This window comes from Hakea prostrata, chromosome 1 (assembly GCF_041222555.1).
Source record: "Hakea prostrata isolate BN-2017 chromosome 1, UWA_Hpros_2, whole genome shotgun sequence".
Lineage (NCBI taxonomy): Eukaryota > Viridiplantae > Streptophyta > Magnoliopsida > Proteales > Proteaceae > Hakea > Hakea prostrata.
This window is the reverse complement of record NC_142600.1, coordinates 36,664,129-36,736,217: the sequence shown is the minus strand read 5'-3', so window position 1 is coordinate 36,736,217 and position 72,089 is coordinate 36,664,129. Positions and strand designations below refer to the sequence as shown.

Genomic DNA, 72,089 nt, shown 5'->3' with positions numbered 1-72,089 from the left:
TAAATAACATGTGGCAAAACATAGCAAGATGCAATGCAGTATGAAAAAGATAATGTATGTATGCATCTAAACTTTATGTATGCTGGTCTCTATTGGCAGACATGCTTTAAGTCATAGCACCATACTTCTTTGGGTAGGTCACGCATACGGCTCCGTTTGGTAGTGGGTCCGGCATCCCTCTCGGACATTCCATGGCTGGGGGTTAAGTCATCTCTCTCTCTCACATCACCATTTGGTCTAAGTACTAGTGCATGTCAGGGTAAAAGCCTAGCCCAATGCAAGTCATCTACTCAGTTACATCAACTCAGGTCCAGATACTTCATTCCTCCCCTCTCGGGATCCTTTCCGGTATCCTTTCCACTAGAGTCAACGTATCTGACTCTCTCAAATACGGACTCATCAACCCTATTGGTTATCCACATGTGGTAAACGGGAAGCTCTCATGTCCTCTCACGAATATAACTCATCGGTCTCGAGCGCCCATGAGCCCAAGTCTAGCCATATGTAACCCACCAATACATGGCCCCACAATGTGATTCCCGTCCTCTCACGGGTTGGTTACCGGTCTTGAGCGCCCGTGACTCCCCATTGCTGCCACGGGTCGTTCGGTCTCAATACCCTTCCGATTTGGGTCTGATATAACGGGGACATCCTAGCCAAACACTGCTAGACAGCCCTAGGTATTACAATCAATAATTCAGGAAAGCGTCGATAGACAACCCCGAAAACATCCCATACTATTTCCGATAATGTCCAAGGACAGAAGTGTCAATAGGATACCTCACAATCCCAAATCATACCTAATCAGATACAATCCCAAATCAGTCATGACATACACAGTCAACACATCATCATATAAACGAGAGTATACAATCATGATCTAATCATTATACAATATAGTAATAAGCAATTCTTATAAGCTTGAATAATGAAAAAGAAAACATAAGTAAAGTACTACTGTACTTACAATAGTATAACAGAAGTACAAAGTACAAGAACAGTAGTTAAACTCAGAGTTCCATAAAGTATAAACTCAAGAGTATGCAATCTATGTAATTACAAAATAACAGTCCTTACCTTCTAACTTGTAAAGGAACTTAGGGAAATCAAGTAAGACCTTGACTAAACCTGAGAAGAAAGTCCTAAACAAGTGTATACAACATGTTAGGAACGATACATAGAAGGAAAGATCACAAATCAATCAAAACAGACCAAGAATGAGGTTGTTGTACTCATTGGTCGACTGATTGGTCTACTGCCCTAGTCAACCAATGAGTCGACCAACAGAGACAATAGCCTTCAAGAATCAGAATTTTTAGATTACGAAACTGAATTTGGTGGTTCAAAAGGGTACAAAATAAGAAGGAAACTATAATGGTAGTATCCTAATATATAGAGGACATCAAACCACCAACCAAATCAAGTTTCCAAGTTACAACCTAGGAAAACAAAGGTTAACCTAATTAGGTTAAATCATGGATCATGAAGAAAACACAATATGATCAAGGGTAAATAATTAGAGGATGATATGATACAATTCTTGTAAGGAAAACACATTGATTGGCTATTAAAAGGGTCAATTAACATATATCCAAGAATTAGGGTTTCACCCTTTTTGGCTCCCATGAAAAGGTTGAGATCACAGGAGGGAGGGAATTAATGATTTGCCAATAACAACAAGAAAAACTATAGAATATTAAATTTAGATCAACCTAAATATTACCCATGAGGTTTCCCTCACATGGGAGGTTACGCAAAGGTTTCCAGAATGATCATACAAGGGTTAGGGTTTCAAGAAATAATTGGCTAGGGTTTCAAGAATCTAACTGGTTAAGGTTAAGATCATGATGGTGATCATAGATCTCAAGGAAATCGAATGAGATCATGGAATAGATGGTTGCAAGAATGCAGCATCATCTTCCTGATCTTAATCAAGAACAAGGTTGAAGAAAAGAAAATCAAAGATAGAAAAGAAAAGAGATCATAAACATACCTTTGATGCAGGAAGATGAAGATCACTTGAGTTCTTGCGAGATATCAACCAAGGATGCAAGGGAATTGATTAGAAATGTCACGCCCTCCCAGCCGGTACCCTATCTGGCATACCCGAGAGTGTGATCCACAGCCCGAAGATCAGGTATCGAGTGATCAACCTCCCACATAAACAATAACATAATCATGAACAATCATAATAAAAGTGCGGAAGATAAACCATAGATCCAATAAAGAAAGAATGAATCATAAATAAATCAGAATAATCGATATAATCAGAGTGTCAAACAGATAAGTAAAGTGAGGCAAAAATCCCACTTTACAACCAGCGGAAAAGTAGCTCTAAAAGAATAAACTAGACAAAATCTAATCCCAGTAGCAAGTACATTGGGTAACTAAATTGTTCTCCACTTTATAGACAACATCCTTATAAGTGTAAATCTCATAAATGGCACAAGGACGCTTCCACTCAATGGTCGGACTAAGCATCGTACGGAGCATAACCACTCGCGGGATCTTCAGAGTAATTGTGGTAACCGCAATCACCTTCCTGGAGATATGCCTCTTCGCCTTGCGCTTCTTCATAGGGACCGTCATAGTACTCGGTACTGCAGGATAGTCTAACAAACATTGTACAATAAAGGAATGAGTTTCAAAGAAACTCGGTAAGGCAATTAAAATCCATAATAACATAAATGGCGGGATTCCGAACAATCATAAATACAATATGATATGAGACAAGCAATGAATGAATGAATCTAACTCTATGTATGCTTTGGTCTCTATTGGCGGACATGCTTTAAGTCATAGCACCGTACCTCTTTAGGAAAGTCCACTCACATCCTCAACCATTTAAGATATCTTGGATTCTCTCACGGATCATTTCACCGGTCTTGAGCAGCCGATTGGTAATGGGTCCTTCATCCCTCGGGACAAACCTTGGCGGGGGGTTAAGTCAACACACTCTCTCACAACCATTTGGTATAAGTCTTGGCGCATGTCGGGGTAAAACCTAGCCAAATGCAAGTCTTCTACTTAGTTACATCAAGTCGATCCGAGATACTTCCATTCCTCGTCCCCGACGATCCTTTCCGGTATCCTTCACACTAGAGTCCTCATAGTCCCTGACTACGGACTCATCAACCCTATTGATCATCCACATATGGTAAACGGGAAGCTCTCACGTCCTCTCACGGGTTGGTTACCGGTCTTAAGCGCCCGTGAGCCCAAGTCTAACCATATGCAACCCTACCAATAAATGGCCCCCACAATGTGATTCCTGTCCTCTCACGGGTTGGTTACCGGTCTTGAGCGCCCATGAATCCCCATTGCTACCACGGGTCGTTCGGTCTCAATACCCCTCCGATTAGGGTCCGACATAACAGGACATCCTAGCCAAACACTACAAGACAATCCTAGATATGTCATCCAACAGTTTAGGAAGGTGTCCAGAGGGCATCTCCGGAAACATCCCATAATATTCCCGTAGTAGTCCAAGGACAGAAGTGTCAAAAGGACACCTCTCCTTTCCAAACCATACTTAAGCATACACATGCATCAATTCATATCATCACATATATGGTAACTTCATATATGGAAAGAAATCAATAATTACAATCACTTGTATAACATTGGTAAGTAAATCATACATGAATCAATTCAATATGAATAAGTAATGCTACTGTAATCAAAGTTATGCAACAGTAGTATATCATTGTAAGAATCTAATTTAGGAATCATATCTATGATATTCAAATATAGAAACTAGATTCATGCTATCTATGTAATTAAGGAAATAACCATCCTTACCTTTTATAACTCGCAAAGGAATCCTAAGAAATCAAGTAAGATCTTGGCAAACTTGAGAAGAAGGTCCTAAACAAGTATATACAACATATTAGGAAAGATCCCTAACAGAAAAGATACCAAAACATCCAACACAGACCAATTCTGGAGTTGCTTGTACTCATTGGTCGAGTGGATTGGTCGATTGCCCATCGACCAATCAATCGACCAATGCGAGACGATAGCCTAAAAAAAACAGAGTTTTAAGATATGAAATCCGAATTTGGTGGTTCAAAAGGGTACTAATCAAGGGGTAAACTACATCAGCAGTATTCTAACATATAGGGGACCTCAAAACACCAATCAAATCAAGATATCAAGATCCAAATTAGGAAACAAAAAGTTACCATAATTAGATCAACCATGGATCTTGATGAATTCGAAATAGAAATCAAAGACAAGAACAATAGGAGGATGGATCATTGCTTCAGGTAATGGTATCATGAAAACATACTTAGATCTTCAAGGAACAAGGCTTAGAAGCATAAATCTAAATAAGGAAATAAAACCTACCATATATGTAACTATCATGCTTCATGAAGAACACATAGTATGGTAGAAGAGAACAACTAGAAATTGATAGATTATGGATCATGGAAGGAAAAACACAGTAATTAACTACCAACATGATCAATCAAAGAAGATCCAAAGAGATCAGAATTCAAATCAGATGTTTAACAAGATTAGATCATGGTTTGATCATGATTCCTTCAAAAGCTTGCAATGATCATGGTTAAGATCATTGTTCTAGCCTCAAATCCTTAGGATGATCATGAGAACATGTTCAGAGATGTTTGCAACAGAGAATGCAGCATCTCTTCTACTGTCTCAACTCGTAAAGGAAAGAAAAACAAAGATGGAGGAGAAGAAGAGAGAGTAGACATACCTTTTGATGCAAAAAGAAGAGTTTCGACGAAGATCCGTCAAGAAAACACCAAGGATGCAAGGGAGATGACTTGCAGAGGTCTTTGGTTCGTTCCAGAGAGTTTGGAGGCAGCAAATACGAAGTGGACTCAAGATTGGACTTAAATAGAGCAAGAACAACCTAATTGCCAAAGACAACACTCATTGGTCGAGTGGATTGGTCGACTGACCCAGTCGACCAATCAGTCGACCAATGCTGACAGCAAGACCAAAACAGGGAATTGAAGGCCCAAATCAAATCCAATCCTAAAGGGGTTTTGCACACAAGTCAAGTGACTTACCTAATAGGTAGAAATGCCTTCAAACCAAGATAGAGAGCACTCCAAGTCCATCAACTAATCAGATCTTCATCAAGATTCAGTTTCCATAAATAGAACTCCATCATCAACTTTCATGGATTCAAAGCCAGACACCAAGTCCTCTATTGGGATGGCCCAAAGCTGACTTCTTACTTTACTTCGGGTCACTGGACCTACAAATAACAAGGTTTCCGGGTCAAGGTTAGGGCTGGGTTTTACAAGAAAGGGGTTCTAACTCGTTCTAGAGGCTTAGGAGGCAGATGAGGCGGAGTATTCCCGAGACTAAACTTAAATAGAGTAGCCACGACCTAATTTTCAAAAACAGAATTGATTGGTCGACTGGTCCAATCAACCAATGAGTCGACCAATCAGAACAGCAACTTCAAAACAGGGAATTGAAGGCTCAGATCAAGTCCAAACATCAAGGGGTTTTGCACACACCTAAAGTGACATTCCTAGTAGGTAGAAATGCCTTCGAACCAATACAGAGAGCACTCCAAGTCCATCAACTAATTCGATCTTCATCAGGGTGCATTTTCCATAGATGGAACACTGACATCAACACTCATGGATTTCACTCCAGCCACCAAGTCTTCTACTGGAATGGCCCAAAGCTGACTTCTTGCCTTACTTCGGGTTGCTGGACCTACAAACAACAGGGTTTCCGGGTCAAGGTTAGTGCTGGGTTTCACAAGCTGCGTGGAAAAGGCGATGCAAAGGTTAACGAGGAACATCAAGAGTCGACAATCACGAAGGAAAAATATGAAGAAAATCTTTATTCTGATTGAACGATTTAGATTCAACATATATAGTCTTCTGATCAGAGTTAAATATAGTATTCTGGAGTTGCTTGGAAGAAAGATTCAAACCTCCTGACCAAAGTCTCATATGAGTTCGACCTGATCAGCAAGCTTGGGGGCTCGTGTTGTGACTAAAATATCCCAATCCTAGTTCAGTCCGGTTCTCTCCGGTCCAATGACAATTCAATTGGGTTCGATTGATTAAACAAGTAATCTATGGGTCCACTCAAGATCTACGAAGAAAGGCTAATCATAACCATCCAGTCATAAGCTACAATCCGACGGTCACGGTTGAAAACACAACAGGCAGAAAACCTATATAAAAAGGAGCAAAGAACTCGACAAAAGTAAGTCTCTCAAATCAATCTAGACACTGGATTCTTTCCTGATTTTACTCCATTAGAGCACCTCAAAAGCTCCTTCGAGCTCTAAAGAACTGTCTTCATAAATCTAACTATACCGTCGGAGACACGACGCCGATCAAGACGATTGGCTTATTTTCTAACCAGTGTGTTTCATTTTCCAGTGAACGAGAGACTAGCAGAGGAATCAAACGAATCAGATCGATCCAAATCTGAAGAGCTTGGTGTGAAGATTGCGGTTCAAAGCTATTGGCAAAATTAGCACCAACATGCACCATTCCAACGCCTTGTCAAAGTTGCCCGTCACCAAGTCAGACCTCTTCAATGACTAGGCAGCCCTATAAATTTTATCATCGGAACGAGAACATTTTTTCTTAGAAGCAACATCCTCAGTTTCCTCAAAAACGACCCGATCATCCACCATTGGGATAGCAGCCTCCACGACCAAGGGATCCTTGGAGGAAAATGCCAACGAGGCAATAGCTGTGATATCTAGGATCGGGTCGCCAGAAAGAGTAGCCTTGGAGGAAGATGCCAACGAGGCAACAGCTATGAGATCCAAGATCGGGACACCAGGAAAAGGAGTCACTATTTCCTCCTCAGGCCGACTTGCCATTTTCTCTAAGGGTGATGCTAATGAGACGATGGCTAGTGCCTTGGGAGTCCGAACTTCGGAAGGAGTGGCATCTACCTTCTCAGACTTGACAGCATCTTTCTCTGTTGAGGAAATCTTCTTAGCAGCCCTTGCTCGAACAACACTTGGGTTGAACTTTGGAGGCACTGCGAAGAATAAAAAGAACACTTATCAGAATGCAGGGCCTAAAACCCTAGAAATATCCAAGGTGATCAAGAAAGAAATCTAGACCAAAGTATGTGGTCTTCTCCTTAAGACGATAAAAAATGCATTCTGACATCCAAAAACGAAGCTTCTAATGCCAAAAAGCTGGCAGTGAAGTAAAAATCCAAAGTTTGTAAATTAGGAGTTCATCAGGGAGGATTGTTCATCGAGGAGAGAAGAACAGAAAGAAAGAAAAGAACGAGCAAAGGAAGAACTTACTTGTTCAAAGCCTGGCTGCAAAAATCTTCAAACTATGAACCTTCAGACAGAAAGAGCGAAGGTTATAAGAATAAAGTATTGAAGAAGGGAAAGTGAACTCCGCTTTCCAGAGTATCTATATACAGGGAAAATTCGCCAGGAAGGATCTAATTAACCCTCTCATCAGGAGTGGGGGCTCTAAGGTGGTACGAAGAAGGAAAGTCAAAGCGTTCGATGGCCAAAGGAAGGTTCTCCTCAGTAAAGGAGGAGGGAACAGAACCAGGTTCATCGGTGGACTTGATAGGTTGTTTGGACTGCCCAGAAGATTCGGCAGTCGCCTTTGGAATTCTGGATGGTCCAGACTCAGGAAGCGCAGAAGGAGCCTCAACACTTTCTTCTGCTCTTTTCTGTTGGCTAACTTCTTCAAAGTCACGCCAAAGAGCAGTTAAGGTTTTCTTGTCACTATTTGACTGCTCAAGAGGGACGGAAGCAAAGGCCTCATCAACAGAATCGCCCTTACCGACGCTATGTTCAGAAGGAATTTCAGAGGAAACCCTACCACCTCCCATCACTATAAAGGTCTGATTGTGGTCTTTAACAAAAAAGAAATTGGAGACGAATGTAAAGGTTACAAAGGAAACAGTAGACTTACTGAATCACCGAGGCAGAAGGCTTAAAAGCGAGAAGATCGTTAGAGCACGAAGAAGACGACGAAGTTTCAAAATTCCAGACAAAGAGAATGAAACCTACGAAGACAACGAACCGCTTTTAATCACTCACACAGATGATCGAGGACGTGTACTGACAGAATGCAAAGAAAAACTCTAATTTTGATAACAGATATGTTATGGTCTTTCATGTACGATGGAGATGGATTCAACATCAACGATCGTGATTTGAAGACGTTTCGAAAGTTTGAACTCACGAATCAAAACAGGCGATGCAGAAACCGTCCTTTCGATTTCGTGAGCAATGATGATTTCGGCTGCAGAGGACGCATGGCGTCACCCCCATAGAAAGTGAAGACATTCACGATGCTCGAGAAAAAAAGCAATACAGCCGCATTAAATGCGATACGACATTTAATAAGCTGAGGATTATGCAAAGCCCTCTTTCAACAGATTACCAAGTTCAAAACCAAGCCCTCGGAATTGCCTGAACGCTTGGTCTGGGGGGCTCGTGATACGGAGAAAATATAATTGAACCGGGTTCGTCCTTAGTTTGACCCTCAACCCCAGTCGGGACGAAAGGAATCGACTTGCTTCCAAGCGGGCCAGGTTCAAAAGGTAGCTTGCTACGGAAGTAAACTGACTCAGTCAACAGGCACACTCAAATCCACTATAATCGGAGTGGACTAATCGTCAAGGAGACGGTTAACAACATTTACGGAAGATACAGATCATTATTATATGGATAACTACCATATAACGCTCATATTATCAAAGGAGTTATCTATTAGCCCAATCTCAAACGGATCTATCATTAACGGATCTATTCGTTAAGATCTGACGGCTATCCAAGAAGGCTCAAATACATCCAACGAAGGAGATTCGAAGGTACACACTATCTAAGACATCACCTGCCCACAAGGTAGAAGGACACATACAATCTGAATCGTATTCTCATTATTCATTCTTTAGCTTTGTGCTCAAGCAGAGCCGTTTATGATCAGTTCATCAACTGACTTAGTCTTTGGAGGTGGACTCCTGACCCCAGCGGTTGGGCCACATCTGACGTTCGTTTTTGCAGGTCATCCACAGGAGATCTAAGGGCTGAGCAGATTTGGAACGCATCACTTTCATTATTAATGCTTCTTAAGAGAGAAAAGATGAAAGGTTGAACTGCAATTATTATAGTCGTCTAGAGAAAACTTTTTGAAATGGGTAATTTTCATTGAGGTTTGGTATATGTCATTTTTAATCCAAAAAAACTTAGACTTTGCATCTGCCTTCCATGTGTTATAGAAAAAGTCAATTTAAGGACAAATTATAACTTTAATGACCAATTTGCCCTTTTTTTTTTTTTTAAAGTTTTTACATACATACCCTTAGACCTATAAATGGATAGCCGAAATCCGCCTCTGAATTCGCATTCGTATTCGTTTAAGGGTATCCGTATCCGGAATTTTTCTTATTGGAAAATATTCGTATTCGTCCGTTAAGTAACCGGATTCGGATTCAGATAATTGCTTATCAGATCAGATAACATCCGGAAAAAAAAATTATCCGGATAGAGTAAAGTATTATGCATTTTTTTATCTGAAAATGGATGATAATTGGATTCGGATACCGGTAATCGGTAACCGAATAATCGGAAACCCGAAATTATCCTGTTAAAGTAAAGTATTAAAAACTTTTTTCTAAAAAGGGGGCTAATAATCAGATAGTTTATCGAATCGGATAATTATCAAATATCCGATAAAGTTTTGGATTCAAATTCGGATGCCTTCTCTAAATTTCTTCTGGATTCGGATTTCGATTTTGCTAATCAGATTCGGATACTAGTGGATCCGAGCCAAATCTGATCCGTTTACAGGTCTACATACCCTCACCTACCATGAAACTCATGACTCCCCTTTTAGTCCAAAAATTATAGAAAAGTCCTAGAAATAATTTTTAAAATATGACCAAATGACCCTTATATGTTAAAATGACTCAAGTACCCATTAGTTTAAACCATACTTGCAAAGATTAACCTTAAATGCAGATGGGTGTTTGCTATTTGGTTGAGTTGAGCAAATGGGTGAGGAAGAAGATGGGTAAAGGAAGAATCTTTTTTTCCATCTCGGCTAAAATTCTACTTTGCAAATAGGGTTTAAGCTAAGGGGTACTTGAGTCATTTTAACATATAAGGGTATTTTGATCATATTTTAAAATTTATTTGAATTTTAGGATTTTTCTGTAATTTTTGGACTAAAAGAGGAGTCACGAGTTTCATGGCAAGTGGGGGGGTGTATGTAAAAACATTAAATAAATAAATAAATAATAAAGGCAAATTGGTCATAGAAGTGATAATTTGTTCTTAAATTGACTTTTTCTATAGCACAAGGGAGGTAGATGTAAAGTCTCAGTTTTTTTAAACTAAAAGTGACATAAACCAAACCTCATGGGATCCAAATGAAAATTACCTTTTTGAAATTAAACAATCTAAGGCTCATGAAGAAAGGTATGTGGGATCTACAACCGAATGGGATCTACAACCGAATGGGTTGTAACAGTTGATGAATACTTCAACATGCTACTACTAAATCCATTCACTGATCCAAGTTTTGACTCCCACCTCTGAAAACATTCAAAGATCAACTCTCTAAATAAAAATAAACAATACAAGTAGCCTTCAAAAAGAAGACTATTTAAATTGATGTGCAAATCTAAAATAAGAAGTAAACGGTCTTGAGCCTTTGACATGTGCATGTTAGTTTATGAGATAGGGATTGATTATAATCTCTCATTTACCACCTTGTTGCTTGCCAAGAATTTAGGTAAAAAACATATAGATAACTCTATTTTGGGACCTCTGATGGACATAAACACCATATGAAAATTATTGTCCCCCTATATTATAACTTAATTACTAAAAATACCATATTCTTTAGAAAACTACCGTTGTCCCCCTCAACTCTAACAGTGTTAAGCGACTGTTAAGGTTGAATGTTTAGTGTCTATTTTGCCCTTCTATAATAAAGAAGACTAGAGATAATATTATCCCCATTAAGAAAAAAAAAATCATATGAAATAATTTTACGCATGTATTTTTATCATTTTGAACTAAAAAAAAAAAAAAGAAAAAAAGAGGCACCCTAATGGTAGTAAGAACTTTCTAAAATTATTAATGCCAAATTTAATAATAAATAAATAACAATCTATTGGAAATAGAAACTTCTTAAAATTGATTCATTCAATTGGAAAATAAATAACAATATTAAAAATAACACCAAAAATTAGAAATTACTATTTTTTTTATTACCAAATTGAAAAGTACATATATAAATTTGAAAATGAGTTTTAAGATTGTTTAATTAGATTTAAGTTTTCCTTTATTACTAAAGATAGTAATATAATTTAATATAAATTATAAAGTATAAATAAGTAATATAAAACCGTAGTTAATTTGAGATTTTTAAATATGTAATGTCATCATTTACTAATGGAGTTTAACGATAAGAAGCAATAGTAATTACAGGAATCACTAAGCACTCCTTGGGCGGTGCAAGATATTTTTAATGATATTCAGGAGATCAAATAGATTTCACAGGGTTGTGTTCCTCCATCATATCCGTGAATCTAACATGTGTGCTGATTTTCTTGCTAGCTTTGCTACGGTTTCTTCGGAAACCGTCTTGGACTCCTGTAACCTCCCACGTGGCTTGTCCAAACTAGTTTTAGAGGACACTCGTGGGAAGCGTTATCAGAGGATGTAATCTCTCTTTTCTTTCCAGTTTCTAATTCAAAGCACGCTTTACCCAAAAAAGAAAAAATTACAAGCAAAGTTGAAGATTGAATTTAATTTCAAAAAGTATAATAGATAAAGTAGTACTTAAGATATAGTACCGAGGGACAATAATAATTATCTCATTAATTTTTTAAATCCTGTTCGTACATGACCAGGAGATTCAACACAATAGAGAATAAATATGGTTTCTTAACAAGGAAATGAACTTCCAATACACGTCTCAAGCTAAATGAAATTCATAGAATCTGTTTTACTGAACTTCGTTCCATCAATTTAAAAGCAACAATCGGCAGCTCGACTAGACACAAAAAAAGGTTCCTAAAATCAGTAGATGAGATTATACCTGCTGCATGGTGGTGTAACGATGAAAAGAAAACGCAATAGGAAGTATGTTTCACCTATAACAAAGGATAACCGCTGCAGTTGGGGTTTCTCTAGATGGATTTGGATAAAGCACCGCCACCACAGAGACGCTGCTGCCTAATGCTCTTTGAGAACGGACAACGTTGACACATGACACAGCAGTGCTTGACAGAGTAGATACGTAAGAGTCGACGGATAATAGATGGATACAAACAAGAACAATACAAATTATCTTTTGAAAATTATGTGCGTGCACAAATATTTACAATCATTAGCTTTGTTTCTTTCTTTCCAGAAAAAGTCTGAATTAACCACAGAATAGCGCCTATTTGATTATCTATTGAAAACTGGGTGCATGTGCATAAATGCACATCTCCTTCCTTGTGCTAGCATTTAAATTAGCTTTTATCAGATTATTTCTGTATGCTTCAATGGCCAGATATTTCTGTTATATCAAAATATGCAAGTATATAAACCGACAGAAACAGAGGCCAAAAAATTGTTAATCCTATAGTTTTTTTTTTTTTCTCCCTATTTATTGGCATCAAAAAAATTTACTTTCTCACCGTTGAGATATTGTTTGCAGAAATAGAAATAGATCCGAACCTTCTATGGGGCCATCAGCCCTTCAAATGTGTAAAAGAGAGATTCTGCCCAGTCAGTTTTGAATAGCAGTTCCTGTAGTGTGACTAACACATCGAATTTTGGATCAAGCTTCCTCTGCCAACCCTATAAAGAGAAGCAAATGTCAGAAGTTTTGAAACTTGGGAATCTTAATGCTTTATTCAATCCTAGACCATGACACAGCTTACGCCCATCAAAACAGGAACATGTTACCAATCACTATTCATGTAAATAACGCTCCTTGAGAAGATTCACCAAAATCCTTCTGATCACAGTAAACACTTTATTTACAACATCAAGTCAAACATTTGTTCAAGACAGTCTTAATCTCCCAAACTGGATTATTGAGTACACTTCTATGAGGGGGAAGAAAATTTTCCCCACAGCCTGCATATATTTCCTTTTGCAGACCATCAATTTCTTACCATAGACAGCAAATTTTAACTAAACAATGGGTGATAGATCTGCCAAATGAATTTTATCATCAGTAAGATATGGCCCATCCTAAAGAATTTCTGTAATACTTTAAGAAGTCTTTATCTGTTCCAACATGATTGATCTTTAACCATCCAAAAGAAGTAAAAAAATAAAATTTTTAAATTTGGATTTTTGCTTCAATTACACCTTGGTTGAAGCACGTCAAATGGCTAGAGATTGATGTGGCAACAGGCCAACGGAGGAAGTTCTACTGCCACTTGAGCTGCCAACTTGCTGAAAACAATCAACAAGGACAGAGCCCATAAACATGGGACCATGGAGAGAGACCGGATCTCCCCCTTTTAACCTTGCGTTGAAATTAACGAGAAATTATGACATGGGACCAAAAAGAGTGCAATAAAGGCCATCAAGCATCTAAGTATTTCAATACATGAATTAAAATACATTCTCCAATTATTTCACCCAAAAAAATACATTTTTTGAAGTTTGTCAAAATCTCCATCACAACTAGGATACCCAAGCAGAAAGCTGCTTACATAATAGCATAGAGTTTTAACTTATACTGGAGTGAACTTTGAATTCCTTGAGTTCTCATCTTGGCATCATGGTATGATTATAATGCAACGCAGATTCCCCTAGCCCTGCTTTTACGTCACCTACTTGGGAAATTTTGACTCATTCAAATGAACTTAGAAACTGTTAACCCCTTCCCTGTCTTTTTTTCTATTGCATTCTATCTTATAATATCCCAGTTTGTTCTGTGATATCTGAGAACAACCGTCTACGGCACAGAACTCAAATTGTGCAGTTGGAGGCAGTTCTTTAATCTCTGGTAAATTTAGTACCTTTTTGGGCAAAGCACACTGAAGATGGGACTGAACCAAGGTTCGAGAACTCGATCTCAATGGGCCAAATAGCCGAGATCTCGTCAGATGGAGGAAAATTTTCCTCTGATCTTCACCCAAGTCAGTGGGTATTAGGAGTCTTTTGGGGCTGAAAAGTGGTATCCAGCTTAATTTAGGCATTCTACTAGGGCCCTAGGATCACGAGATTATGCCACTTGGAGGGGGAAGAGAGAGAGAGAGAGGTCAGAGGTGGTTGGGGGATTATAAATAGAGGGGAAAATGTGAGGAAGGGTATGGACTATTTAATACGAGCGTTTGGGGAGTATATTGGCTGAGGGCAGCAATGTGCTATGGGGGTGAATAGCACCATTGTTACCAGTTTATCTTGCTTATTAATAATTAAATATTCTTACATTTGGTATTTGATTCGCGAGTTTCTATTAACCTAGTATCAGAGCGTGTTTCAGCCCCAAAAACAGATGGAGACCAGATTGTCCATGTTTTCCGGCCAATGGAATGCACAAGAATGGCTTCTAAAAGCGGGCGATGTTCTTCTGTTGGATCACCAAATGTAGGAGGAGCTAAGGTTGGCAGTAGCTCTCCAACACTTGGAAGAAAATGCGTTGGATTGGGTATCTGGGAGATGTTGGCCTAAGTATACCTAGGTGAATTTCATAGAAACCCCTGATGTAACCAGGTTTGGACCCCAAAAACCAGACCCAAGAAGCCATCTTAAAGCTGGCTGAATACCCCAGGGTATTTTGCTCCTTTTCCTTCTCTTTTAGGGTTCAATATGGGTCTAGTTTGAATCCCCTCAATCCAAGAGTTATGGATGTAATTTCTTTTTTTTTTTAATGTAGGTTAGTAAATTTCGAGTTATGAAGAGTCCACGTCCATTATAAGTTTGTTAGTTGTGTTTGACTTGGTCAAAGTTGGATGGTTGAGTCATTGTTTTTCTTAATCAGCAAGCGTTTTAATTAAGAGTGAGTCCATGTAAAGTGGTGGTAACCTAAACTATAAAGGAGACCCACCTAGAGTCCAATTCTTTTATTAATTAGAGTCCTAGTTTAAGAGTTAGGTCAGTAGTTGTATCCCCATCAGTTAAGGAATCACAAGTTGAGTCCAAGTGTCATTTAATATGGCTACAAATAGCCTCTTTTATTCTGAATAAAGTAGGTTGATTGCTGAGTAAATCAAGAGGCTTGGACCGTGAGGGATGAAACCCTTGTGGCCTAGCTAGAGAGTAATTCTCGAGAAAATTCAGCAAGTTTTAGCAGCATTTTCATCTTCTTCAAGCCATTCAGCAGCCAGTCCTCTTCCAGCAAGTACGTACAGCCCCTCCCCTCCATCACACCCATCTCTGCCCCCTTCCTTTCTTGTCCAGACCTAGAGAGACCACCCCAGCCCATCGCGCACCCTCTCCCCTACCTATGAGATACCCCTAATCCCTCCCCGGTTCTGCGCATAGAAGAATCAACAATCCCAGACCCCTGCAAGGCAAACCCCTCTCCTTGCTGTTTCAGATTTTTAGGAGCCCTTCCCGCCCTCCTACGATCCTGGTAATCCCTTTCCCCAACCTGTCTAGCTACTACAAGTACCCCTAGAACCTCCCACCCCATTTGGTTCTCTGTTTTGATAGAAAATAGAAAACCAGAAGAAAGTTCAGAAATTCCTTCACACAGTAGAAGACTTCTAGATTCTTAAAACCTAAATTCTGCAACCATTCAGACACAATTCGTGCTGGATCATATTTAAGAGGATCCTGAAGATCTAACCCAGACATTGGGTTACAACAGCGGTATCAAAGTCAGGGGAAGAGAAGGACAACGAGGTGGACATGCCAGAAACAAAAGGGGGTTCCAGAAGCAGAGTTGAAATGGCGGTCGACGAGGAGACAAATAAGTACAGCCTTACAGGGGGAGTGGAGGGATTGTACTGGTGGATCGAGGGTCGAATGAAGAATCGTTTCTCAATTCCTTGATTTTCCTCTGGTGTTTGAAGAGACTTGCGAGAATCCCCCAGTTGCTGGCTATCGCCAATTTGGTGATATCACTCAGAATTTGTGTATCAGATCAAGCAAGTTTTGCTAGTGCAGTGAAAAGATAGTTTGGGCGATGCAAGCTCCAGCAAAGCCACCATGGGTAAGGCAACAGAGTTGGATGAAGACTCATCAACAGTGTGCGGGCAACTACGGCAAGAAATGGGAGTTGCAGGTCAGTGGCGAAGTATGGCAGCGGCAGTGAGGACTGTGGGATTTGGTCTGGTCAGGGCATTTAACCCAGCGAATCAACTTGGAGGAATGGGCCTTAAATGGTACACATAACGTATACCCCCAACAGCCCACATGCTAGACTTATGGGCTGACTAACCACAATTTAAGTTATGGGTCCATTACGATTTCTATTTGTTGGGCCAGCCTAGTAGATGGGTTACTTATGCGGCCAATCAAGGCCTAGAAAGTATATGAACCATTAATAAGGGAAAACAACCAAGAACATTTTGGGGAAGTTACAATTTCCCTTTCTTCTACATCCACTCTCTCAACTATTCTTGTGCACCAGAGAATGCAATAGAAGGAGGCAGAAGCCAAGTTCCCAAACACTATCCATCGATGGCCGACAGTAGGAAATCAAGGACACTGAGAACCAACAGTGGTGGGGAAGATCTAATGCAACAATGGCCTATCATGTCAACGAAGACAACCCCAGAGAGTTTGTCTGGGAGTGCGACTTTTCCAAGCTGCTCAACGAGGGTTCACAACCTTCACTGCCCCAACTAAAAGTCCTTTCAAAGGTGGCGACTCAAGTTCCGTTATCCATTCTTTCATTCTTAGCATTTGAGTACCCACCGAATGAGATTAATGGAACAAAAATTCTGTAGCTCCTTTCTTGAGCACGACCTATCTGATAAAATTTGCAAGTGTTATTGAGCTTAGAATGATCAATGCTACACTTCAAATCCTTGCAAAGAAAGATAATTAAGGAGCCAACATGGTACCACTAAACACAGGTTCAACAAATGTGAGAATCGATCTTTGCTCAACCACAAGAACACCCGAAGGCCTATACAAATATAGAATCTTTACTGAAGGTTCCAATTTTGGATGAGGAAGTTGCAAACACCTTTTCCCCCACAGAATACTATATGTTTCAATTGTTTTACTCATGGAAGAAAATTCGATCGAAATGGTCGAAATTTCGATCGAAATGCCTGCAAAAATCCAACTCGAAACGAAATTGAGTAGTAGGCACAAAAAGTATCCATTTCGTTTCGTATCGACCGAAAGTCGAAATTTCGGCCCGATACCATATCGGGCCGAAACGACACATGCGTAGGCTATAAAATACCCAGTTTCGACATATCGACGGCATTTCGACCTACCGAGCCATATCGCCAGAGCCATTTCGAGCTGTGTTTGAATTTTTTGTTGATTTCTCTTGTTTTCATCCGCTTCTACACCTAATTTCTAGTATTTCATTTCCTTCAAACACTTGATTTGCTCCTCCATTTGTGCATTTTCTCAAATCTTGCAAGGTGAGTAACCAACTTCCTCATTTTTTGATTTTTGTTTCATTTGTGCCTTAAATCATGTTAGATTGCTTCCAAATTTATATATGTTTACTTTAGAGTGATAATCTATGAATTTGTAGTGTCAAAATTATTTTTTGATTCTTCCTACTATTTTTTTATTTTTCTGTTATTAAAAATTATTTACTAAATTATGTATATTGTTAAAAATGTTTATGTATAGTACATGTATAAGCTTCAAATGGATGTATGTGAGAGTTGAGACACCATATTGCTGTGATGGTATTGAATTAATTTTTTTTTCTGTTAATTATGTAATTTTACTGTATTTAATATATATTTAAATAATTAAAAATATATATATTTAAATATTAAAAAAATAATTAATTTCTGTTTTAAATTTAAAAATAGGAGAGTATTAGTGGAAGCATGTATGCAATTTTTTGAGCATGTTGTGGATATTTTTAAGATAGTTAGTGTGTATTTTATATATTTTAAAATTACTTATATATTAAAAAAATACTTATATAGTTATACATTTTTTTTTTTTAATATTTAAAAATAGGAGGTTATTATTAGAAGCATGTATGTCATTTTTGGAGCATATTGTGGAGCTTTTCAAGATACTTAGTATGTGTTTCTTGTATCAGGCACTCTATTTTAAAGATATCAGACATAGCTTGGGATCATGGAAGGCCATTGACAGCTGATAAGAGGAAGAGTGAGTGTAATTACTGCAAGAAACAAATAGGAGGAGGTGGGGCCACTAGATTGAAGGTGCATCTAGCTGGTGGCAACAGGGATGTAACAGGGTGCCCAAAGGTGCCTGTAGAGGTCAAGAAGGCAATGGCCTCATATATTAGTGGTGGAAAGCAAAAGAGGAAAGAGAAGAGAACACAGAGGGATGAGTTCGAGGATGCCTGCTTAGATGACCTTCCAGATCCTGAGGGTTATGGTAGGGATGAGCCAGGAGACAATGACCCTGATCCAGAGGCCGATCAGCTGAGGAGGGCGATGATGATGAGTAGGGAGCAACAGAGGATTGATGACATCAGGAGGCAACAGAGGGGTCTGGGTTGTGGGTCCTCTAGAGAGCCAGTAGGTATGGGAGGTATAGGTGGCTCCCAAGTCCCTATGAGGAGGTCTCGAGTGTCGTGCAGAGGCTCCTATCCCACGGGCCCCTACAAGGGGTCGAGCTTCCTCAGCACATCCTACAGATCCGGATCTTGAGATTCTTCGCAATGATCCGGCCCTATTTGCGAGGCCTGAGCATAAACAGAGAAAGTTGAAGCACTTATGGGGGAGTGTGAAGGAGAAAGTGGGGATGGCTTTCTCCAAATGGGCGCATTACCATAGTGTTCCAAAGACATACAGCTCAGGGGGCCCTACTACAGAGATATGATTGAGCAGATAGGGTGGGCCGGGAGTGGTGTACAGGGCCCCACTCCATATGAGATATACAATGTGTATTTGCCTAAGCATAAAGAGGACATAAATGAATACATTAAGGGATTAAAGCCCATGTGGAATCATTATGGAGTGACTCTGATGGCTGATGGTTGGACTGGTCCCACTAGACAGTCCATCATCAATTTCATGTTGAATTGTGATGGGAGGACAGTGTTCCTCAAGTCGGTAGATGCATCCGGTGAGAAGAAGGATGCAAAATACATTTACAAATTACTGAAGCAAGTGGTGAAGGAGGTTGGAGTGGAAAATGTAGTTCAAATTGTGATCGATAATGGCTCCAACTACAAGAAAGTCGGGGTTGAAGATGCAAGAGAACTCCAGGTATCTAAAGTCTAAACATATAGTATTAATTTTCATTTGTAAATACATATATTTACATTACACATATACATGTACACTTTATAACTTTGTATTGATGGCTTGATGCCTTGATGGATGGACAGATATAGGCTCTTTTGGACTCCTTGTGCTGCTCACTGCATTGACTTAATGTTGAAGGAGATTGGAAAGGTCAAGCTTGTGAAGAATACGGTGGACCAAGCTCGACATGTTAGCACCTTCATATATAACCACACCTATGCATTAAGGATGATGAGGGACAAGTGTCAGGGTGAGTTAGTGAGGCCGGGCATAACCAGATTTGCTACTAATTGGATAGCACTGCAGAGCTTTGAGAGTAGGAAGACTGGCCTTAGGAGTATGTTTGCATCAGAGGAGTGGTTTAACTGGGAGGGTTCTTCATCAGTGGGAGGAAGGAGAGCTCAGTTGACTATCCTTGATGAGAGTTTCTGGCACAATGTGAGGATAGTAGTGAAGATGCTTGAGCCTGTGGTGAATGTGTTGAGGATGGTAGATCAGCAAAGAAAACCTACTCTAGCACACATATTTGCTGCAGTAGATAGGATGAAGCAGCAAGTTGCTCAGGTCTACCCACGCGGCAACAAGAAAGTCCTTCAAATCATCAACAAGAGATGGGAGTCTATGTTGCAGCATCCACTGCATAAGGCTGGTGAGTTGTTAAGTTGTTAAGTACTTAAGTCTAGTATTTAATTTAATTTTCATTATGTTATCACACTATTAAGGCTTAAGCATTAACTATTCCCTTTTATGGCATACTTTTTCTTACACAGCATACTATTTAAATCCCAAGTACCATTACAAGGACAATATTGGGATGAGGCAAGATTTGATGGATGCTGTCCAAACTGTAGTGGAGAAGTTCGAACCGGATACAACCAAACAAGCAGTCATCCTTATGGAGGTGAGATAGTGATTAGAATCATTTGATATTCACAATTCGTAGTTTTATACTAAGTCATTAACCTAGTAAGTAGTAACTAGTAACTACTAAGTACTAACTAGTTATTGTTTTTTCTCTTTATATATTAGATAAAGGCTTTTAGGGATGCCACTGGGAGCTTCGGTCGTGCTGTGGCTGTATCGGGACGGGAAACCGCCCCTGCAGATAAGTTCATTCATTTATTTCATTATACATTATACCTTTAATTATTATATTCTATGATTCTATCTTTAATTTAGTTATTTAAGTATTAAAATGACTTGGAGTCTATGTTTGTTGCAGCTGAGTGGTGGTTGCAATTTGGACGTGATTCACACAACTTGAGTAGGATTGCAAGCAAAGTGCTCTCCCAAACATGTTCTGCCACTGGTTGTGAGCGAAATTGGAGCACCTTCAGCCTCATTCACTCAAAGAGGCGCAACCGATTGGGTGTGAAGCGTCTAGAGGACCTTGTCTACCTACACTATAATATGAGACTGAGAGAGGATCATATTAGACAGGGGATGGACAGAGAGAGCACCAATATCGAGTTGGCCGACATATTTGAGATGGATGATGATGATAACCCAGTAGTTGACTGGATCAGGGATAGTGGAGACGGATTGCTGGATGAGGATGGAGGTCTTCCCAATAGTCAGATTGCAGAGGAGATGGGGGCTGATGTGGGGGACTTCATGGCCCAGGAGGGGAGGCCACATGCAGAGCCCGCCCGTCCCTTCGTGCCACACCCTAGTGCATCCACCCAGAGTGAGGATTTGATTTTCTCGTCCGACACTGAGAATGAGGTGACTCAGGCCTCCGGCGATGACGATGATGGTGATGATGATGACGGTGATGGTGATGATAGAGGGGATGAGGAGGGTGTGGGACCTCGTGATCAGGATTCAGCTGATCCTAGGGAGAGACCACCACCTGCTGGACGTGAGAGTCAAGGGGGGGGAGGACGACCACCGAGATTCACAGGAGAGAGTCAGTTCACCCACGCGACACAGGATTCAGACCATACTGGAGCTGCATCTCGAGGCAAAAATGTTTCCTCTACATATTCGAGGAAGGGGAAGGGGAGACAACATGGCTGGAGCACAGAGGACACGCCATCATATGGGTCCTACCGTCCATCCGATGCCGAGAGCTTGGTGGGATCTATGAGATCGATGAGCATTGATGATGCTAGAGACTCCTCCACCTCTAGAGGATCCGGATGGCATAGGCCTGCAGAGTCCTCATATGATACTGCTGTGGAGAGTATTGGTTCTACCGAGTCGACTTATGGTTATGGTCCTTATGGTTATGGACCATATGGTGTCCCTCCCCGGCTATCGTATCTGGGGGTCAGGCCAGTCAGCCACGACTAGAGCCTTATGGTTATGGAGCGGCCTATGGAGCTTATGGTGTCCCTCCCACTATCGATTATCGGAGTCAGCCACTGCGACCTTATCAGTATCCTTATCCTTCTCCTAGTCCTGAGAGCCAAGGGCAGGGTGGTCTTTCATTTGTTGAGCAGATCTTCCACACTATTCCACAGCCACAAGGCCCACCACCACCAGTTCCTTTGGAGATTCACAACTTCCCACCGTTAGGGAATCTTATGCATGTGGATGAGGCCACATACAGAGGTGCAGTTTTTGACTATGTCCAAAACTATATGGGGCGGGGGCAAACATCATGGGAGTTATATTGTCATTTGTATGGGGTGCAGACGGAAGAGGGAGACCTTGAGGCTTGAATAGAATAGACTTGTAAGCAAGTTGTAAGTTGTAAGTTGTAACTTGTAAGTAATAACAATACAACTTCTTCTCTGATTCATGTACTATATACTTGGAATGTTGGATGTTACATTTTCAGTAGTTTTTTAGTAAACTAGTAGTTATTATAGTGTTTATTATGTTTGAAATAGCTAGTATGCAAAAATCCAAATCAATTTGAGTGCATTTGAGGCTCGAAATTGAGTTTTCAAGAATCAGGAAAAAAGTATCCAGTTTCGGTCGAAATTTCGACCGAAACCTCGAAATTTCGACCTTTTCCAAGGTCGAATTGTTCATTTCGATCGAATTTTTTACCTTGGTTTTACTCTAATGTGCTCATTTAAAAATTTCTGCTTTGTTATTCCCATCATCCAGTAACCACAGGACCAAACTAGCAAGGATTCAAATTTTGGTTCATCAAACAAAATGATCAAATTTGAGAAAGGTTACCGTTCAATGGCTCAATTGCTCTATAAGTTTGACATTCTAAATCAAATTCATCGCGATGATGTTTATGGGGCAAATTTTGGTTTTGGCAAATACACGGTGAAGGCACGCTTGAGGTGGCAACTAACGAAACCCTCAAGTGGCAGTGATGGAAATCAATATTGCAAGGGTGGCATTGGACATTGGTGGCATTTTTAGCAATGGGCCTGCTACTGGGTTTCATGAATGATGTTGAATCTGCATGGCCGTGCGGCAAGCATGTGAAGACCCAACAGCTAATTTTCCTTCACTTTAAGGACAAGGTGAATTTCGAGGGCTGGTAGTGTTAGGGCTCTGGGATTAAGGATTGCAGTTTTGGTTTCGAGGCTAGTTTCAACCTGTCCAAAAACCAAAATTTTCAGATTTTGACCAAAATTTCAGTTGAAACCTAGTACTCTTCAAGCAAAGTCTCGACCCTTGGTTTCGAGGATTATATTGCCTCCATTTAATCTATTTAATGCACAATATACATGATGGAATTAATAGTTGGCAAGAAAACCACTAAAAAGTTATCGTTCAAGTATACTAACAAATGACTAGTCCCAGAAAGTAGCAACTACAATGTCCCTTACAATAATTAGTATTTTTTTTTCTTAATTTTAGAAAAATATTAATGATTTGCAAATAATTAAAATAAATAATTAACAACAATAAATTCAATTCAACAGCATCAAACGCAGAACAAGTGATGGGGTCTCACATATGTTAAGTTCAAGCTCATACATAATTTAGAAAAAAATCAGAATCATAAAATAAAAAAATAGTAGCAATAATCAAAAAAATTACAATCACGGATCATAATCGTAGAATAACTTATATTAATTAAAAAAAAAAAAAAAAAGGAGGGAAGTTTTGGAACAAACCTAGCAAGAATATCCCAATATCCCCAAATGAAGAGCAAGAGTTGAGTTTGAAGCAAGAGAAATTGATGAAATAGGATGAAAATGGTGTAGAAATCACCAAATACTGGAGAAAATTAGCAAAGGAAGGTCAAAACCTATGTTGCGAAACAGACGTGAAAAGGTCAAAACTTACAAAACACCACAGGTTTCGACCGAAAACAGTGACTGTCATAAAAGGAATGGACCAAAATTGGCCAAAGCTTGGTATTGACCAATTTCAGTTGAGATTTCGAGCTCTATCGACCAAAACATAATACTTCTTCGAAATTTCATAGAATTCGTTTCGGTTTTGAAAAAAAAAAATCAAAATTTCGCATGTTTCGACCGAAATTAGAACCATGATCCCAGGCAGATATTATGCCATGTGGAGGAGAGAGAGAGAGGGTTAGAGGTGATTGGGGAATCATAAATAGAGGGGAAAGTCTGAGGAAGGGGTATGGAACATTTTATGTGAATGTTTGGGCACCCTATTGGCTGAGGGCAGCAGTGTGTTGTGGGGGTGACTGACACCATTGTAACCAATTTATCTTGCTTATTAATTGTTGAGATTCACACAAGTTATGGAGATGCTGCCTTGGTGCGCAAGTCTTGGAGTTGTTGCCTTGGCGCACAAGTTTTGGAGTTGCAACCTAGAGTTTCCTTTTTGGATACTTACTATTTTCCTTTTGTTTCTATTTTAGTTGCTTTTTATTTTAATTGCTTTCTATTGTGGTTACTTTCTATTTTTCTTATTGCTTAGTTGACAAGTAATCTCCCTATAATAGTTTCCTTTTTAGTAGGTTTGGGGATTTTATGCAATTTGTAATTTTCTTTTTGTTGTAACTCAGTTTAAGAAACTTTCCTAAACTAAGACTTGGTTTTACATTATGAATAAAGTACCAAGGGAGAGCCAAAATATACATACAAGCTCTTTCCCTCTTCTCTTCTTGTCCTTCTTCTTCTTCTATTCTTGTTTCTCTTGCTTAATTTCCTTTCAGTCCCTAGGCCTGGTTACAGGGCTGAAATTCTAATATGGTATCAGAGCGGGTTTAATCAACCTAGGGGCTGCTTCTTCTCTCTCAATATTCGTTGTCTTTTTTTTTTTTTTTACCTAGTGTGCAGCCACCATTTACAATATCAAATGATATATTAGATCCTTATTCACAACTTATGAAGTGATCTACTTACCTGCTATTACCACTATTGCAAAATCAAGAAATTAGTGAAGTTTTTCGGACACAAGAGGACCTGTTAACCTCCTACAGCTCTTCGCCAGCCTGAACATTTATTTTACTTCTCTAGAGTGCATATGTTGTCAGGAAAAAATTTGCTTCATGTGATTTCTTCAACTACTACAGCTTTTCATTGGTTTTATGTCTGAAAAATACTGCCGATGCCGCATTTGATTCTGCTGCAAGATATACTATTGGTTCCCCTGTTTTATTGAATTTTTCTACTCCAAAAATTTCTATTAATGGTGTATTGAATTCTGCTGCAAACTATACACTACTGCCCCTGTTTCATTGAATGTTCATGGTCTAAAAATAAAAGATAAAAATATTGTTGATACCGTATTGCTTCCCTACTGCTACTATTGTTTGTTTCGGGAGATACAGCTCCTAAAATTCTTTTTACATTTTAGTGTTGCCCTGCTAACCTTGATTGACTGCAGCCTTATTTTCCCCTACTTTTCTGTCTACCAAAATCAACTTCAGTAGTGTTATTCTTCTTGTAGATGGAATATTAAATTAATTATCATTAGTTCTGCAATAATTTCCTTTGAGTTAATTTGCTACTTTTTGGATCTCTGGGACATACTACTGATTATCGCTCTTCTTTTGATATTGGTCAGTGCTTCCCTTACTACTTAGTGGTCTACTACTTTTGCCACTGCCCCCTTTGAGTTGATGCTGGTGGTTAATAATTTTCTACTATAATGATTGGAAGTTCTTGAACTTGGATTCATCAAGTGACATAGTTCCTTCAAGTACCCAAGTGGTTCCTTAGTTTAGACTATTGAGATATTGGTAATTTGCCATCATTATTTGTCCACGTGTAATGCTACACATGAGGGGGAGATTGGAGCCTTAGTCTATATCTACTCAAGTCTTTTGAAGAGTATTATTTGTGAAGATCTTTTATCCTCCTAAAATGGTATCCTACGTAACACCTATACCACTTTAACCTACCTACTTGGTCCATAGTAACCCATACTACCTTACCTATAATAACCTATACTACCTTAATATACCTACTTGGTCCGTGATAACACATACTACCTTACCTACTTGGTTTGCAATAACTTATACTGCCTTTTACCTACCTACTTGGTCCACAGTAACCAATATTGCCTTTTACCTACCCATACCCTTGCCTACTACACCTATACCACTTTGTGGACATCGGAGCTACAATTTTTATCTATTAGTGTGGAGATTCCTCCCTACCACTGTCATTATTTGGATAGTGCCTTTGATGCTACTATACTTATTGATTGTCAATTGTTCTCATTATTAGATGGCTTATTCGACATGAAGAATTATTTATTTATTTATTTATTTATTTATTTTTGTGTGTGCTTATATCCTAGGTGAAGTTCTCTCGGTGTTTATCGGCGTCTGTTATTGCTACATGTGTTCAAGATGTTGGAGCTTTAATACATGTTCCTGTTATTTCAAGACTGGTGCTACCTTTACAGTTTATTCTTATTTGTCCAAGCTAGATCTATGTGTATATACTCCATCTTGAGGGGGAGTGTTGAGATTTGCACAAGTTATGGAGATGCTGCCTTAGTGCGCAAGTCTTGAAGTTGTTGCCTTGGTGCACAAGTTTTGGAGCTGCAACTTAGAGTTTCCTTTTTGGATACTTTCTATTTTCCTTTTGTTTCTATCTTAGTTACTTTCTATTTTAATTTCTTTCTATTTTGGCTACCGTTTATTTTTCTTATTGCTTGGTTAACAAGTAATCTCCCCAAGATAGTTTCTTTTTTAGTAGATTTAGGAGATTCTATGCAATTTGTAATTTTCCTAAACTAAGACTTAATTTTAGTATTTTACATTATAAATAAAGTACCAAGGGAGAGCCAAAATATACATAAAAGCTCTCCCTCTTCTCTTCTTCTTCTTCAGTTTTCTTATATTCTTCTTCTTTCCTAATTTCCTTTCAGTCCCTAGGTTGATTATCAGTACTGAAATTCTAACATTAATAATAATATTATTAGCTTTGCTATTCGATTCGCGGGTTCCTATCACCTTCTATACATAATAGTGGCCTTAGATTTATGAGAAAACAATTGTAATGTTTGCTCGATCCTAAGTTTGAAACCATTGTGCTAAAGAAGTGAAGATGCAGATTTATAAAACATAAAGTACACATGATTTACTTAGTATACATGAATACTTTAAGGTTTAAACTTAAACAACAATGATAATGTACATCACATATGTTCACATGACAAGTATGAAAGCACTATTTCAGGGGACTCACCTCCATGTTTGTAAGACTCTCATGCGTTCATGTGAACATGTTTTATAACCTCTGTATTTAGAAGAACTCCTAATCTAGGTTTGGAATAACTAGTTTGAAACCTCCGTGTATATGGATACTCACCTCTTTAATCTTTGTTGTAGATGTTGTAGGAGGGATGTCGATGAAACTAAGAGGTGTTCCAGCCAAAACTCTGGCAAGAATTCCTGCAAAAGAGGCTTTCCAGCAAGGTAGCAAAGGGATGTGGGAGCGCTAAACTCAAGTTGAGATACTTTGACTCAATCCGGATTTTGTGTTTCTACAATGGGGATTGGACCAAGATCTCGATTGATGGCTATCTCGGCAGGGATATTGGATTTCCAGGTTTCACTCCCCAATCTCATCTCAGCTTTTGAAAAAAAAAAAATGAGATATCTTGTCAGATCTCACCGAGTTCTCACACCATGGACTAACCTTAATTGAATTTGCAAAATGAGCACAACAAAAATAAAAAGCAGGCTTAGGAATAAAGAGAGACAACTTGGAAGGGCACAGGCTTTTCAGTAAACTTAATTAACTTTACCACCACAACTGGTGGAAAAGAGAGTGGTATGGAGTTCACCTTGCAACAGATGCAGCCCTTCACACAAGGCTCCAATCAAGACAGGGTTTTAAGCTAGGTGGATAACCCTAAGCCTCTTCATTTTAATCCCCCAACTCAGTGACCTGAGATTTAGTTTCAAATCTCTGAAATAGGAACCAGCAATGGTTTCAGGTTAAGATATGAACTCAGACAAGTATTCCACAGTAGAAAGGGACTTCAAAACTAAAACTTGAGGGTGCTTCAGTGACCTATACCAGGAGTATTTTAAACCAAAAATATCAGGGCAAATAGATCAATTACAAAGGAGATTGATCAACTGTTTGTGGGCTGCAACTGTCACCTGTCACTCAGTACAGAACAAGCCTCACTGATTCTTCAGTCCAGAACTTGCAATATTTAATGAAAAGGGAGAATATGGGAGATAAAGAAGTGAGAATTGATTGGAAGGAACAGAAGGAAAATAGCAGTAAAGTCGCTGCAAGGCAAGAAGAGAAGAAAGAGAACAATCATGCCAAGAGAGAGGAGGAAAGAACAATCGCCAAGAAGCTGCTCAGGCCATGCAGGCATACTCAAAATGAAAACTCAACATTCAATCCATCCTATAAATGATGATTACTATGACATAAAAATAAAAATAAACAAAAACGGGGGAGGGGGACTCCTATTAAATTCCACAACTGAAATAAAACTCAGGCAGAAACTAATCCCAAAACCAAGAAACTGGTTTCCTAGATATAAATGCCTGTAAAAATAAATGCTACAAGATACCCCAACTAAATAAATAAACTTCTAAAACATCCTATAGGACTGAACAGAAGTGCTACAGATCAGCTGCAGATAAAATTAAAGAAATGGCTTGGTACGGTGGTACCATCAAGAAATTAGAGACAAAGGAAGGGGCAGAAGAAAGCAATTTACATGCCACACTCCCACCTCTAAACCAAGTTTCCCACCATAGGCCTCATATAAGTAGTAAGATTGACATTTGTCACATGTAGAACAGGCACTACTTGGCACTTTTCAAGCATCAAAGCCAACAAAAAAGTTGTATTTCGATAACTCTATATGTGGGGTATCTGATGTTAAATGGATGCAATCAGGACATAAGACTTGTAACAATGGATAACTCATTCACTTTGTTCACCATGCTTACACTGACAATGTAGCCACAAAAACAGACAGCTGGCACATTGATGGCTAATTCATCGATTGTCTTTGAGTGTCAAAGCCCCGGAGACCAGGGATCAGGCTAAGATTTTTTCAGCATTTTAAAGGTATAGCAATGAGTACTGCATGAAATGACAGTACAGTCAAAACCGTAGGATATCTTACCTCAAGAACCAAAGTGGTGACCATCACTGTACACACATTGCCATCAATGCTGACTTTATGACGTCGAACATGCTCAAGTAATTGCTGCATGCACTCAGCAGGATGGAAAATATCACCTTCTGGGGTAGCCCAGAAACTGAACGTCTTCTCTACCTCCTGATAAAATACCAGAACATGTTAGAAGATTACATAAACAAGAACAGAAACTTCTTTGCACTGGTAAACAATGTTCTAAACGAAAGAGAAAACTTTTCACTTCCGGTAAAAGTTGAAACCTACAAGGTGCAGCACTTAGGTCTTACCAACTTTCAGTTGAAATTTCACTCATTTCCTAGTTTCGACTCCAAAGAGGGAAATTTCTTAGATTTTCAGTTTTTGAGTTTGGCCAAATCACTACTATAATTTTTGTAGACAATGCCAACATTAGTGAAGTTCAAATGTAACTTGCTTTACAGCAACAACAATCTGCTAGTGGTTTTTGTCTTGCCTGGAGGTCAATGTGACACTAGGAATATAGGATCAGCAGTGGGGTCACTGTAACTTGTGCTTTTCTTCACTCTACAAAGTTTGTAATTGTAATCAAGCTTGGACCAATCACCATGTGGATATACCTTTATCTATAACACCGGAGTGCTGTCTGTCTTCTTGTGATCATGATGGGGGGATGCCCCTATCATGGCTTATCTTCTTTTTTCACATTAAAAGGTTATTTGAATTAAAGAATGAAGGGAAAAAATTACAACCGAGCTGGGGAAACCAGCTAGGACGACACAAGAGGAACTGCAAAATTAAATCCCTCTTACAGCAGGGACATCAAGAGATGGAACAGCAAAATAGGAGGAAACCAGAAGACCACAACACAAGAAAAATAAAATAACCCATTCCCAGCAGATTCTTTATCATTTTTGAGCTACAAGTCTTAGCTAATCTTCACAAAGGAGACCACGAACCAAAGTAGAAGAGGTTTCAAACTCTGCAACCGACTTAGCAAGATAATAATCCACAGGGACCTCACAAAAATATGAGAAATTCTCCATTATCCCAAGGAAATTCTTAAGCCCAAGGCAATATTGCTCACAGAACCAAAGAAAAGCAAGAAATAACACCATGATCAGCACACAACAGTCATACTCAATTGAGATGTTCAGGAGATATCTCCAGCCTAAACCAACCTATAAACAGTACACATAATCCATCTTAAAGTTGTTTGTAATACCAAATATAGAATCTAAATGAGAAGACTACCCTAGCATCAAATTACATATACCCCTTGGGTTTGTAAACTATTACATTTACACCCAGGAATCTACTCTATTACAAATGTTCCCCTATGCCTAATACCGTTAATTTTAAGTAGAAAAAGATATATTTACCCTTGCCGAACCTTCTTTCAAGTGAGAAAAAATGAGAAAATTACAAGATTAGTTAACATTGGGTTTCAATTTACGAAACTAATTACCCGAGTTCACATAAATTTTTTGACATTTTTGTCCCTTTCTTCTTCCTCATGACAATCACTCATGAATTACCCGAGTTCACATAAATTTTTTGACATTTTTGTCCCTTTCTTCTTCCTCATGACAATCACTCATGACGACCGTCATTTCTACAACCAACCCTGCTGTTGTTCTGAACCCACACCCTTCCAAATGGAAGCTCCACTCATACTAACAAGTAACAAGACACATCACCTTCTTCTGTTGCCGCCATCTTTGGCCTATCCCGGCCAGCATTCTGTCGCCCAAGTTCACCACCACATCAATGCCCTTCTACAGATGGGTTAGTCCCCAACCGTGACTGTGGTGAAGCATGTAATTACATGGAATTGTGATGTTTGTATAGGCAACCGGAGTATCGCAATGATGAGTCAGAGTAGGGGAGGAATAGATAGGAGTGTTCAAGGTGGAGGCTGTGACATTGGGCTTACTTCTGATGATTATGACCAGGTTTTTCTAAATTCCAATTTTTCTATTTGGTTCTTATGATGTGTTGGACCGCATTCTTCAATAAGGTTCCTTCTATTTGGAGACAAGGGGCCAAACAGCTGAAATCTACAATTTAAAAATAAAAAATCAAATATTTGAAGCATTCAAACACAAGGATTAAAACATTCATGTAAATCTTCCCACCACTTCATCTTTTTTCGCATCCGCTGCCACTTCTCATTCATCCTTTTCCACATCCGCTGCCACTTCTCGTTCATTTTTTTCCACCCTACGTTTAACTCTTTCACTCGTTGACCCCTTCTCTGCTTTCCTAATTCCTCACCCCCTTGGCCCCTTCTCTTATAGAGCAAACACAGAGCTACATGGGACCAAAACAGCATCCCTTTCCATTCAATACATATCCTCCTGATGTAAATTATTTCCAGGGGTTCCACAGGGCCTAGGATTAATCCCCAAAACCCTAGGACCCTGAATTTGGTCCAGGGCTATTTTAGTAATGTTGCCCAAACTTGTGACAACTAGGTCTGGGTACCATCGAGTCCAATGTGTTGTCTGGAGCTTAGATATAGTTTTAGTTTTTTATTAGTACTTTACAAGTTATTTAAGAGTCCTTGTATAGGTGTGATACATTGAGATCCCCTAATTTGAGTCTATTTTAGTTCTCCTTTTTTGGGGACTCCATACCTACTCTCAGAATTTGGATTGAAGTCCTCTAGAGTTAGTTATGGAGTTTTCTTGTCTGAGTCAAAGTCTTAGTCAATAGTAGTTGAGTTAAAATTGCAGCCAGTTAGAGTTCTAATTGATTTTCCAACTTAGAGTTCTTTATGATTTATTTATTTGGGGACAAGTTGAATTGGTTAATACAAATCTGATTTTGGAGGAAATCCAAGTCGTGATCTTCATGGGAGGACCATGGCAGAAGTAGGGTGCTATGTTCTTCAATTTCAGTAAGTATTCTTCAACTTCTGCAACCATTCAACAATACCAGCAATCTTTGTCCATCTACTTGTAAGTACTGCATCCCCAGCCCCATCCTTAGCCTTCCCTCTTCTTCCCCCATCCATCACAACCTTCTTTTCTATTTTCTTGAATTTTTGGACTTTTCTAAAGACCCAAATTTCGAGATGAGATGTACACCAATTTAACCGTTAGATCTATCCCAAATTTTAGGAACCTCATCCCCCCAACCTTATTGACCTTAGGCTCCCAATTTGACCCCATTCTGACTATCTGATTTCAAGATAATATTACTTTATTGAATTTCCGTACTTCCCAAGACCCAAAATTCAAGAACATTCATATCTTTTAATTTAGTCATCCAAACCTCCCCCCCCCCCCAAACCAAACTTGGGGAATCATACCCCCATACCAAATTATTACCTACATTCCCAATTTCAACGCATTTCAACACCTCTACACCCCAATTTCCCATCTCAAAGAATTCATCCCGTAGCTCCCATGGGTTGGACTTTCATTTCTTTTGACCATAATATATTTACCTAACCGATCCCTTGGGAATTTTTTTCTTCACAACCCTTATCACAAAGGAACCCCATACCCCCTGAATTCCCAAAACCCTAAACCCTAATTCCTCTCAAACCCTAAAAGTTTCAATACCATAAGCAATAAAACTTACCCATAACCAACCCATTTCCTTCAACCATGGGATATTATTATAAACCCTAATTGACTGCTGATTTTATTGAAGAGGATTTTGGAGTAAACCTACATCTAGGGCAACATCCCTACAAGGTAAACCCTAGAATTTCTGTATACATCACCATCCTACCTTCGAACCTTCTGCAATCACACTTGACATTCGGAACCTCCTCTCAGTTGCATACAAGAACATCATTGAATCTCTGCGTGTAGTCCCAAAGCCTTTCTTTTCGCCTGAATTCCTATTTCCTCTCTCTCTCTCTCTCTCTCTCTCCCTCCCTCCCTCCCCAAAAAATTCTTTCTCAGCACTAATTTCAGATTTGAGAAAGAATTTTTTGGGGATATCACAAAAAATCAAGGATGGCCAGAAAACCTACCACGAGAAAGAGTCCAGTCTTCTTTCCTTTCTTTTTTTTTTTTTTTTTTTCCTCCTCCCTTCATTAAAAGTCAAAAGGATTTAATGATAGAGGAAGATAGTTTGGGAATTTTGAAAATGTAGATGTTGAGTCATCACTTAACCTCATCATCCCAACAGTAAGGGTGTGTTTGATATATAATTTGAAACATAGGGCATGCAAAAATAATAGAATAAATTTCAGGGGGTTGTAAACGTAATTGTTGCAAACTCAGGGGATATACATGTAATCCACTCAAATATATGATATGACCTGCTGCACCCACTTTTTATGGATTTCTAAACAAACACTTGTAACAGGCTAAAGAAGAAAAAATGGATAACAGGATAAGATATCTCAGCCTGAGGTCACTCACCCATAGGAATCTATTTTGCCCCATAAGTGAGGCTTACTAAACCACAAATTCAAATTCTCCAACTCTAATTTTTCAATCACGACAAAGGTCCTATTTGTAGCTTCACCACAGCTTTAAAATTAAAATGTCTCAAATATGAAAACTTGCAAACGGAGACATCCCATGAGCATCAACATAGAAAGTCCTAAAATTGTAACAAATTGAAACTGAAAACTACTCGAGGTTCTCTTGCAGCGAAATAAAAGATACTTTCTAAACCAAAGTAGAAGCTAAACTAATGGCATATTTTAACAGAATATTCCAACAATATCCAACAGCACACCAGCTGTCCATATCTGCCCCCAAATTACTGATCACGTGAACAGAAGTTTCGGTACTTATTCACATGGACAGTAACCCCTTTTTTTTAAAATAAATAATATAATTTATATAAAAAATAAAATAAAAATAAAAAACTCATTTGACCCTTTCTCTTCTTCATTCTGTGTTCCTTAAGATATGCTCCATCAAAACAAGAAAAATTCACCACATCATCAAACCAGGCTGCCTCTCACAGTAGTCACATCCCACCACCTTGCTGTTAGCTCTGGGGCTTGTTCCCATGGGTGCATATGGACTTGTGATCTACATCAGCTCTCATCTTTAAAATGAAAATATTTAAAAAGAACCTCATCCTTGAGTTTGGTAGGTTGTTACACATACATCATTATAAATCTTCAAGTAGAATGCAATAAACTATAGATCTTGTGCCATCCATCTCTCCTTAGCTATAGTATCAATTAATGCAAAAACCAATCCCAAACCAAAGAATCCAACGGTAAGTTGCTTGCAGCCAGGACAAAAACCAATAAGGTTGAAAAAAAAAGGATAAGAAGAAGAAGGGTGTTGGCCAATCTCAGCCCTGGGCCTCTCACCCACAGCCATCTCATCTGTTGAACATGGATTTTACCCAATAACTGAGGCAACAGGCCACAAGTTCAATTTCTCCATTTCTATTATGTTCAGGGTAAATTTCTTGTACCACCCTTCTTGGAGAGCATAATATATCTGTTTTTCATAAATATCAAATACTACCTAATTTCTATACTCAAATATCAGATTAGCCCACTCGGTTAGATTGCTATTAAGAGATGACCTCAGCAGATTAAATTTCATGTAAGCCCTAAACTACCCTTGTCAAAGAGGAAAGTTATGTTTTTTACCCTTATTGTCCAAAATCCCTAAATTGTTAAAAGATTAAGAAAACTTGACGTTTGTCTTTCTTCATTGAGACACGAAAGGAATGCAGCCACTGTTAAGTTTCTCCTGGCTTAGCAAGTTCATCTTCCCTTTTAGCCCCTACAGAATAGGGAGAGACTAATACTTAACAATCACTCCATCCTTACATGACGCCCATGGCCTTTCGAGCAGAATATGCCAACTTGAGCATTGCTGAAGTTAATCAAATCAAAAGTGTGATAGGGCTCCAGGAGCGATTTGCACTGCTTCAGTTGGTTTGTTGCAGTAACAAAGAAAAGAATGAGATTGGTTTGGTCTCAAGTCTTTGAAGCCACAGATCCCTCTTACCCCCCCCCCACCCAAAAAAAAAATTCCAGGGATATCCCACTGATTTTTTTTTTTTTTTTTTTTTTTGGGGGGGGGGGGGGGCAAGAGTTATTATTTATCCCTTGCTTATGATTTAATTCTCACTCCACCTTAAGAATAAGCATTACATTAGGTTGTCAAAAAGAATTTGATTTCTTTGTGGATATTGGAAAGATTTGCTGTAGAAAAGAATGAGAAATACATTAAATTTCACATCTTTAAACAAGACCAAAGTACTAGCTTAGCAGCTATAAAAGGGGATGAATTGAGTGGCTAATGTGCAGAGTTGTGTTTATGTTACTTGTGCTTGCCTTAATCCCTGTATATCACGCACAACTATCTTTTCTGAGATCAATGGAGAGAGCAAAATTAAGGAAAGAATGGCTACGCTATTGTGTAAGCATTGCACCCAAAAGCAGTATTGAACTGGAAAGTCTCAATTGAAAGCTGCATGTGTCATGCTGCTAGGTGAAGTACTGCACAGATGGCGAGAGTCCAGCAGCCAAAAGCATCACTAGCTTACACTCTAACCTTAGTAGGCATGGGGCACATAAATCCCGTCTAAATCAGCATGGACCACCTTGCAAAGCTAAACACTCTTGCGTGACCGATAGCAAACTAATACCGTGAGGCAAGGGTGAAAAGAGTCCAAAAAGCCATTAAGTAAGGCAACTACATATCTCATGGAGAGTTCGACCTTGACTCAAGGTGAACACTGGCAACATGCTTAACACATGCAACCCAAACGAGAAGTGGTTTCTTTTAGTGGAGGACGGGGAGTAATGTAGAACCTGCCCTTAGGAAGGAAGCAACAACTGGAAGCGGCTACTAATACCCTGTAGGCTGAGAAGCAATGGCTTCTTTATATTTGTAAAAACCTTAAAAACCTCATGGATTCCAAAACTAGAGTAAAACAATGAAATTTAACTTCAACTCCCTAGCACCAACACCATGGTTCAAGAGCTCACTTTTGGCGGCCATTCACAGGGCCAAAAACTAAGGTCTTATGAAAATCTCACTGAGTTGGGAGAAATTTCCTCCCAATTCAGTGGGTTTTAGGTGTTTGTTGATTGGTTCAATTTATTTGTGGGTTGGTTTAATTATAAGTTGTGGTTCAAGTTATTATTATTTAGTTTTATAGTGAGGGTAATTATGTAACTTTGTATATTTCACATGATTATAAATAAAAAGCTTAGGGGTCACATTGATCATCTAAGAATTCAATTATTTCCACATGGCATTAGAGCCAAGTGAAAATTAGAATCGAAAAACCTAGGCAAAAGATTTTTTGTTTTTTGCTTCTCTTTCTTTTTTCCGCCTCTCTCTTTCTTGACTTTTTTCTTTTTTCCTTCCGCCTCGACTATCTATCTCTCTTTCTCTGTTTTGCCATCGACAACATCTTCATCCTCTCCTTTCTCCTTTGTGTCTTCTTCCTTTGGGGTTCTTTCTTACAATCGGCCCCTCCTTGATTATGTTCTCTTCTCTACTACAATGAAGAACAATTTTTTTGAAGTTTTACACCTCCTACGATGTTTCAGATTCTTTTAAAACAGTTTGAAGACTGAAAAACAGCAGGTTTTATGCAGGATCAGAAAATTACTGCAAAATTGAATCAGAAAATTACAGCTGATCAGAGAAATATTTTCTGAAATCTTACACCTTCCTGCGACATTTCAAATTCTTCTAGAAGAGTTTGAAGCCTGAAGAATAGCAGGTTTGATCAGATTTTTTCAGCAGATTTGATCATAACTTGTTTGGATCAATCCGACTTCGATTTTTTACTTCCTCAATATATATTTTTTTTGTTTTTTGTTTTTTGTTTTTGGTCAATGGACTGAAAATATGACTACACCGGATATTTCTGCAATTCTAACAAGTCATGAAAATTATCCCAACCTTCCATCACCCTCTATTAAGTTCGATGGAACTAATTACTTGATCTAGTCTCGTTCGCCTATTTGACAATTGCTTGGAAGAGATCTAGTCGGTCATATTATGGGCACTATAACCAAACTTTTGACTACTTGGCATTCTTCGGATAAGTGGATTTCAGACAACCCTCTTATCATGTTGTTCCTTTTGAATTCCATGCATCCAAATCTCGTCAAGGGATATTTATTGTTGGATACAGAGCCCAAATTTGGAAGGCCACTAAAGAGACTTATGGACAGTTGAGGAATGATGCACAGATCTATGAGCTACGAAAAAAACTTCATGAGACCACACAGAAAGAGTTGACAGTTGCACAGTACCATGTTGAATTACGGTCTCTCTAGCAAGAGTTTGACCATTATGGTGACTACCAACCTACTAATCCTGATGATGTGGTTGCCTACAGGAAATATGTTGACAAAATTCAGGTGTATTTTTTTTGCTGAATTAAATGTGGAGTATGATCAGATCCAGGTACAGGTTTTGAGTCGCTCTCCCTTTCCTACACTGGAACAATCCTATGCACTTGTTCAGTGTGAGGAGAGTCGTCATCTGGCTATGCTACATAACCTGATAATGGAAAAATATGCTCTTCAGAGTGTGAGTATGGTGTCCAAAACAGAATCAGTCAAAGATATGGTTCAACAAGCCCTGTCATACCAAAGCCACATGCTGGAAATTACATAGAAAGCTTGCTGATTTTGAACAAAAAAAGGGCTCAAAAGAAGGGTAAACCCAAGGCTCATCATTTAGAAATTGTTTCTACAGCAACAACTCCAGATATCGATTTTTACCAGGAAGAGTTGCTTGCTCTAAAGCGCATTCTATAGTCTTCTACAGTTGCCGCTGCCTCTTCCAGTGCCTCACAACTACACATACGAATTCCTACCTTATTACTTTAGGTACCGTATTTAAAGGCTTCCATGCTTCTTCAATTTCTGCTCCATGGATTATTGATACTGGAGCGGCATACCATATGACAGGTTCTGCTTCTCTTTTCTTGAATTAATTACCTACCTCAAGAAAAGATAAGGTCCGAATAGGTGATGGCTCTTACTCTTCCATTGCTGGAAAGGGAACCATACAGCATTCACCATCCCTTTCTTTGTCCTTAATTTTACATGTTCCATCTTTTTCTACTAACCTTATTTTCGTTAGTAGTCTTACCAATGACTTGAATTGTAAGGTAACATTTTTCCCTTCCTACTGTGTCTTTCAGGATTTGGTAACGGGGAAGGAAATTGGACATGATAAACTAGACAACAGACTCTACTTGTTGGAATTGAATGGAGCCTCTTCTTCTGCAATGCTTGCTACGCCTCATCAGGTCAATTTGTCAACCCTCCACCAGGGGTATCGTAGGCTAGGCCATCCCCCTATAGGAACTCTAAGAAAACTATTTCCCAATTTAGTCTCATCTTGTCATAGGGAATTCTTTTGTGAAGCTTGTGCTTTTGCTAAACAGACTCGTTCAAGTTATTTGCCTTCTAATAATAATAGAAGTTCCATTCCTTTTATGTTAATTCATAGTGATGTGTGGGGGCCTTTTCGACGCATATTTGTTATTGGCCATCGTTTTTTTGTTACTTTTATTGATTGTCATTTTCGCTCCACGTGTATTTATCTTTTAAAACAAAAAAAATGAAGCTTTCCGATGTTTTTAAGATTTTCATAACATAGTTAAAGCTCAATTCAATGCCACTGTGAAGGTCATGACAATGAAACTGAGTATAGTGACAAAGATTTTCAAAGATGTCTCTCTAATTCTAGCATAATACACTAGATTAGTTGTGTTGATACTGCGACACAAAATGGAGTGGTCAAAAGGAAGAACAAGCATCTCTTAGAGATTGCTCGTTTTCTTCTAATTGCCATGAATTTCCCCGACCAATATTGGAGTGACGCAGTTCTCATTGCATCATACCTCATGAACGGGATGCCTAGTAAAATCCTTGACTTCAAATGCCCCAGTGTGGTCCTTCAAGGGACACCTTCCTTTATAGTTCCTCCAAGGATATTTGGTCATGTGTTATGTCAGAACTTTGACCCACAAGAGCAAATTGGAACCTCGTGGCCTACACTGCATTTTTCTGGGGTGTTCTGCTACTCAAAAGGGTTACAAATGTTACCATCCTCCTTCAAGGAGGACAATAGTGTCTGTGGATGTCATCTTTAATGAGTCTACTCATTATTCCAAGAGCAAAGGTGTTCTTTCCCACTTTGGATGTTCTTGTCACATGTAGAGACCTACCAAACCCAATTCAGCCCCAGTTAGAGTTTTAGGAAGTGATTCTTGAACAGGGGGAGCATTCAGCCAGCATACATGTAAACACCTAGTCTTCCCTTCCCCCCTCTGAACCTTGTGAGGATCCTACCCAGGGGGAGACCACTCTTGTAAGGCACACTATTGGGTCTTTTAAAGGCAAATTGACAAAAGCAAGGATGTGCAGACCTATTAGAGGAAGAATACCAATCAGCAACACCAGGTAAAGAAGGTTGACATGTTACCACTCCAGCCTCCGAATCCAGATTCAAGTCTTGCAAGTATCCCTGAGGTATCTTTTTTTGACCTCCCAATTGCTATTAGAAAATGAATCAGATCATGTATTCAGCATCATATAGCTAAATATGTTTCCTATGATACTTTGTCTGACTCCTACCAAGCCTTCATATCTTCTTTATCTATTGCATCTGTTCCAAAGACTTGGTAGGAAGCCTATGCTGATAAAAATTGGAAAGCAACAATGGTAGAGTAAGAAGAAGAATGGTACTTGGGAGTTCGTTACTCTTCCTCCAGGGAAACAACCGGTAGATTGTAAGTGGGTGTTCGTGGTAAAACAAAACATGGATGGTTCAATTAACAGATTGAAGGCTAGATTGGTTGCAAAAGGGTTTACTAAGACTTATGGAATTGATTATCAAGAGACCTTTGCTCTTGTTGCAAAATTGAATACAGTCAGGGTCTTGTTATCAGCGGTTGTGAATCAAGATTGGGATTTACATCAATTAAATGTAAAGAATGCATTTTTGCATGGAGAATTGAAAGAAGATGTCTACTTGGAAATCCCACATGGATTCTCCGATAGCAAAACAAAGGGGAAGGTTTGTCAGTTGAAGAGTTCGATTTATGGGTTGAAGCAATCTCCGTGGTGTTGGTTTGGACGCCTCCAAAAGGCCGTGACATTGATAGGTTATAAGAAAAGTAATGCTAACCATACTCTTTTTGTGAAAAGGTCAAGAACTCACATCACGCTTCTTATAGTCTATGTATATGACATTGTCATCACTAGGAATGATGGGGCAAAAATACAAAAGCTGAAGAGCTTCCTTGGCAAGGAATTTGAGGTTAAAGATCTAGCGAAGCTTAAGTATTTCCTAGGAATTGAGGTCGCTAGGTTAGAAAAAGGCATCTATTTGTCCTAACGCTAGTATATCTTAGACTTACTTCCGTAAGTGGAAATGTTGGGATGTAAAGCCATGGATACCCCAATTGAAGCAAGTATTAAGCTTAAAGAGAAAGAGGGAGTCCCAGTAAATAAAGGGAGATATCAGAGGTTGGTTGGAAAACTGATTTATTTGTCTCACACTAGACCAGACATTGCTTTTCAGTAAGCCTAGTGAGCCAGTTTATGTATGACCCATACTTGACTCATATGAATGCTATTACTAGAATACTTCAGTATTTGAAGTCCACGCCAGGAAAGGGAATACTTTTGTCACCCTCAGATAATTTGAAAGTGGAAGTTTTATACAGATGCTAATTGGGCTAGTTCACCTGACAGAAAATCAATATCAGATATTGTACATTTGTTGGGGGCAATCTAGTAACTTGGATAAATAAGAAGCAAAATGTGGTGTCATTGTCTAGTACAGAGGCCGAATATAGATCCATGGCTTTAAGAGTATGTGAACTTTTATGGCTGAAAAGATCTATTATAAGATATTGGGTTTCCTGTTACGAGTCCCATGATGTTGCATTATGACAACAACGTTGCCATCAGTATAGCCAATAATTTTGTGTAACATGATCTTACAAAACGTAGTGAGATAGATTTTATGTCAAAGGAAAGTTGGAGCAAGGGCTGATATGCATGCCTTTTGTGAGATATGGAGATCAAGTTGCTGACATTTTTACTAAAGGACTGAAGGAAGGAGACTTCTACCCTATTTTTAGCAAGTTGGGCATGATTAACATCTATGCCTCAACTTGAGGGGGAGTGTTGGTTGGTTTGGTTTATTTGTGAGTTGGTTTAATTATAAGTTGTGGTTCAAGTTATTATTATTCAGTTATTTAGTGAGGGTAATTATGTAATTGTACATTTCACATTATTATAAATAAGAAGCTTAGGGCTCATGATCATCTAAGGATTCAATTATTTCCACAATGTCTTATGGGGCTAAGACTTGCCTTCCAGCTAATATCAGGCCTTCTAGGATAAAAACAGCCATGGGCCAAGAGGATCACATGTTCTCAAATAACAACCAAACAATATGGTTGGAAAAACAATGGTGGTTTCAAATTGGTGAAAAGGTACTGCACATGTGGGTCTCATTTCATATCCTAAGTTTGAAACCACTATGCTGAAGATGCACCATAAAATAGCCTATCGTACACAACACATTCTCAATTTCAAAGAAGAAAAACGAAAAATGATTTGGGAACATCGTTTCCTTTTATTGAAGTTCTATCTTGAAAAAGCCTTGAAGCTTCGCAAAAAATCGACCAAGAAAGGTATTTGTCATGTGGAGGAGCCAAGGAGGTTCTTCATCCAAAATTCCAACAAAAAAATGGGGCAGAAATCAAAGCTTGGAGGTGTAGTAGCAGAATACCTCAAACTAGCAAAACGGTGAGCTCTCAGCAAGACCGAGTTGAGATATCTCATCTCAATCAAGCTAGAGTCCTTTAAGTCGTGTTTTGGGTTGAACTTCCCGTCCAACTGGAATCTCAAGTCGAGATCTTGACTCGACCAAGATATCAGTCCAGTCGAGTTTTGTTACTTTTTTATATCACCTCCAATTTTGTATCACTGCCGACAAAAAAGCAAGATATGCAAGATCTCACCAGTTTCCAAACTCTAACTGAATTCAACATGAATAGGATCTTTTTTATGAACTCTTCTCTTGTAATAGGATATCTTCCAAAAAGACTTCTGTTTAAATTGTTCTCTACCTGGCATCAAACATCTCTCCCAGAATTTTCAGGGTTTTCCCTATTATCCAGTGACGCACGGATTGTAATCCCAGTAATGAAACACTGTTACTGATCAATTTCAAATTCATTTGCAGGGTTATCTTATTGAATTTATACTTTTTGGGGAATAGAGCTGTTTTTAAGTCGGTAGGTTCATCTTTGAAGCCTTAAAGCACAGAAGAAGAAGACAATCCACCCTTGCGAGATGGAAGAAGTTGAGCATTATAACAGACGTGAGGGGTCATATAGTCTTTTTACTTTTCTTTTTTTATTCAAGCTATTGATTTAGGGGTAGTAGTTGATATTTTCGCAAAATAGAGGTGGCACCTTGTATCATAGTATCTAAAAAGACGGTGGCATGAAATTTGTCCCTCCTTTATTGCAATAAAAGGGCATAGTTATAGCGTGGCATATTTATAGCTGCAGAGGCATAAACTGTTGACTCATACTATGGAATTATGGAGGAGAGTAGTTGAAACCCATTTGAAACATGAAACCATCTATTTCCCATAAGCTCCTTAAATGGCCACATCAGCAAGGTTATTAAAGCGGCAAAGCGACCAAAGCGATTGGGGCTCCGTCTTGGCGATTAGGCGACTAAGCGGCGCTTAGGCGGCAATAAAGTGACCAAAGCGGTTTAGTCAATATTTTTAATATAACTACTTTTAAATTACTTTTTAATACAAATACTTTTTATAATAAACTAAAGTACTAAACAAACATTCAACAATCACATTCATAAAAGTGAAAATAAAAAAATTCAAGAATCACAATTATGAAAAATTATCGAAAAAAATATTAAAAACATAACTTCATCTCATCAAGCATCATAAGATTCACAACAATAATTATGTAATATGTACTATATCAGTAATCAATGTGAAAAATGAAAATGAAAGTAGTAATTTTACATTCTTACTTACTTCTTTGATAGTGTGACGCCAAATAAGTGTCTTGTACTCTTGTGCATAGATCAGTAATTAGAATTTATGTATCCATTTTTTCCTTCTTTTAACCAAACAATGCCAACATGATAAATTAATAGATCTCATTATTCCGATTTTCAAGTCATTGTTTATTTAATGATTCATTGATTATCAATGTTGAATATGGGTCATGCTTCATATACTGTTGTCGACAGGCACTTTGGGCCTCGATTCCGAAATGGCTCACATATTTAAATTTATATACGGCATTGTAGAATAAATTATGATTAAAAAAAGAAAAAATAATATGCACAAATTACAAAATGTAAAAAAAACGGTTACTTTAGCATCTATGCAGCAATATGGCACAAAAGGTGGCAAAGCGATAGTGCCTAAGCAAAAAAGCGGCAAGAAATCAGCCCGTTAGTTAAGCAGCAACAATTTAAGCGGTTCAAAAACCGCTTTGCTGCCTAGGCAGACGCTTTGATAACCATGCACATCAGTTCCCAAATAACCCCCACAAGAGGTATTAGACAAGGGGATCCCCTGTCACCAGCCTTGTTTATTTTATCTACCCAGGGTTTGAGTTCCATATGAAACAAGCTGAGAAATTGGGTCTTATCAGAGGTAAATAAGGCTCCATCAATAGTTCATCTAATATTTGCTAACGACTGTTTGCTCTTTTCAGAAGTAAAGTTGGAAGAAGTATGTTACCTCAAAGCAAGCCTAGAGCTATAGTATAGGGCAAGTAGGCAAGCAATTAATCTAAAAATGTCAAATCTCCTTTTTAGCCCAAAAACCCACATAAAGTTCAGGAGGTGGGGCATCGAAGGGACCAACGAAATACCTAGGTCTTCCATCTGAAGTTGGGGCATCAAAGAAGCAAACATTCCAGGAAATTTCTTACAGAGTGACACAGAGGATGGAAAGCTGGAAGCTGAAATTTCTATCTCAAGCAGGACGAGATCGCCTACTAATGTCAGTTATGTTTGCCCTACCCCAATATGCCAGTACACAATTGAAATTGCCCAAATCACTCCATGAGCATATTAAGGGTATCAGCAAACTTCTTTTAGGGTAAAAGCAAAACCCACCGGGTCTCTTGGAAGTTGGAATCAACTGTGTAGACCAAAGAACAAAGGGGGGCTGGGCATTAAGAAATCTGAACATCAAAACATAGCACTATTAATGAAAGTGGCAGCAAGAATATGGAAAGAACCAAGTTCTCCATGGGCCTGTTTCTACAAGGCTATCTATTTTCCTCATTCTTCTATTTTTGAGGTGGAGAAAAAAGCCCAATATTCATGGGCCTGGAAAAGTATACCTGAGGGCTTGAAGTTTTTACAGAAGCATTTTGTGTGGCATGTTGAAACAGGTTCAACCATAAGCATTTGGAATAAGAAATGGATCCCAACTATAGACGGTTTTACAATCGGGATGGCAAGACCCATAAAGTGCCCTCTCGAATTGGTGGATCAGCTCATTAGCCAAGGGGCGAACTGTCGGAATGTGGAATTTTTGAATGAATGGTTCCCTCCACAAGTAGTTCAAGAAATTCTCAAAATCCAATTGAGGCTTTTCCCCCCTAAGGATTACCTAATTTGGATGGGCTCTAAAAACGGTTTGGTCACTGTCAAAGCAGCCTATTTTAGAGTTTGGGAGGAGTTTGAGGAAAGAAATGTTGAGGCGGACCCAGCTTCAGATATGCACTCTTGGAAACTAATTCCAGAAGGGACCTCAAAATTCATTTGGAAATTGCATGTCGCACCAAAATTAAAATTTCTGATATGGAGAGCTATAGCATGCAGTTTACCCACTGAAGAGCATACGAGGAGGAGAAATTTTATTACCAATCCCAGCTGTCAAGGTGTGGGTTAGAGGTTGAAAACACAAACCACATTTTCTTTTATTGCAACTTTGCACAAGCTGCCTGGTTCACTAGCCCATTGAGCTTCAAAGGTTGGGGAGAATCTAATATATCTTTGAATGGGTGGTTGGATTATATTCAGGCTAAACAGTTCTCTTCAGAGCAGGAAAGGAATATATTTATCTCAGCTAGCATTTACAAGGCTGAACCATTTGGAGAGCCTGAAATGATCGGGCCTTTAATCAATGGGCTTGGACCCCATAGAAGTGGATCTTGAGGCCTGGAGATTAGCAGAGGAGTTTGTGCAAGCCCAAAAGGAAATTTCAAGCCCAGCCCATCCAAAGGAGGCCCCTACGATCCTCAACCAATGGTGTCCACCGCGGGGAGCCCATAAAATAAACTCTGATGCCACTTTTGATGAGAGCTCCGGGTGTGCAGGTTTGGGCTTCGTTATTAGAGACTTTAGAGGAGATCCTATTCTAGCAATCTCAGAGCCCAGCTTTGCAATTTCAGCTCTGATGGCTGAGGCACAGGCACTAAGGTTGGCAGTCCTCCATACCATAGCAGAAGAGGTCGACATTGGAATCTTTGAATCTGATTGTAAAAAAGATAGTTAGGCTTGTAAATGGCTCTATTCTCCCCCTCCCCAAGATGTTGGGCCCATTATCCTAGTTATTTGGGACATGGGCCAGCACTTTGAATCTTGTTCCTTCATATTTCTAGGCAGATCAACGGCATCGCCGATCACCTAGTCTGGAGGGTCAAGTCAGTGGCAGCTTCGACTCCTTAGCCCATTTTCTCTTCTTGGTTGCAGTCTCTTTGTACCTCTCTTCCTCGGCTTTGCCTCCTCAATAAATCATTTTCTTATCAAAGAAAACTTACGGCGAACCAACTTGGTTATATGCCAAGATCTACAGGTTGCTATTTATCTAATTAGAAGACTTATGGAAAGTTATACAGAGTGTAAAAAGGATATTCATATGGTCATCATTGACCTAGAAACAGCCTATGATAGAGTCCTTAGAGAGTTAATTTGGCAAGTATTTCAACAAAGAAATGTTCCAAGTAAATAGGTGAACATCGTTACGTGTGTATATATATATATATATATATATATATATATATATATACACACACATATATATAAACAGTGGGCGGAGCCACGTTGGGGCCGGGCGACCATGGCCCCTCCGGATTTTTTTAATTTTAAAATCCCTATATTTTTTCCTTATTTCGTTCACTTTACGTGTGAAATACCACTATTTGGCCCCCCTTCAAAAATTAAAAATAAAATTTTAAGATTAAGATGATGGGTACAAATGTCATTCTTAATCATTACCTAATGGTTATCATTAAACCCCTAGTTTAAGGAATAAAAAGTTAAATTCTAATTAAAAACTAACTCACGATCCATGAATTTCTCCCTATATTCTCTCTCGTATTTTCATTCCTATTTATTCTCTCATGAATCTCCTCTTTTTTCTCTCTTTTTTTTCCCACACGTCTCACAAAATATTAGAGTATTTGGTAGACATTGGAATTTTCCTAAATCTTCTCCACAGCTATCAGGTATTCACTCTCTCTTTCTCAAATTATTCCTCTCTCTCTCTCTCACACTCACGATTTTTCTAGTATTCTTTTCATAAAGCATAATATTGTTTATTTTTTTATTAAGTTGTTCTTTCTTTCTCCTAAAATTTGATTCTGCTAATAGCAATTTAAATCTCGTTAGAATTCAGCCATTGATTTTATCAAATCTAATCATAATCATTGATTTTTTTTTTTTTTAATCCTTAAACTTTCTCCTAAAATTTCATTTCCTATTAATGGAAATTTAAATCTCGTTTATAATTTCAGCCATCAATTTTATCATATCTAATCGTAATCATTTAATTTTATTTTTGAATCCCTAAACTTTCTTATAAAGTTTCAATTCCTACTAATAGCGATTTAAAGTTTAAGTTTTATTAGTTGGATGTTTAAATTTCTGCCATTAATATTATTATATCTAATCATAATTATTGATTTTTTGTAATTAATTTACGATATATTGAGTGTTTATCCTATATTTAGTTAATAGACTTCGAATCTATCTTTTTTCCTATAATTTCTCCCACAATTTCTTTTTCACCTTTGTCTTTCATGATTTTTCAAAGTTTTTCTCCCACAATTTTAGCCCCTACTTTATTTTAATATATTTTTATAATTTAGTTATAATTGTGTTATCTATATTTTAGTCCTCCTATTAATTTACCTAAAGTTGTAACGTAGACCCCACACGTCAAAATATAATAAAATATTCTGAGATGGGACCCACAGTGGGTCCCGCATTGGCCCACATATATTGCCCCCCCCCAATGTTCAGTCCTGGCTCTACCCCTGTATATAAAGTGACAAGAGTAAGAATGATGCGAGGGCAAAGATAGTGTGAATTCTCGATTACAATTGGAACACATCAAGGATCACTTTATGCCCTTATTTATTTGCATTGATAATGGAATTTAACCAAAGATATTCAAGATGAGGTTTCTTGGTGTATGCTCTTTGCTGATGATATGGTGATGTAAACCAAATTTTAGGGTTAGGGTTTCTTGGAAGGATTCCCTAAAATTTAGGGTTTAGCCAAAATCTTTCAACAAAACCTGCAGATATGTCTCAAAACCTAATGGGTGATTTTAAAATAACTTGAAAAACCTAAGGGAACAGTTTTGAAAAGATTGGAAAGATGCTAGCATTTTACTAAACTCCCATTGGATGATCTTGGAAGACAAAATTTACCCTAGGGTTGATAGAATAAGGGAAGGGAATATTTTGGTCTGTTTTGAATAAGGAAGGGAATATTTTGGTCTGTTTTGAATAAGGTGGGGGAGGGTTTGGGTGTGTCGCAAGGGGTTAGGGAGGGTCTCTTGGGGGGAGGGGGGTGACAGGAGGAAGGGAGAGGAATTAAGGGGCTCCAATGGGGTGGGGTGGTTTTTCCAAAGTACTACAAGAGAGGGAAGGGGAGGGGGAGTGATGCGATCAGTTAGGGATGAGGGGAAGGGGGCTGGAGTGTGTACTTACTTGAAGGGGTGCTGGAAGTGGAAGAAGACTACTGGTTCTTGAACAAAGATGCTGCAATTGAAGGCAAGACTACTTGAAATCTGCCGTGGCCCTCCCAAGAAGACCACAACCAATTTTTACACGAAAGTTCTTCAATTCTTCATTCAAAGCGGACTGTCTTTACAAAGAAAAGAATGACTTATGTATAGCATTACATCAAGAAAGAAATAATCTAACTCTAATTGGAAACCAACTTAGACTCAACTGGGTTTCCTCCATAAGATAGGATAACCTTTACAATTAAATAACAACCACATAAAACAAAAGAACTTGCCTTAAAATAAAAGATCTAGTTATTCACAAAGAGTCCTACTCAAAAGAAAAGACTCCCTATGACACTGGAACTTTACTACTGAGTTCAAACTAAGACTTCAAAACATGATTGGTCTGAGAAAATTAAAATCTGACGTTAAAATCAGCAGCTAATTAGCGCTAGAAAATGACCAAGTCGCCACTTTTTAGGGGTTTGGCCAGCCCTAGGTGTGCCACTTGGATGGGGCCTTGGGGCCCACACAAGGGTTTCGGCCAAAGGTAGACAGTTGTTCATATCATATGGTCTTTGGTAGATGAGACACAAGTAGAAATTGAGGCCAAGTTAGAGCAACAGATATCAACTTTGGAATCAAATGGTTTTAAGTTAAGTGGAACGAAAAATAGAAAATCTAGTTCGTAACTCGGTCATGTTCAGGAGAAATAATGAGGTGGTCAAACTTGGCAAGAAGGAGATTTTGCAGTAATTATTTTAGGTGCAGTGTGTTGAGCTGTCAAGAACCATAATGTGATAAACTTAGTGTAGCAAATATGAGGATGAAAAGATGGATGAGTAGCAAACTAGTAAGGGTGAGTAATGATAATATTAGAGCTAATTTGGTAGTAGTTCTAATAAATGATACGATACAAGAAAGTCTTTTGAGGTGGTAAGGCCATGTTCAATAGAGGCCTTGAAATGCAACCATACGAAGGAGTGCTTTAATCCAAATTCAAGGAACTAAAAGAGCTAGAGGCAGACCTAAAATAACCCTAGGAGAAGTGATGAGCAAGGATATCCATCACATAGGCCTTGAATCTCGTAACGCCTCAAACAGAGCTAATTAAAAGCAAGGATCCATGTAGCTGACCCCTTTTAGTTGGGATAAGTTGTTGCTTTTTCACAATCACAAATTTATAAAAGTAGCAAGTCTCAAACATAGAAACCAAGCAATTAAAATAGGAACTTATAATAAATCATTGGAAGTCCTAAAATAGTAACAAACTGACATTAGAAAATACCTACAATTCTTTTTTTCTTTTGGTACAAAGGGGCTTTATTAAGTCGGGGAATGGGGATATTAATATGCCTCAACGAGAGTCGAACCCACGACCTCTTCACTAAGAGGTGTTGGTTTCAACCACTAGAACAGCTCTGCATTGGCAACTACCTACAATTCTATTGCAAGGAAATAAAATATAGTTTATAACACTAAGATAGAAACCAAACTAATGGCAGATTTTTGTAGAAAATTTCACCAATATCCAGCAGCTAATCTTCACACCAGTTGTCTGTGTCTACCCCCAATCCATATTCATGTGAACAATAACTTGAGTACTCTTGGCATGAATAGTAAACCTACTTTTTAAAAGAGGGGAAATTTTTCTTGATCCCTTATCTTCTTCATTCTAGGTTGCATTAAGATGCTCCATCAAACCAACAAAAACTCGCCACATTACCAAACCAGGCTGCCTCTTGCAGCAGTTGCAACCCACAAAAGCAATAGCAATACCCACAAGTATACAATCTTAAGAAGCACCCAACAATTTGGAAGAATTTCATATCAGACTACAGATAACATGGATTTTCAGATTGGACAAAATATAAATGTGTTTTTCAGAGTTTGGTTATACTAACATATTAACTCATGCTCCAATGTGCTGTAACCACTAACCTCAATGAAGGCCTTAGGATTCGGACAATTCTGTTGCCTTGATAATCTCAAAGTGCATTCCGCAGCAGTACGGCCATCTCGAAGGACAACAGACTTGAAGAACTCAAGTAAATTTTCTCGATCACTCTTAGATAACTCAGTAGTCATGCCTACATCTAGGAAAATTACATGAGGCTTGGGTTTACGCAAAGATTTGCTATGACCAACCCGTACAAGGATATTTCCAGGATGCATGTCTGCGTGGAGAAAATTGTCCACCTGAAAAGAATACGACAACTTAGAATGCTTCAATTCCAGAACTATAATCTGAAGATTTCTTTCAACTGTCAGGAAGACAACAAGAAACAAATTAAAATGTGCAAGCTAGATTGGCAATTGTGATTCAGATAACATAAACAAGGCATTAAGAACATCAAAAAGCTATAAGACCATAATGTAGACAGCTAAATCTAACCAAGGATGACAACTTGCAAGACACTTATCTGACACAATAAAAATCATCAACAAAGTAAGAAGAAAATCTTTTCACATTTAATTCTGTTGCACCATGATTTTCTGCGTCAGTGGCTTGTTCAGAATCTTCAGATAAAGAATATATTGAAATGGTAACCTCATCCTTCCACATTGCAAAAATTAGAAGTGCCACATTACCAAGCAGTTCATATAACTCAAGGTCTTCTTATTCCATGGTTCAAGAACTCAAATATCTGAAGCCTTCTTGGTGGGCCAAAATGCTGAGATCTCGCAACTCACAAGATCTCAGCAAGTTGGAGGAAAATTTTCCTCCCATTTCGGCCCAACTTGGTGACCCATCTAGGTGACTTTTAAGGTCTTTTGGGCCTGAAAATTGCTCACCAGCCTATTTTAAGCCTTTTGAACACAATGGTGGCTTCAAATTGATGAAAAAACAATTGTAAATCCAAGTTCCAAAATTTGACCGTTGTTTGAAACTATTGCGCTGAAGAATTTAAGATCAGATCAAGTTATTTACTACGTGTTTAATCAACATGCACAGAACAAGCATAGGACATAAATTTTCAAATTTTCAAATTTGGGATGAAATTTTCACCTTTCTTGAAAATTTGATTGAAAACCTCTTCAATCGTTGTTGTAGATATTATAGGAGTATTGTTAATAAAGTCAAGTAGGAATTCTCGAAAAAAAATCCGGCAAGTAGCTGACTTCCAGAGAAGCAGCAGTAACGAGGCTAGAAAGTCAAAACCTTGTTGAGATCAAGTCCAAATATGAAATATCTCAACTCAATTGAGTTGAGAGAATATATACCAAGATCTCTACCTTTTTAATCGTATTTCGCATATGATCTCATCTCAGTTTTTCACAAGACCAAGATATATCGTGAGATCTCAAACCATGATTAGGATTTCTTTGCTAAGTTTTATATCACACCATGTAATAATACACAATTTAGATTTGAAGAGTAGAATGAAAAATTATTTGGTATTTGCTGCCAGGAGCTGCAAATGCAAAGTTCATGCTTTGTCTCTTCAATTTCTTCCTTTTTCCCACACTTTCTGTCTTATCCCCTTTGAATTCCTGAAACTTTTCCTGGTTTATATTTTCCAGCAATTCCAGCAACCAACCGCATCTAAATTGACCCCAACCAGTTCTTTAACCATTCTACTTAGCATTAGGAGCCAAGGACCTGTTGTTTAGCAAACTTAATCATCTCAATCTCAAACCAACATACAAATGGGTCTGTGAAGTCAAAATCAGAATCTGTTATTGGTTTCCCTACTCACCCAGAAAAGGATATAAGTTGTTGTGATTTTTCACTTAAGGTTTCAAGTCAATCAAATTCTGCATGATTGAGTTTTGGCATCCATGACTGAGGTAAGTTGCTGTGATTAAAATTATGGATCTACATAGGAATGAGACGATTTGATGGAGGGCTGGAAGCGAAAAAGGAAATATTTGCAAGGAAAGGGGAAAGAGATCATGCAATCACACACTTCCAAAGAATAAAACTCAAATTTCTATTCAATTCACTAAGAGATCATGCAATCACACACTTCCAAAGAATAAAACTCAAATTTCTATTCAATTCACTATGTTTACTATCGGAATACGAGATATTAGTTTCAGAAAGTAAAAAGACTTCTACAGAGAATATGAAAATAACACTTTGCAACATGAAACGTAAACTCCAAAGCATATTTCCTCAACCTAAATGAACACTAATGAATAACCTACTAAATAACTAGTTCCAACCCTTGTTGGACCAAAAGCAGTAGGACTGGTTCTTCTATTTAGGTTTGAGCTCCAAAGCTTTAATGCTGGTCCAGCCAGCCAAATGATATTGTATCAATTCTCCCTATTAAATAACTAGTTCCAACCCTAATTGGACCAAAAGCAGTAGGACTGGTTCTTCTTTTTAGGTTTGAGCTCCAAAGCTTTAATGCTGGTCCAGCCAGCCAAGTGATATTGTATCAATTCTCCCTATTTGAAAAGAAAAATCGACGGACTACACTGATTCTCCTACTCTGAGAATAACTCATTTCTGTCATGTACAGAAAAGGACCAAAGGAGATTGTCAACTCTTTTTCCTTTTTCTGGTTCTTTGTCTCTAACCCTATCTTCTTCACTGTTTTTTGGTTAGTGGCCAATTTCTAGAAGGGCTTAGATTGCGGTTGCAAATTTCTATTGAAGCTGAAGTCCCAACAGTAAGATAATAGGAACGAAGTTATTCAATCAAGCAAGTAGAAGTTGGTAGCTGAGAAGGGAAGAGTTAACAGAGAGAGAACATGAAGTAAGCTTTCTTAGCTCATTCACCTATTTGATTCAGCTTAGAACTTCTGAGAATTACATTTTGACCTCCCTACGAGGTGCGAAATTTCACTCAACTTGGTCATGACCAAAATACCGAAATTTTGGCAATATCACCAAGTTTCGGGGGGGGGGGTAATTGGGGTCATTCTGACGCGGTTTTCGGTGTCAAACCTAATTTGAAGCCAATAAACACACTAGGAGTGTTATTTTTGCCTAAAACCAAACCCCAAGTGGTGTTCTTGATCGCACATGTATCATGCATTTCGTAAAAAATCTAGTTTGGAGAAGAGTGGTTGCCTCTGAGATGAAAATATCCAAGCTTCGAGTGAAATGCCACTTGATCGACACAACACACACATTTGCAAGCAACAATCACACAAGAACTATCCCCAGATGTCAAAGACAACAACAACAATAAGCCTTGTCCAACTAAATGGGGTCGGCTACATGGATTCTTGCCCTCCAATCAGTTCTGTTCGAGGCCATGCTAGATACAAGGCCTAAGCTATACATATCATTTCTCACCACTTCTCCTAAGGTTATCTTAGGTCTACCCCTAGCTCTTCTAGTTCCTTCAATATGGATTATATCACTTCTCCGTACAGGAGCATTTATAGGTCTCCGTTGAACGTGGCCGTGCCACCTCAAACGACTTTCTCTAAGCTTATCACTTATGGGAGCAACTCCCAGCCCAACTCTAATATGATCGTTTCTTATCTTATCCATCCTAGTTTTGCCACTCATCCATCTTAGCATCCTCATTTCTGCTACACTGAGTTTATCTATATGATTCTTTTTAACAGCTCAACACTCTGCACCGTACATCATAGCTGGTCGAACAACGGTCCTATAAAATTTTCCTTTAAGCTTTAATGGAATACGCCGATCACATAAGACCCCGGACGCACCTCTCCACTTCATCCACCCTATTTTAATTCTTTGGGAAACCTCATCTTCCAAATCACCTCTTTTACTTATGATTGAACCTAGGTACCTAAAACAATCACTCTGAGAAATCTCTTTATCGTCAAGTATCACTACCTCATCATCTGGCCGATCATGACTAAAGTTACAAACTAAATATTCTGTCTTCGATCTACTAAGTTTAAAGCCTTTTGATTCCAAAGCTAATCTCCATGATGTCAAAGATTGACTCAAAATAGAACAAGAATCGAGTGACAAAGGAGAGAGAATCTCTTAACCAAAAGTTGAAATTTCACTAGTTTTGAGCAAAATTCCAACTCTAGTTTGCTTTTTATAGGCGAAATCTCGGGAATATATCATGAGATTTGAAAGTCCTCACGATATATCACCCAATGGAAGCAATATCGCCAATATTTCGCTAGTTGGGATATTTATTTCAGACTTTCTGGTTTCATGACTCATTTTGTTTTACTACTTGGCAAAACGGCTGGGGAGCTATGGTAAATAAAAGACTAAAATGAATATAAAGCTTAACATGACTTATATGATAGAAGTACGCTCCCCTCAAGCTAATGAGTAAATGTCATAAACTTCCAGTTTGCATAGGACTTGATTTGGAAGAAGAGATTTTTGGTGAAGATATCTACAACTTGGTCACTTCACTCACTTGTCCTCCCAAAGGGAGTACAAATTTCACCAAACTGCAGCTTCTCTTTGATGAAATGCCTACCAACTTCTATATGCTTTGTTTGATCATGTTGAATAGGGTAATGAGCAACGATAATGGCAGCTTTATCTTCAATAAAGTCTCATAGATGCTTTAGTGTCAAACCCCAACTCTTGCACAATCTCTTTAACCACAAAGAGTCCACAAACTCCAATTTGCATATCTTGCTTCTTGCTACTCCAAGTAACCAATTCACCTCATGTAGATCATCTGTCTATAATTGAACCAACCCAATCTGCATTACCATACCTTTAATCCTCAAATGATTGTGTTTGGCATATAGGAGACCTTCCCTTATGCTAAATTTCAAGTACCTGATGATCTTGAGCACAAGGTTGTCAAGGCGGCAAGGTGACCAAAGCGATTGGGGCTCCGCCTAGGCAATTAGGCGACAAAGTGGAGCCTATGTGGCAATAAGGCGACCAAAGCGGTTGAGTAAATTTTTTCAATATGACTTCTTTTATGCTAATAAATTTCTATTATAAGCTAAACAAACATTCGAGACAAGCATTCAAGAGTCATAATTATGAAAGATTATTCAAAAAAAGAACACAAACATAAGTTCATCTCATCAAGCATCATAACATATGACTATAAACTATATCAAATTATAAGTATGAGAATGAAAGAACTATATCAAACTATAAGTATGAGAATGAAAGTAGTAATTTTACATTTTTACTTACCTATATGATAGTGTGATGCCAAATAAGTGCCTTATCCATTTAATGATTCATTGATTCCAATTCCAAAATGAATAACTATTAAGTTTGTACACAGTTTTATAGAATAAAATTTGATTTAAAAAAAAAACAAGAAATAATATTATCATGTACAAAATGTCAAAAAGGTAACCATTTTGGCGTCTAGTCAGCAATAAGGCGCACAAGGTGACAAAGTGGTAGCAATTAGGTGAAAAAGCGACCAAAACACTGCATGTTAACAAAGTGGTTGAAAAACCACTTTGCCGCCTAGGCAGATACTTTGACAACAATGCTTGAGCACAAATCAAAGTGTTCAAACCAAGTAAAAAAAGAAAAGAAAATTTGAGCATTCAAAGAGAAGCAGCAGTCCCTAGGCTATTAAACTTTTTCTGATATCATGTTAGAAAATAAGCTTTAATCAACCAAAACAGTTGAACTTGAAAGAGAATAGAGAAGAAATCAGAGAAGAAGAAGAAGAAGAAGATGAAGAATCAGCAACAGTGGGCTGCAATTCTAGCTTACTCTGCTAGAATCACAGCCTCTCTATTTATAGATTTCATAGTCCAAAAATACAACTTGAGAAGCAAGCAATCTTGCCCTCTAAAAATGGAAATAATAAATACATGAAATTAAGAAGAATTTGAAAATAGGAACTATACTTTCTAATTCTCTTAAACTTTGATCACCAAGGAACCTTTTCCAAGAAAAGAAGTATGTAACTCAAAAGTCTCCAAAACTTGTGAACCAAGTCACCATCTCTAAAATTAGAAACTCAATAACTTGAGCATCAAGGCAGCAGCCGCTCTCAACATACTTCATCTTGACTTGGCCAGATAGAGCATATGCGGTTGGCTGATAGACTCAATTTATGCATGCTCCAACACTGTGTCAACTTTTATCATGAGATCTATCAGTCCCATCGTGATCCTTTAGGATGTTTGTTTTGTCGTATAAGTCAGTTTAGTCTATAAACTACACAGCCTGCTGTCATTATATTGGTGAAGACCTTTCTCTTTTTTCTGCAATTACTGCCAACCACTGCTGAGGTATTGACATATTTACTGCTACTCCTATCACTGCTATTTCCATTACCGCTACAATGTTCTGCATTTATTTGGGAGTGCTACTGTTGGGTTTATCATGTCGTTTTCTATTTATCGATTCAAACTTGGGTTCCCTATCGTCTGATAAATAGAAATCCATTGATTCAACTATTTTCCTGCTGCTGCTACCCTTAATGATGTGCCATTTTTTATTTGGGTTCTGAAAAATATTATACTAGCTACTGCATCGGCTGCTACCCCTTGGTCATTATAGTTTTATGTTCAGAAAAATACTGCTGATGTCGTATTGGATTCTGCTGCAAGATATACTACTGCTGCCCCTGATTTATTGAATTTTTCTATTCTTCTTCTTCTTTCTAAATTTCCTTTCAGTCCCTAGGCTCTTTTCCGATTCCCGATTTGAGAGTCATTTAGATTTTTGTTTGAGGAAAGGGACCCTAGTTCAATGAAGAAGATGAACTAGGGTTCCCCCATAAAGCATGGTTATCAAAGCGTCCGCCTAGGCGGCAAAGCGGTTTTTGAACCGCTTAAATTGTTGCCGCTTAACTAACAGGCTGATTTCTTGCCGCTTTTTTGCTTAGGCACTACCGCTTTGCCACCTTTTGCTCCATATTGCCACCTAGATGCTAAAGTTACCGCTTTTTTTACATTTTGTAATTTGTGCATATTATTTTTTTTAATCATAAATTTATTCTACAATGCCATATATAAATTTAAATATGAGAGCCATTTCGGAATCGAGGCCCAATTTGAAAATGAACTTCGAGGCCCAAAGTGCCTGTCGGCAACAGAATGTGAAGCATGAGCCATATTCAACATTGATAATCAATGAATCATTAGCAATGACTTGGAAATCGGAATAATGAGATCTATTAATTTATCATATCGGCACTGTTTAGTTAAAAAAAGGGGAAAATGGATACATCAATTCTGATTACTGATCTATGCACAAGAGTACAAGACACTTATTTGGCGTCACACTATCATAGAAGCAAGTAAGAATGTAAAATTACTACTTTCATTTTCATTTTTCACACTGATTACTGATATAGTACATACTATATAATTATTGTTATGAATCTTATGATGCTTGATGAGATGAAGTTATGTTTTTAATCTGTTTTTGGATAATTTTTCATAATTGTGATTCTTGAATTTTTTTTATTTTCATTTTTATGAATGTGATTGTTGAATGTTTGTTTAGTACTTTAGTTTATTATAAAAAGTATTTGTATTAAAAAGTAGTTATATTAAAAATATTGACTAAATCGCTTTGTCGCTTTATTGCCGCATAAGCGCCGCTTAGTCGCCTAATCAACAAGACGTTGCCCCAATCGCTTTACCGCTTTAATAACCTTGCCATAAAGGTTTATACTAGTTTGATTTCAGACATTCTTTAATAACGGTTGCTGCCATTGGAAGTTTGTTTTCTGAATTTTCTTTTGGGTTGAAATTTGGAGGAGAAGAGGCGATGCTAGTTTTGTCTAATTCCTGTTTTTCAAGTGTTGCAGAAAAATTTCTGTGATGCTGGCCAGAAAGTTGATGGCATCTTTTTATGCATAAGATTGAACAAGAAGAATAAGAAGACGAATGAGGAAGCTTTGGTAGATTCGATTGCAAGAGTTGTGTCGATTGTTTGAATCTGCCTTTTCTTCAAGCTATGCATCGTGTCTTTGAGGTTTACCTCTGATTTAAGAAACCTAAGAAGGAATCGATGGTGTGTTAGTGAGGTTCGATGGTTCAAGTATGGCTCGATCGATATGGGTTCAATTTTCTAATCAAATTCTGATTCTATTTTCTGGTTCTGTTCCTATTCTGGTTTCTGATTCGGTTTCCTGATTGCTTTATTTTGTGCTTCCATTATTGTTCGATTCCATATTTAATTGGGATTGGTTCCACACTTTTTCCTTAAATTTAGGCTTCCAAATTTACTCATTGTTTTTTTGAATGTGTTTCCTTTTGGGGATTTCTCTAATTACATTCATGCCACTCATGTTTCAATTGTGTGAAATTTAAAGATTGTCATTCCTTTCCTTTATTTTGTCATTCTCGTCCATTTAGGATTTTCCTACATTGGATATTGGTTGTCATTTGTCCACGTGTAATGCTATATTGGAGACTCCTTCCATATCTACTCAGGATGTGTTGAAGAATAGTATTGGTGAAGAACTTTGTCCTCCTAAGATGGTCCTACCTCCTTCCATACTACTTTTACCTACTTAATTGTAGTCCGTAGTAACCTATACTACCTTTTACCTATCTGGTTCATAGTAACCCATACGACTGTACTACCTTACCTACTTGGTCGGTAGTAACCTATACTACCTTACCTATTTGGTTCGTGGAAACCCATACTACCTTACCTACATGATTCAATAACCTATACTGCTTTTTACCTACCCATACCTTTTCCTACTACTTTGCCTTTTTGCAAGAGGTTATGTGTGGACATTGGTGCTACAATTTTTATCTATTATTGGGGAGATTCCTCTTTACTACTGACATTATTTGTATAGTGCCTTTAATGCTACTACACTTAAGAATTTTCATCTTCAATATTGCCGCTTGTTCTCAGTATAGGATGGTTCGTTCAACATGAAGAATTAAAGTATTTTTTAAGTTGATTATCTCTTGGTTGAAGTACTCTTAGTGTCTATTGGTGTTTGCTATTGCTACACGGTTCAAGACTGATGTTGTCTTTCAAGTTTATTCTTATTGTCTATGCCGGAGTTTTCTTTGTGTATACTTTAGCTTGAGGGGGAGTGTTAAGAGTGGTTGTTTTTCCTTTTTTTTTTTTTTCTTTTTTTTTAAAGAGTGGTTGTTGTCTTGATGCTCAAGTTATTGAGTTTCTAATTTTAGAGATGGTGACTTGGTTCACAAGTTTTAGAGAATTTTGAATTACATACTTTCCTTTCTTGGAAAAGGTTCATTGGTGATCAAGGTTTAGGAGAATTAGAAAGTATATTTTTTGTTTTCAACATAGTTTCTATTTTCAAGTTCTTTTTAATTTCATGTACTTATTATTTTCCTTTTTAGAGGGTAAGATGGCTTAATTCTCAAGTTGTATTTTTGGACTATGAAATCTATAAATAGAGACGTTGTGATTCTAGGAGAGTAAGCTAGAATCGCAATCCATTGTTGTTGATTCTTCATCTTCTTCTTTCTCTATTCTCTTTCCAGTTCAATTACTATTTTGCTTGATTAAAGCTTATTTTTCTAACAAGGTAGATTAAGATTTAACCAATTTCTGACACTTTCTTGCATCCAAAAAGAGAGTGCCACAATCTTCACCGAGCTTGTGATTTTTATCGATTAAAGAGTTTGTTGAAAATTCTATTGGACCATCGTTCGACCAACTATGATGTGTGGTGCAGAGTGTTGAGTTGTTAAAAAGAATCATATAGATAAAGTCAGTGTAGCATAAATGAGGATGCTAAGATGGATGAGTGGCAAAACTATGAAGAATAAGATGAGGAATGATCATATTAGAGTTGGTCGGGCGTAGCTCCAATAAGTGATAAGCCACGAGAAAGTCGTTTGAGGTGGCACGGCCACGTTCAACAGAGGCATGTAAATGCCCCTGTATGGAGTAGTGATATAATCCAGATTAAAGGAATTAAAAGAGCTAGGGGTAGGCCTAAGATAACCTTAAGAAAAGTGGTGAGAAAGAATATGCATAGCTTAGGCCTTGTATCTAGCATGGCCTCAAACAAAGCTAATTGGAAGGCAAGAATCCATATAGCCAACCCCATTTAGTTAGGACAAAGTTTTTTTTTTTTGTTGTTGTTGTAGAGGAGTTTGTTGGATTACAACCCAATGTTCCTACTTTTGTCAACAAAACTAGCACAAGCTTCCTTTGATAGACATTGATTCGTTTTCTTTGATCTTGACATTTAGAGTCCCCAGAAAATACAAGAGTCGGAGATCTTCAATCTCAAATTGTTAGGCCAAGTATTAGTTCATCCTCGTCATCTAAGCTTGGTTTTTCCATGTTACCACAATGTCATCAACATAAACAAGGAGGTTTGTGATAGTTCCATTACTATTTTGAAGGAATTAGACCAACCTGGAAGACAGCAATCATCACATCCAATTGATTCAAGGGCCAGTCCTTGTAAGATTCCAGAAACAGGAGCACTCTAATAGAATCTTTTTGGCCATTTGTGTAATATTCTTGGCCTCAATGATAATCCAATAAATGGAGAGGGATGCAATGTATTTACCTAGAGTCAGATTTGACATTTAGGCTACCCTATGCTCTGTAGCTGAATGTCATAGTAATCACTCTGTAAACTTTCTGTTTTATATTTTAACGCAACTGACTTGTTACCTAAAATAGATAAGACTAAAATTGCTCAAGGATTACTAAATTAATTGTAACACCCAATGATGTTGATGCTTTTAGGTATTCACAAAAAATAAATAAAAAGTTGAAAAGACAAATATATATAATAATAATAAAATAAAATAAAGAAAGAAAGAGTAATCAGCACAGAAACAGAAGAAACAAGAACGGCCTATACGACAAAGAAAATATAAAAAACTGTACCAGTAGCATCTTCAGAAGAGCATGCGTGCCAATAAGAGAAAGTGCACTTCTAATTCGATTGTTTCCCTCAAGTTCATCCACATAGTAGGAAATACTTTTTCCTTCCTCGTAGGTTTCCACCAAGACAGCAGGATGCACTAGTGGATATAAGGGTTTAGGAAAGGATACATCTTTCCATTGGCGGAAGTTGTAAATAAACCGATTCAAATGAGCAGCTTCCCTCGCAAGATCAACTTGAGACATCATGAAAACAGCAAATTGTTGGACACTTTCATCTAACCTCAACCATTTCAAGGTTGGGATGAAATTTGATATTTTGGCAATCACATTAATAATCATAAAATCCCGCCTAATTGTTTCACCAACACCAGGATGTCTAACTTTCACGGCAACTACAATGGGTTTGACCTGTTGACCAGGATAGCAAAATCTTAAAGAAGCACGATGCACTTGGGCAATACTTCCTGATGCTACAGGTTCCTCCTCAAAATTTTCAAAAATTTCATGAAGTTTGCGGCCAAATGCTCTCTCAATAGTCATCTTTGTGTGGGCAAAGCTATGTGCTGGTACTTTTGAGTGAAGCTTTGCAAGCTCAGAGCATAGATCACTAGGGAAGAGATCTGGTCTGGTGGCTGCCCATTGACCCCACTTTATGAATGCTGGGCCTGCCATTTCCAGTGTACGATGGACAAGGTGAAGCCACAATTTCCTAAAATAACCACTGAACCAGTCCGCAAATGGAGCCACAATGGTCGCAGGGGAAAACAAAATTGCCAAATAGACAAACCTCACTAACAAAATAAGACCCTCCAAAATGGAAAACACAAATGAAGCTAGATAGACATTTCCATCTTGTGCATGACTGTATAGATTGTTCCTTTTTGGAAAGTATCCAGCGTCTGCCCAAGTTCTCTGTGTCCATGCCAATTCTCCAATAATGAAGGCTAGAATGCTTGGAGCCACTAGGTGTGATCTAGCCAATGCCAAGCTGACAGCACAAGCAATCCTACTTATTGGAGGGAAAGCTGAGCCTCCATATGAACATATTTGTGAAAGCCTTTTCCAAGCAAGCTGGGCATGGTTTGTCATGTTATCACTTGCTGAGACAAAAGAGAAGCTCTTGGACCAACCACTCTTGTATATATTCTCCTTCATATTGAATAATTTAAACAGCACGTGTCCCTGATAAGAAAAACTGCACTGTGAATATGATCTGCTCATGGAGGAAGGTAGAATGGGAGTGAAAAGTATTCCATGCTTCTTTATCTCTGCAAAGCTGGTCCTCTGGTTTGCAAGAAGGGAATGTGCAATCGTTGTAATGTTTCCAAGGGAAAGAAACCTACGCATCCAACAAGCACATTATTAGTTGACCAAGTAGAATGCTATGAAACTAGAATTTAACTAATTCTAAGCCACATAAGCAGGAATTTGAATAAAAAAATATCATTTCATTCCTTCAAAGCAACCAAGCACAATACCCGCCAATACCTCTTAGCTGCTGTTAGTAATCCAAATCACAGATCAAATGCATAGGAATCATGTCTAAAGTGTGTTCAATACCCGAACGTGTACATCCAACGATTGTAAAGATATCGATATTACAGTACTAGTACTACAAACGAGAAATTTATTAGAATGAAAAATCTATATGTACTACGAAAAGAAAAAGCGCTGCTGGCCGTGGTTAAAATTAATTCATCCAAGTTCTCGAAACTAAACACAGTGTTGTAGAGAGTACTCCTATGTTACCAATACACTGTAACAATACTTCTAAGACAGCTGTCCCTACCAGATGTTCTTCTTCTACAGCTATTACTTGACAGAATTTATGATTCACGAATACTCTGTAACTAACTTAGATCTAGAGTTTACATCTTGTATAAATACATCTTCTACTAAATGATAATCAGTTAGTTCCATCACATGGTATCAGTTGCTTTTCTTGCTCCTGCGAGCTTAGGATTTTCTTGATCCTGATGACTTCGTCTTCTTCTTCTTCGCTGCAATCTTCTGCTCTGATCTCACCGAATGTAGTTTCTTTGCTTCCTCTGAAGCTTGGTCCTTCCAATTATCCGCTCTGGAAGGCTCAGTTTGTGCCGTTACTTCGAGGTTATGCTCTTTACGGTTACATTGATGGTACGTTTCCTCGTCCGATTTCCTCTTCTGATGTGCCTTCTGGTGCGTCTTCTTGTGAATCTTTGTCTGAAGATTCTGCTACTGTGCGTTGGGATCGTCAAGATCAAATTATTCTGAGTTGGCTCATCTCTTCATTGTCTGAAACTGTTGTTGCTCATGTTGTTCAAGCGGCTACTGCTCGCGATGCTTGGGATAAACCGGCTCGCATTTATGCTCCTTCTACTCGTACTCGTGTAATGGATCTTAAAGATCAGTTTGTTTCGATTGCGGCGTGGATCCGAATCTATTGCTTTGAGTTTCTTCAACATGCTCAGTCGATTGCTGATGCCTTGGCTGCTATTGCTGAACCAGTTACTGATGAAGATTTGGTTCTAGCTGTTCTTCGTGGTCTTGGTAGTGACTACAGAGATTTTGCCACTCCGATCCGCCTGCGTCAACCTCCAGTGAATTTTGTTGAGTTAACTAGCCTGCTTGTTAGTCATGAATGTTTTCTGCGTTCGTTGATTCCGGCAGTCCTCTCGTTCTTACGGCACATACTGTGCGCTCTTGTCTCTTCTACTTGGAACTCGTGGTTATCGCCGTGGTTTTTCTGGTGGTTTTCGAAGAGGATATTCCGGCAAGAACTATTCTCGCCGTAGTTATGCGGATCGGAATGCTAATTCTTCTAGATACAATTCTTCCGGTCGGGGCTCTCCACATTTCTCTCGGTGGTCGTCGTTCCTCTCGCTCCTCTTCTTCCAACACCCGTGTCCTCGCTTCTTGTCCCTCAAGCGTTTCTCTTGTCTCGTCGAGCTTTGTGATCAGCCTGTCATCGCTCCTCTCATTGCCCTCAACGCTTCAACCATGCTTTTCTTGGTTTTGTTTCTTACTCGCATTAACCTCTTCTTCTTCTTCCTCTCGTTTGGCTTTTAGATTCTGGTTCTAATAATCACCGTCTCGCAGATGTTAGCAATCCGCTATCTCCACCCCCTACTCGGGCCTGATCGTATTGTAGTAGGTAATGGTACTTCGCTTTCCATTGATCGTGTTGGATCTTGTTCGTATCTCTTGCTTCTCGTACTTTTATTCTTTCGAATACTCTGTTTGTTCCACAAATTCATTGTAATCTTTTGTCTATCAATCGCTTTGCTTCGACAATGTCAGTATACTTTGAGTTTCACCCTACTTTCTTTTTGCTCAAGGACAAACAGACACATCGATATTTCTATCAAGGCCCGAGTAAAGATGGTCTTTATGAGTTGCCGTTTCAAGTCGTTTCTTCTTTTCGTTCTATGATCGCTGTTCGTGCTTCATTGGCTGATTGGCACTCTCGTCTTGGTCATCCATCGAATAAGCTTGTTCGTCGTGTGATTTCTTCTCAGAATTTACCTACCTTCTCTTCTGCTACTTCTACTTGTAACTCCTGTGCATGTGCTAAAAGTCACTGGCTGCCTTTCTCTATTTCTTCTACTCTTAGTTCCCATCCCCTTCAATTGCTTCATTGTGATGTATGGGGCCCTGCTCCTATAGTCTCTGTGGACAAATATCGTTACTATATTTTGTTTGTTGATGATTACAGTCGTTACACCTGGTTGTTTCCAATGATCAATAAATCGATGTTTTCTCTATCTTTTCTAAATTCAAACTTATGGTTGAGAACTATTTTTCTACTTCTATAAAGAGTTTGCAAACTGATGGGGGTAGGGAATTTTTGGCTTTAGATCCCTTGTTACAAGCCTCTGGTATTTCTCGACGTATCTCATGTCCACATACTCAGGCTCAAAACGGTGCTGCTGAACGCAAGCACCGTCATGTGGTTGAGTCGGGCCTTACTCTTCTTTTTCATGCTAATGTTCCTCTTGCTTATTGGTCTTATGCCTTTCTGACGGCTGTCTATCTCTTTAATCGTTTGCCTTCTACTACTTCTTCGTTGTCTCCTCTTGAAACTCTTTTTCACACTCCTCCTGACTATTCTTGGTTAAAAGTTTTTGGTTGTGTTTGTTGGCCCTGGCTCCATCCGTATGCTTGTCACAAGCTTAAACCTCGTAGCACACCATGTCTATTTCTTGGTTATTCTCTTACTCACCGAGGGTATCATTGTCTTGATCTTGCTACTAATCGGTTGTATGTTTCACGTCATGTTGTTTTTGATGAGCATTCATTTCCTTTACTATCATCTACCCCTATTGTCAATCCGGCTTCACTGTCTCCACCTTCTTTGTTTGACTCCTGGCTCTCCACTACGCCTGCTATTATTCTTCCTTCCTCTTCTTCTAATACGGCTCCTGCTTCAGCACAGTCCAGCGCATTACCTATGGCTAATGATCCCATTCATTCCCCATTCCATCCCTCGGCCCATGCTTCTCCTCTTTCTGTTTTGCCTTGTTCACATGCTTCTGACTCTTCACCAATCTCTCCTTTACCAGTAGCCCCTTCTTCTCCTGGTCTAGTGGATTCAATCATGCCTCTTTCACCATCTTTGCCTACGATTTCAGTTCATCCAATGGTTACGCGTCGCCAAACTGGTTCTCTTCGTCCAGTTCAACGTCTTTCTCTTTTGGCCACATCACCATCTTCTTCCTTGGATGACATTGAACCAACTTGTTATACCACTGCTATGAAATCTCCTGCTTGGCGTTCTGCGATGCAAGCTGAGTTTGATGCGTTGCTACGCAATGGTACCTGGGATCTTATTCCTCCTGCCTTTGATCAAAATCTAGTTGATTGTAAATGGATTTTTCGCCTCAAACGCAGGTCTGATGGTACTGTTGAACGTCATAAAGCAAGGCTGGTGGCGAAGGGTTTTACTCTACGTCCTGGAATTGATTTTACAGAGACTTTCAGCCCTGTGGTGCGTTCCACAACAATTCGTTTGGTTTTGTCTTTGGCTGTTACTCATCAGTGGCCATTACTTCAATATGATATTCAAAATGCTTTTCTCCATGGCAATTTATCTGAGGTTGTCTATATGCGTCAACCTCCCGGTTTTGAGGATCCAGCAAAACCTGATTTTGTTTGTTGTCTCCATAAGTCTCTTTATGGATTACGGCAGGCACCACGGGAATGGTTTAATCGTTTAAGTGGTTTTCTGTTGAGTTATGGCTTCTCTGCTTCTCGGGCTGACTCGTCTATGTTCATCTATCGCAAAGACTCTGTGATTTTGTTTCTTCTGATCTATGTGGATGATCTGCTATTAACGGGAAACAGCTCAACTGCTATAAATCTTCTGGTTCGCTCTCTGTCGGCTGCGTTCCCTGTTAAAGCCTTGGGTGATTTACATTACTTTTTGGGTCTGGAGGTAACTCGTTCCTCTTCTGGTCTTGTTGTTACTCAGAACAAATATACCCGGGAGCTTCTTGCTAGTGTTCATATGACTGATGTCAAACCTGTGCAAACTCCTCTTGCTGCCAATTCTTCGTTAACCACTGAGGGTGACTCTTTTACTGATTTTACTGAGTTTCGTCGAGTGGTTGGGGCTTTGCAATATCTTTCTCTTACACGCCCTGATATTAATCATGCTGTTAATCGTGTTGCTCAATTCATGCACCAGCCGACACATCTCCACTGGGTTGCCGTCAAACGTATTCTCCGTTATCTTAATGGCTCTTTTGGCACTGGTCTCATGTTTGCTCCACAGAATTCTGTTTCTCTGCTTGCCTACTCGACGCTGACTGGGCTGGTTGTCCGGTGGATCGTAAATCAACCACTTGGTTATTGTGTTTATCTTGGCAAGCATCTGATTTCTGGTCTTCCCATAAACAGCGCACTGTCAGTAGGTCTTCGACTGAAGCTGAATACAGAGCTGTTGCTTCTACTGCTGCTGAAATGGTTTGGTTATGCAGTTTACTTCATGAGATGGGTCAATCCCTTGCTTCTACACCTGTTATTTGGTGTGATAATATTGGTGCGACTTACCTTACAGCGAATCCTTTGTTTCATGCCCGCACAAAACATATTGAAATCGATTACCACTTTGTTCGATCTCTTGTTGCTTCTAAACAACTTGCTGTTCGGTATGTTTCAACTGTCGATCAGATTGCTGATATTTTTACAAAGGGACTTTCTCATCGCCGCTTTGCTACTCTTTGCTCCAACCTCAGTCTCTGGTCCCCGGCGCTGAGTTTGCGGGGGCGTGTTGTAGAGAGTACTCCTATGTTACCAATACACTGTAACAATACTTCTAAGACAGCTGTCCCTACCAGATGTTCTTCTTCTACAGCTATTACTTGACAGAATTTATGATTCACGAATACTCTGTAACTAACTTAGATCTAGAGTTTACATCTTGTATAAATACATCTTCTACTAAATGATAATCAGTTAGTTCCATCACACACAGGATCAATGGAAAACAACAGAAACCAGTCCTGATTCGTAGCTTGTCAAATTTACAGAATATCTATATCAAATTCAGCTCATGATATAAGAAATTTCACAATGAAACACTCAATTTCAACTAAAACCCAAACAAAAACGTATCCAAACACAACCATAGGAAGCCAAAACTGATGTAAGCATAAAATACGATAACTTAATCGTACAAAATCAGGAGAAATGAAAAAGCCATAGTGGTGAAAGGCGCCCGAAATCAAGAAAGGGGAAAAATCACTTGAAGAAGAATCAAAGAAGCAGTTCTTGGAGCTTGTTCTACCAAATTTAGATACCAACCTTGACATGGTGAATGCTACCACGAAGAGCAGTTCTGACTAGTATACACAGGTGAGGTATTCCAATCGGCATTGTCAACCCTTCGACCGTACAACCGTCGTCGTCGTCATCTCAGGCGTCGATCGTCACCATCGTTGTTTTGCTGACTCGCTGGTCATCGTAAAGAGGCCAAAGACTCAAACGGTGTTCGGAACGCGGACGAGAGACCCTATATGATTTACATATATGTGACTCATGTCTCTGGAGCTGCTTGCCTGCCATTGGATTTCTCAACTTGTATTCGCCGTTAAAGAAGTAGTTCGCCAGCCAGAGATGGCAGTGGACAGAAGTAACTGAGGAAGGATATTCTGCTTTGGTAAGAAATATTCTTTTATTTCATCTTCATTTTTTTTTTCCCTCTATTTTTCATTTGAGAAAAGGAAAAGAATTTTTTACTTAAGCCGCTTCGTTTCAATTGGAAAAACGGGTATCTCCTCAAAATTGAAACTTTACAAAGCCCCCTCCTCCACTTTTACAGCCAACGCATAGCTATTAGTGAAGAGGTAGTGGGTTCAATTCTCACTGAGGTATATTAACATCCCTATCTTCCGGCTTAATAAAGCCCATTTGTACCAAAATAAATTATTTTTACAATTTTACCTTTATTTGATAAATTTATTTGAAATCTTAAATAATATTTGTAAAAAAGTTTTTACATGAATCACTTTTGTTTTTATCAGAAATATAATGCACCCCCCTCCAAAATCCAAACCTTACAATGGCGCCCTTTACACTTCACACCTTTAGTGAAGATACGTGATTGATACGGAGAAATTATAATCGAACCGGGTCCGACCTTGGTTCGACCCTCGACCCCAGTCGAGAAGAAAGGAACCGACTCGCTTCTGAGCGAGCCAGGTTCAAAAGATAGCTTACTGAGGAAGTAAACTGACTCAGTCAACAAGCACGCCCAAATCCGTTATAATTGGAGTGGACGACTAGTCAAGGAGACGGTTAGTAACACTTGCGAGAGATACTGATCATGATTATTTGGATAACTACCATACAACGATCATATTAACAAAGGAGTTATCTATTAGCCCAACCATAATGGATCTATCATTAACGGATCTATTCGTTAAGATATGGCGGCTACCCGAAGAAGGCTCAAATACATCCAACGAAGGAGATTCAAAGGTATACATTATATAAGACATCACCTACTCACAAGGTAGAGGGGACAGATACAATCTGAATCGTATTCTCAATATTCGTATTCATACTTTTGCTCTGTGTTCAAGCATAGTCGTTTATGATCAGTTCATTAACTGACTTAGCCTTCGGAGGTGGACTCCCGACCCCGGCGGTCGGGCCACATATGACGTTCATTTTTGCAGGTCATCCATAGGAGATCTAAGGGCTGAGGAGATTTTGGATGCATCATTTGGCGCCGTCCGCGAGAAACGCCTCAGAAAGCCATGGTTACTAGATCAACGGAAGCAGCAGCAGTTGTAGCAGCCCAGCGAGAAGCTGGCACTCAACTCCCAGAAGGAAATAATCCAGAGGATATCCTTGAGGGAAGTCGACCTCATAAAGTACGAGAAGATGGTGGTCAGGGAGGTAATAATCCTCCTGATCCACTCCAGCACCAGATAGATCAACTGAAGCTCCAGCTATTGGAGATGAATCAGACGCTTCGTACGTTGACCAGGCAAGTGGTTGTGCCGCAAGCACCTCATCAACGCAAAGGCGCATAATACAAAGGGAGGAACTATTGACTTCACTCCTACCAAGACGTTCTCCACAAAGGGAGCGAAGACTGATAGATGACCAGAATGTCGGTCAGAATTTCTGGGAAGACGCCCGGAGACAAGAAAGAGAACCTAGGAGAACGGGAGAACTCCCTAGAAGAGAAGAGCGATTGGATAGACCACAAGAAAGTTCAACTCATTCGATAACAAGGTTGGTTGCAGGAGTGTGAACCCACTCACCAACCCCCAAGCGTGCGGTTCAGGATAATGCTCGTATCATCGGTGATCGATCAGCGCATATTGGCCAAGAATTGGCCAATATCAATCAAAGACTCGGACAATTGGCAAAAGGGAGAATAACCGATGATATTTATTCGGTTATCGGTTATTCGAAAGACTCCTTTCACCGAAGCCATAACTGGATATCAATTTCCTCATAATTTCCGGTTACCAACCTTTTCTTCGTTTGACGGTTCGGGAGATCCCATCGCTCACATCAGTTACTACTAGCAGACCATGGCTGTTGCAGGTAATTCAGATGAAATCCTTTGCAGGGTTTTCGGTTCATCTTTGACCGAAGCAGCACAGAAATGGTTTTCAAATCTCCCATTGGGAAATATCGTGGACTTTGAAGAGTTGGCACGAAAATTCATCGGACGATTCCAAAGTGGAATTCAGATTAAGAAAATCAAGGAGACCTTGTTTATTATCAAACAAGGGAAAAGTGAATCGATTCGGGAATACCTGAAAAGATTTAACAGGGTCACAATGAAGATTGAAGATCTAGATGAACAGGTAGCTAAAATTGCTTTGTTCACTGGACTCACTAACCGGCGACTCTTGGAGTTACTACTTCAAGACATACCCACCACCTATGCTGAACTGGTGCAAAGGTGTCAGAAGTAGGCGGAGGTAACGGAGATCCTGGATGCACGTTAGGGAGACAACAAGCCCTCTACAAAAGAACAGAAGGCCCCCGAGAAAAAAGCGAAGCCAAAGCAAAATGTTCGTGATCGGGTTGGAAAGCCTCATACGGCGTGGCGGCAAAGGTCTCCCGACCAAAGTGAGTATACTCCATTGAATACTCCTCGGGCTGATATCTTGAACATTATCAAGAGGCAGAATATCCTGAAGTGGCCACCAAAGCTTCCCATGAAGCATGGGGAGCAAAATAGGGAGAGGTATTGCCGTTTCCACAAGGATTACAGTCATTATACCAATGATTGCAGGCACTTAAAAGCCGATATCGAGAGATTGATATCGCAAGGCCATTTGTCCAGTTTCGTCAAGGGAAGACAAATGGAACCACGAGACACAGGTAACAAGAGGGAACGTTCGGTAAGTCCAGAATGGCCAACTGAAGCTCCTAGATCTAAGAAAGGTAAGGAAGTGATCAATGCCACTCGGTCACCCATACTGACAATATTTGGAGGTCCCGAACCTGAGTCGCTCCAGAAACTAAAGGCCAAATCCAAGTTCGTTGGAAATGGAGAAACGCAGAAGCGGAAAAGGTCGAATGGTGAGGGTTCGATCACCTTCAGTGAAGAAGATGAAAGAGGCGTCTATCTACCTCATGATGATGCCATAGTCATCAAAGTAGAGATTGCACGCCGAGAGGTACACAGAGTGTTAGTTGACACAGGGTCTGCTGCAGACCTTTTATCTTATGCAGCTTATCAAAAGCTTAAAGTGGATGAGGATTTAATGGAGCCATCATCCACACACCTGTATGGCTTTGCCAGATCGTCCGCGATAGTTGAAGGATCTGTATAGCTGGATTTGTCAATTGGAAGCTTCCCCAAAGAGGCTACTGTTCGGGTAAACTTCTTGGTGGTTCGAGAACTTCCGGCTTACAACGTCATTCTCAGAAGGCCATCCTTATCAAAGTTAGGTGCTATAGTTTTGACAAAGCACTTGAAGATAAAATTCCCAACCGAAATGGGAATTGGTCAGGTTTCCTCTTACCAGAGAATCTCCCGACAGTGCTACGTAGTGTATTTAAAAGATAACGAGGGCCCGAGGAAGGTAACAGCGTTACCAATAGAAATACGAGATGATCGGGACGAGGCAGAGATGTAAAGACCCGAGCCAGTCGAGAAGTTGGAACAAATCCAACTGTATCCTGATAATGAAAAAAGAACTACCCATATCAGATCTAAGCAGCTAGAGGAATTCAAGAAGGAACTGAAGTTTTTTCTTCAGCAAAACAGTGATGTGTTCGCGTGGTCTGCGGAGGATATGTAGAGAATTGATCGGCAAGTTGCAAAGCATAAACTTTGGATAGATCCAAAGGAAAAACCAGTTATTCAGTAGAGGAGAGATTTCTCCATAGAAAAACACGAAGCCATCAGAGGCGAAGTTGGAAAATTGAAGAACTCTGGGTTCATTGAACCCATCGAATGCCCAGTCTGGTTGGCTAACGTGGTAATGGTCAAGAAGGCAATGGAAAGTGGAGAATGTGTACAGATTACACAGATCTCAACAAGGCTTGCCTGAAAGACTGTTATCCGTTGCCCAGGATAGATCTTTTAATAGATGCCACCGCAGGATATGAAACATTAAGTTTCATGGATGCATACTCGGGATACAACCAGATCCTCATGAATAAAGAGGATGAAAAGTTTACTGCTTTCATGACTGATCGTGAAAGCTTCTATTACAAAGTCATGCCGTTCGGCTTGAAAAATGTAGGGGCTACTTATCAGAGGGCAGTCAATAAAATATTCAAGGACTTGATCGGGAGAAATGTGGAGGCATATGTTGATGATATGCTGGTAAAGAGCACTGCAATATCAAAACATATCGAAGACTTAGCAGAGGTATTTTCAGTACTTCGGAAATACCAGATGAAGTTGAACTAGGAAAAGTGCGCCTTCGGTGTATCATCGAGCAAGTTCCTGGGTTTTATGGTGTCTCAAAGAGGTATTGAGGCTAATCCAACCAAAATACAGGCTTTGATAGACATGGAAGCACCCAAGACTGTTCAAGATGTACAATGCCTAACAGGGAGAGTAGCTGCGTTGAACCGGTTCATCTCACAGTCAGGAGAAAAGTGTCTACCTTTCTTTAAAGCACTCAAAGATTTAAGAGGCAGTAAGGAGGCAAAATGGTCAGAAGAATGTCAAAAGGAGTT

At 38.9% G+C, this 72,089-nt stretch overlaps 1 protein-coding gene across 4 annotated transcripts; it reads right to left on the bottom strand.

Moving 5' to 3' along the window:
- Positions 1 to 11,485: 11,485 nt before the first annotated feature.
- On the bottom strand, positions 11,486 to 67,528 carry LOC149028883 (uncharacterized). Of its 4 annotated transcripts, none has more exons than XM_089139274.1 (6): positions 67,227 to 67,528; positions 60,444 to 61,782; positions 49,689 to 49,946; positions 28,792 to 28,947; positions 12,680 to 12,802; positions 11,486 to 12,518 (listed from the first exon to the last, which is right to left on the bottom strand). In XM_089139274.1, exons 1-5 carry the CDS (start codon positions 67,232 to 67,234, stop codon positions 12,683 to 12,685), a joined length of 1,881 nt encoding a protein of 626 aa, XP_088995400.1. In that variant the 5' UTR covers positions 67,235 to 67,528; the 3' UTR covers positions 11,486 to 12,518; positions 12,680 to 12,682. The 4 variants fall into 4 exon arrangements, with proteins under 4 accessions (XP_088995400.1, XP_088995405.1, XP_088995393.1 ...); XM_089139279.1 differs by having other exon boundaries at positions 11,488 to 12,459; XM_089139267.1 differs by having other exon boundaries at positions 11,488 to 12,518; positions 12,640 to 12,802; positions 67,227 to 67,527.
- Positions 67,529 to 72,089: the final 4,561 nt, after the last annotated feature.

Excerpts from the sequence above, each read along its gene's own strand:
- LOC149028883 (XM_089139274.1), bottom strand. Across the intron at positions 28,948-49,688 it reads ATCCTAAGGCCTTCATTGAG|GAGGTAGAGAAGACGTTCAG; the intron begins GTTAGTGGTTAC and ends GTATTTTATCAG. Across the intron at positions 12,803-28,791 it reads TCACCACTTTGGTTCTTGAG|GGTTGGCAGAGGAAGCTTGA; the intron begins GTAAGATATCCT and ends TTCTCTTTATAG.